Source organism: Gambusia affinis, linkage group LG01 (genome assembly GCF_019740435.1).
Source record: "Gambusia affinis linkage group LG01, SWU_Gaff_1.0, whole genome shotgun sequence".
NCBI classification, from domain to species: domain Eukaryota; kingdom Metazoa; phylum Chordata; class Actinopteri; order Cyprinodontiformes; family Poeciliidae; genus Gambusia; species Gambusia affinis.
Window position 1 is genome coordinate 14,726,487 of NC_057868.1, and position 60,948 is coordinate 14,787,434.

The 60,948-nt window shown below is 39.7% G+C and overlaps 5 protein-coding genes across 6 annotated transcripts in view; 3 read left to right on the plus strand and 2 right to left on the minus strand.

Annotated features, from left to right (window-relative positions):
* Positions 1–1,600, plus strand: part of tbc1d25 (TBC1 domain family, member 25) — a 13,790-nt gene extending 12,190 nt beyond the window's left edge. For both annotated transcript variants that reach the window (XM_044114356.1, XM_044114366.1), the window contains exon 7: positions 1–1,600. This exon is cut by the window's left edge and continues 4,685 nt beyond it. The gene's annotated coding sequence lies outside the window, so the exon portion shown is untranslated.
* An 841-nt stretch (positions 1,601–2,441) lies between these two features.
* On the plus strand, positions 2,442–5,352 carry ndufb11 (NADH:ubiquinone oxidoreductase subunit B11). The gene is made up of 3 exons (XM_044115330.1): positions 2,442–2,717; positions 4,289–4,419; positions 5,149–5,352. Exons 1-3 carry the CDS (start codon positions 2,454–2,456, stop codon positions 5,276–5,278), a joined length of 525 nt encoding a protein of 174 aa, XP_043971265.1. The 5' UTR covers positions 2,442–2,453; the 3' UTR covers positions 5,279–5,352.
* Positions 5,353–5,483: 131 nt separating this feature from the next.
* LOC122830171 (mitochondrial carrier homolog 1-like) lies at positions 5,484–13,918 on the minus strand. Its single transcript, XM_044115317.1, has 12 exons — positions 13,508–13,918; positions 13,098–13,182; positions 12,466–12,572; positions 12,103–12,162; positions 11,885–11,942; positions 11,295–11,346; positions 9,860–9,919; positions 9,698–9,791; positions 7,911–7,958; positions 7,732–7,799; positions 6,596–6,671; positions 5,484–6,517 (listed from the first exon to the last, which is right to left on the minus strand). Exons 1-12 carry the CDS (start codon positions 13,607–13,609, stop codon positions 6,443–6,445), a joined length of 885 nt encoding a protein of 294 aa, XP_043971252.1. The 5' UTR covers positions 13,610–13,918; the 3' UTR covers positions 5,484–6,442.
* An 11,984-nt stretch (positions 13,919–25,902) lies between these two features.
* stk35 (serine/threonine kinase 35) lies at positions 25,903–43,803 on the minus strand. The gene is made up of 3 exons (XM_044115079.1): positions 43,021–43,803; positions 39,840–40,648; positions 25,903–28,967 (listed from the first exon to the last, which is right to left on the minus strand). Exons 1-2 carry the CDS (start codon positions 43,541–43,543, stop codon positions 39,906–39,908), a joined length of 1,266 nt encoding a protein of 421 aa, XP_043971014.1. The 5' UTR covers positions 43,544–43,803; the 3' UTR covers positions 25,903–28,967; positions 39,840–39,905.
* Positions 43,804–58,188: 14,385 nt separating this feature from the next.
* Positions 58,189–60,468, plus strand: pdyn (prodynorphin). The gene is made up of 3 exons (XM_044141527.1): positions 58,189–58,371; positions 58,623–58,836; positions 59,135–60,468. The coding sequence occupies exons 2-3, from the start codon at positions 58,714–58,716 to the stop codon at positions 59,693–59,695; spliced, it is 684 nt and encodes a 227-aa protein (XP_043997462.1). The 5' UTR covers positions 58,189–58,371; positions 58,623–58,713; the 3' UTR covers positions 59,696–60,468.
* Positions 60,469–60,948: the final 480 nt, after the last annotated feature.

Genomic DNA, 60,948 nt, shown 5'->3' on the forward strand with positions numbered 1-60,948 from the left:
TTTTTAGCCGACAGTAAAATGACCACAACAGCAGAACAATCTGGAGCAGAAGTGCCTCAAAATTTGTAACTTTGATTTATTCTTTCTTTGCTCTCTATAGTTTACAACACTTTGGGTGAAACTAAATAACAAAGTGAAATATAGTTAAGGTGATTTTTGGAATCTGTTTAAAGTTTTATTGGTAATTTGACTCTATATTGAAGGGATAACTTCAGATTTTCAATAGAACCACTCGGTGTTCTATAGAAAAGTTGCTTACTCAGCAACTTTCAAATGTCAGTTTCTAACCTTTAGATGAGTTGTTTTAAGAACAAACTTGAAGAAACGCCTGGAACCGTGGTATTGTCTTGTTTGACTGTGATCCGACTTTGCACCAGCCTTTTCAGGGTTTTGGTTCCTACTTTTTGCATGATTTAGTTGATGAGAGCATGTCTTGATTTCAGTCCATGTTTACCAAGTGTTTTATGTTGCCTGAATTATTTCTTTTAAGGTATCTCTAAGATATATCTTTGAATGAAGATTCCACCCTTTTGAGCTAAAGAGGACTTTCTACATCCCAACCTTTGTCTTGGCCGGGAAAAACGAATCTCCCAAAAGAGATCTTGAATTTTTTCCAAATGTAACAAATGAGCTTAATTTGTTGTGGTTTTTGAAACAAGATGTTCCAAAAAAAAAGTTATTCTAAAAGATCATCGCCTCATTCATCCCTGGTCCACTAAATTAAATGGAATCAGAGGTGAATCAACTAAAGCAAACAATGTTGACTAAGGATAAAGGCAGAGAAAATTCCCCCTAATCTCATAATAAAACTTCATCTTTTGCAGAATTACTTCAATATTATCAGGATTAAACCAGGAACTACATCATGTTGTGATTCTAATGTTTGATCTGAACTATTTTCTTTTTCTCATGATTGTAATGAGCACAGACGGCGCATGTCTTCTTGTTCTTTTAGATGATCTTTTGTTATTTTTCCCTTTTTAATGACGTATTCATGGTGACATGCCTTAAATGAGTTTGATAGATCACATTGCAGCAAGGATTGGTAGTCTAAGCGGTGCAGGTTCACCTGCTGGAGCTTTTTCTTCGATTTAACTCCTGAACCTTTCAGTCACCATTAAAATGTAGCACCAGGTAAAAAAACTAAACAATAAATATTTGAGGTGGAACGTCTAATTATCTGTTTTAAAATGTTTTTCTTAAGACTGGCGACAGTGATGATGGAATAGAACAGCAGGAATTGTTGATGTATCATTTCTCTACCAAACAGAGACTCAAGAACGCAGCTAACAATTCAGCATTAACAGCCTTACTGTTAATGCTTTACTTTACTTCTCTTTCTGGTGCAGAATGATTTACAGAGCTCAAGAACAGAATCTTACGTTTCTCCAGATTTCCCCATTTGATTGTTTCTTTTCATAACGTGGAGAGCGGGCTCTGTCTGCAGAGACGTGCAGTGAGCAGATGGACTTCGTTGAGCTGGTGATGAGATGCCGTTGGTTCAAACTCAACTGATGTCACTTCACACAAGTTCATCTTTTAAACATATATTAATGTTGTTTATTGTATATTGGACACAAATAAACAATCATGCATCTTACTAGTCGGTTTTTGTGGTGTAGTCATTTTCTGAATATATAAAATTCACAAAAACATTTGACAAAATCCAAATTTAGTTGAAAGTTATGCATTACATTTTTGCCAACCCTGCAGGTTTTCCGTTTGCTTTCTCTAAAGCAAAACATGAGAAATAATCTAAAAAAATTTTTACAAGAAAAGCATCATTATAAAAGAGGTTGAGTGACAATGAACTGATTGTTCAAAACAAGAGAATCTATGTGATAGATTCTGTGTTAACTTATAGGCAGAAACAACACATTGTTAAAAAGTAAAAATACAAAAAGGTTTTGGAAATGTGCAGTAATCTTTGTGGTAGAAGAAGAAATAAAAAATAAAATGTGTAAGACTAGAAGGAGAACATCCCATCTTTCATTATTGAAATAAAGTAATAGCTTAATTTGTTCTGTAACAATAATAGAAGAAAACACTAATAAGCTAGGCACTTAGAATCAAAACTGTTGCACAATAAAATGAAAAATAATTAATTTGTTTGTTCTCATTTATATTAATTCATCTGTTAGATTTGTCAGAAATTGATTGTGCATGTGCATTTCCCTTCCTTTCCCTCAAATACTTGTTAAAAACTTTGATTTGCTGTAATACAGACCGCAATCCTCAGCATCTATAATATCTAGTTGAAGAAAATGGCATATGAGTTACAACAATACCTATTTTATCTCTGTGAAGAATAAAGTAGTTTGAAAATTGAAAAAATGCTTTAATAGAAACCCAACTGTTTTAATCCTTTTATTATTTATTGAACTGTCATTTGGAATTTCGTTATTTCTTTATTTTATATTTGGTCAGTTTGCATTACCATCGTCCACCACCTGATGGCGGTAATGTTTCGGCTCACAGTAAGGCAAGTACAAAACGTAACATTTCCGCTTCCGGTAGCGCAGTATCCTTCTCGGGCAGGAGAAATGTTGTCCCGGTTGTCACGGTTGGGGCTTGCATTGCCCCGGTCTGTTTCTGTCCTTTCAACCCGCTTCGTATCGCAGTCCAAAGCGGACAGCGCCAACACCCCGACGGCTGTGACGGAGCTGTACGAGCCCGTGAATCAGTCCGGACACGGCGAGGTCAGCCCGTTCGTCAAGGTGAGTGCAGCTACTGGACCTCCAGCCAACCGAGCCTGCGCTGACGGGACGGCGTCCTGGCGAGGGTGTTCTGTTTACGTGCAGCTTAGTCCAGTTCAACGACAGGTTTATTATGTGTTCAGGTGGGTTTGCGCTGTGCTGAAGGTTCAAATGTGACACGGTAAATCTTTATTGAGAGAACCTTTTTTAAACAAACACTAGCTAAACGGACAAAAACAACCAGCGTTCTTTTTGTTGTTACAGCAAGACTTTTACAGCAGAAAGTCTTGCTGTAACTTTATGTCCAGAAGTTACAGCAAGACATAAAACGAAGTATAGAATTGTAAAGTTTGCTAAAATCTAAATTTTATCCCTACAATGTGAGGTTTTATTAGTTGTCTCTATATAGGAAGAAAACAAGTATATCATAAAATATAATAATACCTGAAGCAATTTAAGTTTCAACTTACATTTGCGATGGATAAAATAACTTTAATTAAAAAACCACATCTCCTTAATTAATGAAACAATTATTTTAAACAGATACATCTCATCCCTCTCAGGTATGAATGTGTATTTATAGATTTGACTACATAGAATTTTAAATGAAGAGAGGCACAACTCTTGACAGCTAAACGTAAAGTTAAAATTATTTTCTGTTTGTCACAATTTATTTTTTGAGCTCTCAAGTATTTCTTACTCATAAACCTAAACATTAGGAACATTGAATAAAAGCAAAAAAATAAAAAAGCAAACTGACGTCAACTAAGCACAGCAAGCTTAGATTTACTAACAGAAGATAATCACTAGATGTTTTCTGTCACATTCATAATGGCAGCATGTATCATCTCTGGTACCTTAGTTCTGATTTGTTGTAGTGTTTTTGCTGCTGTTCTTACTTTCAGACAGTTGTCCAGATGAGTCTGTTACACTGCAGCAGTCTTCAATCAGAGGCCTCTTCAGATTTGTTGAAGCACTGACTGCTACTGGAGATCCATCCTGCCCACAGCATCATCATCCACAATGTTTCTTTAACGATAATTGAATGATAGGAGTTGCAATAACATTTCATTTTTCTTTGGGATTTTTAAAATTTACTTCAGTGGAATTGTATTGAAACCAGCTGAACCTGGGGTAACGTTCACGCAGCCCCTCAGTGTTATTACCTTGAGAAATAATGAGATTTGGTCAAGTATAAAAACAGGCTTTTAATGCTGAAAAGTGACCAAATGTTACAAGCCATACACGTCACTCAAATGGAACAGATACTGAGTTACATTCACCGTCCAGCGCTGGGCCTCACTGAGCTCAACCTTATGGATGGAGCCAAGAGAGGCAAAGATTGTAGCTCGAGTTTAGCTTTTATTCTTCTCCACAATCTGTTCCCTCCCTATAGAATTGTGTTTCATTTTGTTTATGTGTGACTATAGCCAGTCCTATGTCGTATGGTTATGTGAGCAGCAGCACTGTGCGTGTAAGCAGATAAGAGATAGAGGGAAACACAGAACCTGTAACAGTTGTTTCAGGTCAGCATTCGACAGCCTTCTCTTTTTTTAAAGAGTTTTTAATGTGTTATTTATTATTTTGATCAGAATCCAGACTTCCATGGCTTCTCCACCGATCCTGTAGAGGATGAGAGGAACATGAAGTTGGCCTTCTTCCTGGGCATCTCTGTGGTTCTTGTTATCGGAGGAACTTTTATCCACTATCTACCAGACCATGGGTAATTTTTTTTTTTTGTATCATTTGGTTCTGCTCAGATGTGAGGTGACAGAGATCAGGGATGCAGAAAGAGTTTATTCAGAAATGTTTGGAAGTGCAAGATGTTTCAGCTGCTGTTTGAAATATTCCTTTAAATCTCTCTAACCCAAGAAGCCATGACTGTCAGAATTGAACCCGATGAGAAACGGGTATATACCCAAAAATGTTGTCATTGTTCCAAAGACTATTGTTGCAGAAAATTGGTTGGTTATTCAAATGAAAAACAAGACTGTAGGCAAGCCAGTCATAAAAAGTAATGACATGATAAATTAAAACGAGCTCGATCGTTTCATGAATGTTTGTTTTTCTTGCGTTTCTACCAAAGACTGGTCGACAAAAGTCTTCAGTCTGGTGCAAAACGCATGAAAATGTTTTGAGACCATTTTCATATTCCTTGAAAATGGTCTCAAAACAATATTATTGTTTATAAAAATAATTTGGCTTAGCTGCAGCTGATTTGTAGCCGGTACAGTGTGGTAAAAAAAAACCACAATGTGAATATTGCACACACTGCTATTGTGGTGAGGATAAATCCTGCATATGGTGCCACCTTACTGTTAAATAAGGATCCAGTATAAATTAATGAAGCAAGCGCTGACTTCAGTGAAGACTGCAAAGTCAAGCGGTCCTATGTGGGCACTGTCATCTTAACGTGAGGCCTAACCAGTATTTGGGGTTGTGTGGCTTCCAGGATGCGGAAGTGGGCCAGAAGGGAAGCAGAACGACTCATTCTGCTCAGGGAGAAAGACGGTCTGCCGCTCATCGAGGAGAACTACTACGACAGCAGTAAAATCATCCTGCCCTCCTCCAACAAGGACTGACCCCTCCTGCACTGTCCCACTCTATTTCATGATTGTTGTAAATCATTGATTAAATAAACTATGTTCTTATTGGATGATGTTTGGGGTTGTTTTGGTTTTTTTGCCTCCACATCTTGATGTTCAATGGTAAAATATAGCTTTCACAGATTTGACCAATAAAATGCGAAAATACCAATTCAGCTCTTACGATGTTTCAGTTCACCAATATTTGACAAAAAAAAAAAAAAAATTAAAAATCTTAACAGGATGTAATGACTCACTAGAGGGACCCGGAAAATCAACCACGACACAGGAGTGAGCAGAAAACTTTTATTATTTATTAAAAGACGGCTCAGACCGGGAACACTGGATCGTCAGCTGCAGCACTGGCTTGGCGATCAGGAAGAGAAGGAAGAGAGCAGATGCTCCACTGACGCAAGGCTCAGGAGGGAGTGTCCGGGGAGGAGAAGCGCTGATGCAGGGCAGCGAGCAAACTCTGTGATCCAGCAGAAGTACCAGATCCAAATCCTTGGTCAGACGGGGCGAGGTCATGCACGATGGGGCAGAGATCATGCACGTGGGATTGGGCAGTGTAACCCAAACAGGCATGGGTCAAGATCTAGATGGGCAAACAGCAATAGTTCGACAAGGGCAAGGAAAAGGGCAAATCCGGGGAACGAGCGTGGTTGCAACTATGAGGGCGAGGTGGGAGCGCTGGAAAACTACTTGCTGAACGTTCAATAATACTGGATCTTAAACTGAGAGGTTTAAGAAGGGAAACAATCAGGGAGCGACACAATCAGGGTGCAAGGAATAACGGAAATGAGAGGGACATGACATGGATCGGCTCAAAACATAAAACAGAGCACCATGTGAACATCACACAGGAAGTAAAATGAAGGCAAAAATGTATGTAAAAAAACAACTTAAATGAAGGCAAAATTGTCACGATGGCCATCAGTCCGTTTTCTCCAGTTAATCAGCACAGATCCTTTGTTGCTGCAGTGAAAACATCAGAGCTGTGGTGTGTACTGGTCACAGTTACTGGAGTGCAGTGGGCTGAATGGCCCCAAATTCTGTGAAAAACCTGATGAACCATGAACAGCACTGCCTCTTCTACTTCATCTGGAACAGAGTTCAGGGATGAGATCTCTTCCTGTTTCATCACAGCAAGTGACGACTACGTTAATCTGAGACAGACGGCGGTCGAGTCACGGGCACCCGGCGGAAAAAGATCCTGGAGCCTCTGAAGAGCTGACCCTGAAGGAGGTTGGGGAGAACAGTTCTGAGGACAGGAAGATGGACACGTGGTCACTGCAGGTCAGAATGTCAGCCTACCTCGGTGCTCAGATGATTCCAGCAGCGCAGCCAGGATTTAAAGACAGGAAACCGAGGAGGAAGACCTGCAGCCAGACTGGAAACACGGAGCTGAATGAGTCCGAGCGGCAGCATGGAGCAAGATCTGATTCTATTATCTGTGATTCTGACCATCAGTTCAAGGTGTTGTCTAAAGCCTTCGGGAAAATTAAGAGAGTCTGACTTTGATCTGTTGCTTTAACCCTCCTGTTGTCCTAAAATAATATTTAGTGGATCTTTGGGGAGTTTTTAACACAGTGGCGGGTCATTTTGACCAGAGGACAACAGGACGGTTAAATTGAGGAATCAGAGTCAAGATTATCAAATTAAAATAAAAAAACTTCATCTTATTGTGTCAATTTATTAGAACTAGAAAAAAATACAGAAATAATGTGTGTGTATATATATATATATATATATATATATATATGTATATATATATATATATATATATATATATATATATATATACATATATATATATAGTTATGTCTTAACTAAATGTACTCATTTTATTTTAAATACCGGGCATCATTATTTCATCATTTTCATAAATTATTTCATTTCACCCATCAAAGTTTGCTACGACAAGAGCGTAGCAAACTTTGTCAGTTCAACGTCTCAGCTGGAAAGTTCAGAAATAACTTCAATAACGCTGTTAAATGAATAACTGCAATTTATTTGCAACTATTCATTCATTGCAATAAATAGTTTAGTCTAAAATTTCTGTTATAAGTTCAAGAGAGCTGATGAGCGTCTGAAGTCTTCCTCCACAGTGAACTCTCTTGTGAATTTATTCAAAATGTTCCAGGCAAAACTAAACATACGGACGTTGGAGTCGCTCACCCAGAGATTGCAGTAAATGAGTTCTGACAATTTGTTGAAGTTATTCCCACACAATACATTCAACAAAAGCACATTAATTCTATTTTGAGTAAATTATTTCTGCATTTAATCCCAGTTTTTTAAAAAAAATGTATGACGTTTAAATAGTTACTTCATAAGTTTTTTACTTTTCTCGGGTATGAACGCGGACGACACACTTCCAGGTTGTTATAACAATCTGCCAGACCTCATCAAACAGAAAACAATAAATCGCGCCTCATTCTGTTACTCACCCACAGTTGTTGACGGCCATCACATCAGCAACCACCGTGAATGGGTAAGTCAGAACACTCAGCGAGATCTAGAGAAATGCAGTCAACATTAATGCAACTGCGGCCCATCAATAGGTGTCAAAATGAACGTGCTATAATAATAATAATAACATTAATAATAATAATAATAATAAACTTACACCCATCACAAACTTTGTGTAGCTTCTTATTGTTGATGTCTGACTAAACTAAAACAAGGAACAGGAGTTAATCAATGCACAATGATGAAAATGTTAAAGTTTTCCATTTAACTAATAGAACAAATTTCATGTGGAGTCCCAGACAGCTTGATGGTACAATACTAAAATAAACGGAACACTGTACTAACAGAAACACTGAAACCATCGATGTGATCTAGCAAGAAGAATGAGACAATAAGTAACAGACTGAACTGATACAAAAAGGTCGAGAGTTCAGAGTTCATGATCTTTCAGGTGACCTTTAACACAAGTACTAACTGTGGAAGACGGTCTTAAATCTGGAGGTAAAACAGCTTCAAAAGCTGTGAATACATTCACTGGCACTTTATTAGGTACACCTGTCCAACTCCTCATTAACATAAATGTTGACTCAGCCAATCACATGGCAGCAACTCAAACCATTAAGCATCTGCTGCAGTTCAAACCGAGCATCAACATGGAGAAGAAAGGTGATTTAAGTGACTTTGAATGTGGCATGTTTGTTGCTGTTCTGAGTATGTCAGAAACTGCTGATCTACTGGGATTTTAACACACAGACATCTTACAGGTAGTTTGAAAAAGAGAAAATGTTGATATCAGAGGTCAGAGGAAATTGACCAGCCTGGTTTGAGCTGATAGAACAACAGTAACTTCAATAACCACTCGTTACAACTGAGGTATGCAGAAGAGCATCTCTGAAACCACAACATGTCAGACCTTGAGGGAGATGGGCTACAGCAGCAGAAGACCACACCAGATGCCACTGCTGTCAGTAGAAAACAGGAAACTGAGGCTAAAATTCACACAGGTTCACCGAATCTGGACAATAGAAGATTGGGAAAACATTCCCTGGTCTGATGAGTTTCAATTTCTTCTGTGACATTCGGATGGTAGGGTCAGAACTTGGGGTCAACAACATGAAAGCATGGATCCATGCTGGTTTGTATCAACGGTTCAGGCTGCTGGTGGTGAAATGGTGTGGTGAAATATTTTCCTAGGACATTTTGGGCTCATTAGTACCAAATGAGCATCGTGTCAACGCCACAGAACCTGAGTATTGTTACTGACCAGGTCCATCCCTTTATGACCACTATGTACCCATCTTCTGATGGCTGCTTCCAGCAGGATGACGTGCCATTTTCATAAAGCGCAAATCATCTCAGACTGGTTTCTTGAACACGACAATGAGTTCACTGAACTCGGCTGGTCTCCACAGTTACCAGATCATCTTTGGGATGTGGAGGAACGGGAGATTTGCATCATGGATGTGAAGCTGACAAATCTGCAGCAACTGTGTGATGTTATCATGTCAATATGGACCAGACTCTCTGAGGAACGTTTTCAGGAACTTGTTGAGTCCATGCCATGAAGAACTAAAGCAGAAGGGAGTCCAAACCGGTACTAACAAGGTGTACTTAATAAAGTGGCTTGTGAGTGTATTTCTTGAAAGAAAAAAAAAACTAAGAATAAAAAAACAAACAAAGAGAAAGAACAATTGATAAAATAAACATTTCAAACCACTGCACTGTTGAGTAATGCTCTGGTGCAACATTCGACTTTTTCAATACCTATAAAAAAAAATGGGATCCAATATCAGTCAAGATCAGATCTGGCTGGTTTAATTTGAACTTGGACGAACTTCATTGCAACTCGTTTCATGTTCATCTCCAAACCATCGGGCCTCAATATTAATGCATGTTCTGGTCAAACAGCATCACAGCTTGGATACAAACAGCTGGTATACGTACAGTGTCGTCTACAGCGGAGGTGTTGATAAAGTAGGCCAGCAGGTTACAGCACCACAGGAAAAGGACTTCTCCCAACACATGTGGAACAAAACCGCTGCAAACAAGCACACTGATCAGACCGTAGGGAGTTAAACACACTGTAGGGACTGTAGAGCCACTTACGTATAAAATCCAGACAATCCTTCCTCCTTAAATATCGTCATGATACAACTGAATACACCACTGCAAATGAGAAAACACATTCAGCAACATTTCACCCGACACAAATAATACCATATGATTACATCAGGATTGGTGATTAAAGACTTGACTGGTGGGACGAAGGGAATGATGTCTGCATTCAGATGTCTCAGCAAAATGTAACCTAGAATAATCTTTGAAAACCTCCACAAGACATCTGAACTAAACTAACATGTTGACTTTATGTTAAAGTTTTATGTTGAAACAAAGAACAGTTCTGACTGACTGGAGCGATTCTTACAGATAACAGTTCAAAGGAATCCAATCACTAGTGAACGACACATGAACACTTAGCAGCTATGATGAATCGGCTTCCTCCGAGTAATCCTGGGGTTGTTTTCTTTCCACTGGTATTTGTAACTGTTCTTTTGTATAACCCCGTTTTAAGCCAGTTTTACGTGATTATTTTTAACACAATCATTTTGTAAGCTAATTGTAGAGTGGTACTTTGACCTCACGTCACGGCGAATAAACGGTTGTTTACACGCAGTACCTCGTGGACCACTAGGGGGGGCCCGCGGACCACCAGTGGTCCAGGGACCACAGTTTGAGAAGGACTGCCTTCAAGTAATAATACTTTAAGGTCCAAATATGTTTGACTAGTTTCACCTCCCTTTTTTTACTTTTCAGTTTCTTGTAAAAAAAAGATATTCTGTTTCCTGGAAGTTAAGGTGGCTTAAAATTTTTTACCAGACGTTTAGTTTTAGCACAGCATGTTTAACCCCAAATATGCTAAATTATGCAAAAGTATTCACATCACTTGGTACTTTTCTGCTTCAACATTACCCTTTTGGAGAATACTAATCAAATTTGCTAAAAAAAAAACCCCCCCAAAAAACAAAAAACAAGCTAAATATTTCTTCATTTTGTCTTTTCTGTTGGGATTTGTGTCATTTTAGACATTGCACTTATATAAATTAACAGCTGCTGAAGCCTCATCCCACACTTGGTGTCACCAGTTCTTTTTTTTTCTTTTTTTTTAAGCACATGGAAAAGCTAGTTGTGCCAGGGCAGATTTTTCTGAATGGACATCAAGAGTTGGTATCCTGATGGTGTGAGTGAGTTTATCAAATTAAAACTGCCTCTGACTTCAACATAAACAAATCACATCAATAAAACATAGGGACTTCTTGTGAAGGGTGAGTGTGCTTGTGGGGACACGAAGCTGCTAAAAGTCACCAGGAAGGAGTCAGTCTGCCATGTCCAGAACTCAGAAGATCCAAGGAAGGGAGAGCACAATGCAGTCTCCCTCAATATGGATCCCCATCAGTGACTAGCTGTTCCCACATCTGTGTTGACTTGAAAAACTTTATAGGAAGTTCTTGTACTGTACGTGGACCAGATCTTGTGACCTTACCTGTACTTGGTCTCTCTGCCAACGAACTGGGCCATGCAGCGCACTGACATGACTGCCAAAGAAATACAAAACAGCTGATCAGATAATCTGGTTGCTTCTGGTGTTCAATCAGAAGCAGCACCGCGCATCATCTTGGCTTTTATCGGACTGATAACAGAGAACGTGGTGTAGAGAGCGGGAGACACATTTGTTGGTTTCACCAGTTATGCGTTAATTTCGTCCTGCGTTAAAAACAATATGCCACTTTGGCGCCTTTTGTTTTGCTTGAAATTGTTCCATTTGCGCCATCCAAGTAAAACCTTATAAATTCCTACCAGCAGTAGAACTTTACAAGATTCTACTGATGTTGTAAAGTTTTTCTCATATTCAAATGACAAATAATAATACTGTCACTGCGAAGTGACAGTATTACGGTTAATGGATTCCAATCATCACAAGACATTTTGCAATATTAGGGCCAGACTTGACAAAAAAAAAAAAAACTGAATAAGGGAAGATGATTTTTTTCTTAAACTGGTTCTACTGGTGACATGAAGCTCAGAGGCAAGTTCTTAACCTGCGTAGAGGAAACCATCTTACTGAGGGCATACCATGAAAAGGATGGGTGGCCACTTTGGTCAGGCACTGAATGATCATCTCATGTGATGTCTGAGTAAAAAAGATTGAAAGAAGAAGGCCATTATGACTTTTGACTTCAACATGGCACACTGAAACATATGAACTGTCGGTTTAACCCTCATGTTACTTGATTAAAGAGATAGAAAATACTGTATTGCTAATGAATCATCAGAAACCATTGACCTCTCACCTCTTGGACCACTTTCCCAAAGGAATTCTGGTGCTCATCTTCTTTGGACTGAAGCTCCCTCTGGTTATAGAAAAAAAGTTACAATTTGAATAAAAAGTTGCTATAAGATCTGTGTTTATTAATGCAGTGGAACTGCGATGAACATTATTAAAAAGCATTCGGTGCTCTGAGAACAACATCTAAATAAATGTGCATAAACATTGAACATAAATCCATCTTGTTTTGTACAGGAAAACTTCCAAGGTCTACTACTTTCAGTGTTATTTCCACGTATACAACAAGTGACTACCATTAGTTTCTACCTCAGGGAGCAAAGCTTGGATTGTTGTGTTAATATGACCACAATATTAGTCTCTTTCTTACCCGTTTGATTTTGCCCCTGACCACAGTAGAGATGGTGCTGGATACTATACGAGGTGAGAGGCCCCGGAAGAGTCCCAGCTTTCCATCCACTTTGAGAATATACTGAGCTGAAAACAAACACATTTCCTCTTAGCTCTTCTGCACTACAGCGGCACAATCATTTCTTAGTTAGCACATTTAGTTGGCACGTTAAACACGCTGCGATAGAATATTGCAGCAGCATATATTGGTCATATGCTGTGCCTTTTTTTTAAATCAAAAAATACTTTATTAATTCCACAAGAAAATTAAATCTGCTCGTCATTAATCCAGGTGATTGCTGAGGCCTCCACTTCTGGAGTTTCAGACAAAGCAGGTCAGGCTGAATTGCACTGGAAAAATCAGAGAACATGATCCTGACAGTGTTGCCTCCTTTTGTCCAGTCATATGACAGCATCTTCAGGTGTAATGATATAAATATGTCCAACCAAATTGGAGTTCAGTACCTTGCCCAGGGGGGCATCGGCATGTGACAGGAGGAAGCTGAAATCGAACCTACAACCTTCTGATCACAAGACAATTACTGTACACACAGAGCCACAGAAGAGTGTTTTGGTCTTTGGATATCCCGTATGTGCAGCCACGTATCTCACCGTAGCTAAAGAAACCAGGCAGGTATAGAACTGGTCTTCCAAGCATTGTTGTCCCAACAGCTGGAGGAAGAGGTTCGTGTCCCACCTGGAAAAACGAAAAAAAGGGAGAAAATACAAATTGATACTCGCCCTGTATTTACTTCCCAGGTGAAAAAAATCTACTTTAGTATATTTCAAACATACTTATATATGCGTGAGTACATTTTAAATATGCCAAGTATTATCATACTTATGATACAGTATTATTTATCATCAAACACATTAGGTTAGCTCATCCAATGTGTTTGATGATCTGTAACAAAGACAGGATAGATAGATTAGATATACATACACACACATATACATATATAATCTACCTCATCTGTCTCATCTCTACATATTTCGGTCGGTCGGTCGGTCGGCCCAGCTACCTGAATTAGCAGTTTAACGTATAGGAGCGGGTGTGTGATGGCAGTAACACTCGCCCCCAGCAGCACCACGGCAGCGTCCACTTCCATGGGAGTAGAGGGCATCTTCGTCAACGTGGGCTTCCAGTGTGGGTTCTACTTCACGGAGTTCTACATCTTTGGTCACCGAAACACACATTCCCAGAGAGAATCAGCTGGAGCTAACGTGACTTCCGCTCTGAGCTCTCGCTCTTAAACTCTGAGGGGGAAACCGAGTTCAGCTAAATTAAAAACAGCAACAACAACAAACAAAATAAAACAAAAACTAAACAAAAAGTAGCTTATAGTCTTTATCGCAGCACTGTTTGGTTTTAAACAGATGGCTGGGATCTCTCGGCGGAACAAAAACAACTGGGCGGAGTCTATCCGCTGACGTCACATAATTTATGATCTCAGTCGACCAGACGTTCGGTCGTCAAGATGGCCAGATGTTATTTGGTGCATTCACACCAAACGCTTTTCTGGCGTCAGGCGCGTCTGGTTTACATTCAGACCCCAGTGAGAAAATAAAATATATATATATATATATATATATATATATATATATATATATATATATATATATATATATATATATATATATATATATATATATATATATATACTTTAGTATATTTCAAACATACTTACATTTGTGTAAGTACATTTAAGTATTAATTATACTAAGTATTAAGTGTAGTAGGCTACATATAAATAAAGTACACCAACAGCATGCTTGTACCAATTTTGACATCATAACTTTAAACACACTTAGTACTGTTATCTAGTATTAAGATAACAGTATCTTAACAATATTAAGATATTGTTAATTTTAATTAAGATCTTACTGATTTTAATACTTATCTTAATACTGTTAAGATAGTATTAAGATAACAATATTGCTATGACTATGTTAATAACAGTATTATTACGCTGTTATTAACAGTATACTAGTACTGTTAATAATCTATATGTATGATACATATCTGTATTATCACATACAGGTATGCTACATGCATAATTGAAGATGTATGTAGACGTCTCTGCAGCCGATGGGGAGCTGCCACACGCCCATCCTGATCCTACAGTTCACATCATGACCTTCAGGATCCTTGCCAGCCATGTCTTTCTCAGATATCAACCCACCTGGAGTGCAGAGGCATGTGGTTGAGGACATCATGAAAAGCGATGACAATGCAATACACCTGTCCTCATTGAAACTTATTTCCTGGTCGAACTCCAAGCCCACAACATGAAATAGACTATGAAGCTTAGTGATCTGGTGTTGACCTTCTGTTAAAAGAGCCTGCTGTGGGCTATCACATGTGATATTTGGCAGTCTACTACCACCAGCTGCAGACATGGTTAAACATCTGCAACCAGATGCACCTCCTTTAAGTTACCTCAGAATCCTTGACTCTGCCTATGGTGCAGTCCAAGACGGTGATGAACCGTATGCAAAATTTATGGAGGAGTTTCAAGACGCAGGTGAAAAACCATCAGTCTATTTACAACGCCTGCATGTGAACTATGAACTGTGCTGTAAGGAAGGGTGGAGTGTTAGCTGGTGATTTTGAAAAACTTTTGCTGAATCAATTCTGTAGTTTCTGTTGTGATAACGCCTTCATTTCTGAGCTGCAACTGAAGCAGCGCAAGTCAAAACCACCATCTTTTGGAAAGCTGCTGATGTTGAGAACAGAAGAAGAAAGAGAAGCTCAGCGTATCACATCATGCTTTATGCACCAGCTGAAGAAACGAGTGCTTATGATAACCTGTACATCAGCTAACTTGCCAAGCAGTTAGCTGATGTACAAAAACAGTTAGCTACTCTTACCACTGCTCAGTCTGTTCAGAAACAGTCTGTTTTGCCTAAATCTATGCATGTTGGCAAGTTCAGTCAGCCCCCACATACTTGTAAATGTGCATCTCAACCCTCTCACAAAAATGCAACTTTTTATGAGCCAGGTTACTGCTACAACTGTGGGGAAGATGGTTGCTTCCCTCTTGTCAAACAAAGGGAAAAATCCATATTTTTGAAAGGGATTTTTGTCAAGAATCCCTGTCAGAATGACTGGAGTCATTTCTGCTCCAGCATTTATAGATCTGTCAGACATTCATAGATCTTTGTATTAAAGGAGTCACTGCATCAAAATCTTTATTGGTGTTATTTATAGAGTGCAGGCCATGAAGGCCCATTTTAATGGAACATATAAATTGAGTAGAGCTGTATCTTCCTGCTCTAATCCTGCATGTTGGCCCTTATCTTCGAACACATAAAACTAATGCTTTAGGTTCATCTGGAGAGCATGTGATTTAGGATATGGCTAATATCTGGAGCTCCCACAGATAGATCTGCTTTATCTCCAGGTCAAGGGAAGGGATGGAATGGCTTAAATGAATTTGTGATTTTTGACCCTCATCATTATCTGGTTTGAAGAAGGTTGGCATGTCGAACTGGAAGCAGTAGTTCCAACTTAAATGAAACTTAATTTGTTATAAGTAATGAAGTTACAGTAAGTTTATCTAAGTAAATATAAGAAGTTTAGGTTTTCACATAAAATGAATCCATTCAGAAAATGGATGGATGGATGTTCTGTCAAAGTTCTGACTCTGCTGTGTTGTGGTTGTTTGTAACACACCTTTAAATTTTAGACTCTCGTTTATTTCCAAGTCCACCATGTTTTCCAGTCTTATGTAGTTTTCCACATAGGATTCCCAAGTCAGTGGATCCACGGGGCCACTGTCTCTGGAGGCCCTCAAACTGTCCCTAAAGACGGTCATGATCACATTGACTGCTGTTTGACTCGGTCATAAACTGTCCCAATTCCTCCTGGGAGTCTGGGGACCCACAGTCTGTTCTGCCAAACCCAGGAGTAAAATCTGCACAAGACACACAGTTTAGTTCTATATTTATATTTCTTCATTCAACTTTCACTACCAACTGCTGATTATTGTTGAAAACTGTTGTAATGCTTAATTGTATTTGTCATCAGAAATTGTTACAATAAAAAGCGATCATTTCTCAAATTTGCTCTTTAAAGAGCGAAGGCTCATTTGAACATTGTGAACTGCTGGCAAAAAATCCAAAACTTCTGCATGACTGCAGCCGTCATGAAAGTACGTCTTAATCAGATCCTCTTCTGAGAGCGAGTCCAGCACCGACCCTGTTAAACAAAATAGAGGAGAACAGAAAAACTTTTACTGTCCAACAATGGAGAAATTCAGCTGCTAAGCTAACAATGTGACACACAATTAAAGCAGTTTGGTTCACATGAAGATAGAAGATAAAATACGTAAAAACAGTAAAATGCTGTACAGTAAAGGCAAAAATTCAGTGCAAGTACTGTGGAGTAATTAAAAGTAGCATATAAATAGTGTACTCTCCTCAAAAGTAATGTGCAGTAAGGTACGTATGTTAGTTGAAAAAAATCTTCAAAAATCAGAATCAGAATAGCACATTTACTGATAACTAGCTGGCATTTGTATCTCAACAAATGTGGTTTGTTGAACCTTAAGAACTTCAAGACTATTTACTGGTTTGTCTTCACTTTGTGCCAAGAACTGCACAGTTTTCCCACATGAAAAACTTGAACTGTCCCAAGATTTTGACCACAGAAGTCGCAAAAAATAAACATGGCCACCTAAAAAATAATGTAAAAAAAAAAAAAGCCACAGTTCAAACCAGATATTTATACACCAAGAATATGATACAAACATATCTTTCTGCCTGTATAGATAGATTGAGATCTATCTATTGGTAAAAGAGTTCATTTATACTCTCAAAGTGTTCGAATTGTGCACTATTCTGGTGTTATTTTATGCCCAGTGTTCTTTCAACACTGGGAGTTTGGACCCAAATGATCACCAAGTTTGGTTCACTCTTAAAGTGTGACATATCCACTTCACAATTTGCTGTGTAGTTGTAAGTTTCTCACCTGCAGTCAGAGTTATCGTATCGAGGAGAAAACTTCTGCTGCTCAGAGCAGCACAGAATCTAACATAAAACATCTTGAAAACTCATTGTTTTGCAAATTTGTAAAAAAAAATTTTTGTAAATCCAACATAAAGTGTGATACCTAAAAACTACTATTACGTTAAAAAGTATTGTTACTTTTTAAAACAATAATAATACATTCTGCCGTTGGTGGTAGTTTTCAGTGTGAGACTGATTTCCAGCCGACGGAGGGCAGCAGCGCTTCCTCCTGCTTCCTCCAGGCTGAATGTTTTTCTCCAACACTGAGTTCCCAGGATGTAGGGCACAGCTGTAAACGTGACAGGACATCATGTTCTGAACGCTGTGTGCTTCTGTACAGTGTGCCACAACAAAAGACCGAGCTGCATCGGACCCTTTCAAGCCAGCCGTTAAACTGAGCAATGCCTCCACTCCGTCACCTCGGCTGGTTGGATGTGTGAAGTTATGTACGCTGGCTTCGTATTGAGGTCAGTCGCTGCAAACGCTGTGTGTGCAAAACAACAATGTCTGCCATGTTTTAAAGTCTTACCATGCAAAAAGTACAATGCCTATAAAAGGCAAACCTGAATCAAATGAGTCAATCACCTCTGCAGCACACAGTCAAGTTCTCAAGAGTTTGACTCAGGTGTGTGACAGGATTGGCACACGCTGTGTCTCTTCTGTCTCTGGAGAGCTACAGGACCGACTCCTGGAGAGCCCACAGCGTCACCATGACCCCTTCACAGACCCTTCACAGCCCGGCCAAGTCTTACCCTCAGCGAGGCGTTTCAGTGCAGTAAAGAGCTGTTGTCGTCCTGGACACCGCAATTTCATCCAAGCCCTGAAAAATTATCGTTTTCTTAAGATCCTGATACTGATTGTTTATATTTGTCTCTGCAATATTTATTCAAATATACTTATCTGTTCTTTTTTTTTTTTGCACTTCCTTTGAGAGTTGCTAGGTGAATTTCTTACTGTCTTGATGTACAATGACAGTAAAGAGATTCTGATCCAGAGGAGCGAATGCTGAAAGTCAATGACTCGACGCAATCTGCCGGGTTTCCTTAGATAGAAAATGAACAGAAGCTGAGGTGCCGGAGGAACCATCATGGGAGGACAAGCCCCTGCATGGGATGTACCACCGGCAAATAACCGAAGTGGCTGACATCAGAAAATCCTACCAATGGCTGGAAAAAGCTGGACTGAAGGACAGCACAGAGGCCCTCATCATGGCCGCCCAGGAACAGGCCCTAAACACCAGAGCAATTGAGGCCCAGATCTACCACACCAGACAAGACCCAAGGTGTAGGTTGTGCAAGGAGGCCCCTGAGACAGTCCAACACATAACAGCAGGGTGCAAGATACTGGCAGGGAAAGAATACATGGAACGACACAACCAAGTGGCAGGCATAGTGTACAGAAACATCTGTGCAGAATATGGACTGGAACCCCCAAGATCAAAGTGGGAAACACCCCCGAAGGTAGTGGAGAATGACCGAGCTAAGATCCTGTGGGACTTCCAGATCCAGACAGACAAAATGGTGAGGGCGAACCAACCAGACATAGTCGTGGTGGATAAACAACAGAGGAAAGCCGTGGTGGTGGATGTGGCAATACCAAGTGACTGCAACATCAGGAAAAAGGAGCATGAGAAACTAGAGAAATACCAGGGCCTAAGGGAGGAACTGGAGAGGGCCTGGAAGGTGAAGACCACAGTGGTGCCTGTGGTCATCGGGACCCTCGGGGCAGTCACCCCCAAACTGGAACAGTGGCTACAACAGATCCCAGGAACAACATCAGACATCTCAGTCCAGAAATGTGCAGTCCTAGGCACAGCCAAGATACTGCGCAGAACCCTCAAGCTCCCAGGCCTCTGGTAGAGGACCCGAGCTAAGAGGAAGAAGAATCACCACCCGCGGTGGGTGAGAAGGGAATTATTATATATATATATATATATATATATGTTTTATTTTATTTTATTTTTTTTGTGAAGTGCCTCGAGACAACATTTGTTGAATACGGGTGACGTAGAAAAGAAAACTGAATTGAACTGAAAAGATCGCCTGGTTGCTTGGAAGGAAAATCTAAAAACATGGCACTGGATTGAAATCATAAAACACTGCAAGGTGAATCCATTTATAGAAAATGAGACAAACTGTGCGATAAATGCAGACTTGTTTGGAGTGATAACTTGTTTTTTTTTTCTGCCGTGTCATCCTTAAAGGAATGACCATCAACTAGGCCAGTCCAGGCTATGTGGAACAAGCCACAGGTCATTTAAAGTTTGTTCTCACAGCAGATTAAAGGCAGATGGATTAGGATTACTCAGGTCCATGTGTGTCTGTCCACACTTCCACGAGAGAAGAGAGGTCAGGAAGTGACGAGCGCTGGGATTAAAGCCCTGACTTGGCTCAAACACACACACACACACACATGACGTCACAATCTGATGTTAAAAAAGAGCTGGTCATGAAATGTCAACAGTTTAAGTGTGAGTCTGAGCTGCTGTAGTGCAGAATACGACGGCGTCTGTTTAAAACTCTGAGGTCCAGCTAACAGTAAGTTTAACTGATACCAGCAGGACATTCTGGGAATCAATAAATATATTGTAAATGTATGAATTCAACAATTAGAAAATATCTAAAAGGTTCTTCCAGCTGCGTGTCTCATTGTTGCTTCTTTTTGTTTTTTGGTCACATTTAAATGTTTCAGATCTGTGATGAAGAGCTTATGGAAACACAAAGAGATACAGAGAGAGAAATCACATTTCAGTTCAGTCTCCCAATCCCAGGTCTGCTTACTGACAGACGTGTGGAGTCAGGAAATCTCTTAAATATGTGAAAGACTACATAAAGTAGACTCACAAGAGGTGTACAGGTCTAAAAAATAAAATAAAATCAATCAAAAACCCCGATCTACAGGAATTTAAGAGCAGTTGAGAAACTGATGTCTACAAAATAATCTTAAAGCTTTTTGACTCCAGTAATCCACAGAGAGAGAACAACAAACAGTGAAAACAAAGGACAGTGGTTAGTCTTCCCAGTAGCGGACCAACCAGAATGATCCCAAGCTCCCTGAATACAGGAGGTCACAAAGAACCCAGGATATTACGTAAAGCTCTCAGCAGGATGTGTTCGAGGTGAGGTCAGAGGTCATGAAGCATTCATCCCCAAGGATAATTATTTTCTTATTGTTTTTAAAAATCAGTCATGATTAACAAAATCTAGCTTTTTGACTAAACACATTACCAAAACAAAAAATCTTTTTCTACTGATTTGTGCAAAAAAAACAAAACAAAAACAAACAAAAAAAAAAAAACAATGACAATTTAATAAATAAATAAAAAGTGAATCCAGCCCTTCTGGTCAGTATTTAGTATTTGAGCCTCTGGCTGATGTGCAGTTACTTTTGTCTAATATTAAAATGAGTTTGACAAAAAAAAACAAAAAAAACAAACAAAAGAAATATGTAAGGTGCAAATTAATCCCTCAGCACTGGAGTTATCTGCTAGCCGTTTGGAGATAATTTTGTGTTTCGAAATAAAGAGAGACAATCCAGAAAGGCTTTTCTGGAGGAACCTTCCTAAGACTGGACTCGGTTTGTGTTTACGTCAGTGAGCAGTCGGCGCCACGTGCCTCCCTGGAACAAGGCGACGTCACAGCAGAACTGGGTGAGGCTGGTCTGAGCGACACAGACACTCTGAGGACAGCTTGTCTGTGTGGTTCCTACTCGATGTCAGGTCTGCTGAGTTTTTATGTGACCCCTGTGTGAACTCTCCATGAACTCCTCATCAGAGATTCAGAGTGGATAGAAAAAAAAACCTACCCTGTGCATTTGGGAGGAGAAGCAGGGAAGACATGAGATCTTTAAGACACAGATCTGACTAAGATAGACCTATAAGGCATAGATCTGACTTTGATCACAGAAGAAAATAATATAGACATATTTCATCTGGGAAGGTTCGCTGAAGACTGACAGTAAAATTACAGAATTATGTAAAAGCTTTTATGTGCTCTCCTAATCTGAGCCTGTTTTCTTGAAAGGAACTTTATAACAGAGGCTGCAGAGTGAAATGATGAATCAAAAGTAAAACCAGGAGTGATGGAGCTTAACATCGGGTTAGTCAGCAGTTTTATCTTCATCTTCATGAAGATGAAGGAACACTGACACCTTTGTATATTCATCTCTGATGAAATCTAATGTTTAAATGTGATACATTTCAACATTTTAGTTCATGTTAAAATGAACTGACAGACAGACAGCTTACAGAAGCTGTTTTTAGGCCAAATGTTGTAAACTGACTATAAATGGAGCTCAAAACACACAGCAGAAAAAGTCATTCAGAAGAATAACATTGCACTAAAGCGTTGCCTTATTTTTACGTTTTCAAAGAGGAAACCTCTAAATATTCGCTCCAAATTACTTGGCCAAGTTTTTTGAGCCGCCCTGTCAGTCATTAAACTCGACTATCAGAGCAGGCTGGTTTTTGTCCTCTCCATTGTAATGTCTAGGAATAAGGCTTTAGCACTTTAGTCCTAGATATATATTAACCTCGCAGACCTGAAAACCAAAGACATTTTGAAATCCTCATCTTTAAAACACTAATGAAGCCTTTTCAGTAAATCAAAAATGTTTTGTAATAAACACAAGCAAGTTTTTACCCTGAACGTGAGCTAGCTAGTCTGCTAGCTTGGTGAGCTAGCCTAGCAGACATGCACTTCTACCGAAACGTCTTTATTCCTGCTGAGATCCAAACAAGTGAGTTCCCTCACTTCCTATTCTGATAATGCAAAATTAATCAGTGAGTTAATATTTTTCAGCTTTTTTCATTTGTTAAAATAAATCCAAACTGCATCTAGCCTTCCAAGTTAGCGTGATGCCTTAACTATTAATAGAGATATTACAACTTATCCCCCCCCCCAAAAAAAAAAAAAATCTGCCACCGATTATGAAGTTTGTACATTAAATTTGTAGATTATGAAGGGACAAAGTAGAACATGCAGAGAGAGCATTATTAGGATTCATATGAAAAGGTGACATTATCTATTTTAGCAACCATAAAAATCGAAAGTTACATCTTGGACTTCTTCCCTTTCACAAAATGACTCATTAGAACATACTTGAAACACCTTGATGCGGTCAGAGTGCAGTGTTCGAAAGCAGATAAAGGAACTGATCAATAAGTCTTTTATGAGAAGCTGAGGCCTGAACAGAAAGGCAGAAGCCATTAGGCTCATTAAAGATTACTCACCTGCATCAAGCAGGACGCCAAGCATATTGTTTTGGCTTCCTACATGTCCACACTGAGAAGAAAGATCACAAAGTCTTCACGCATTAGACGGCATATGGTTGAAAGGACAGAAGCTAATGGAAAACTTGATGATCAATAAGACAAAGAAAAAACAAATATATTTCAGAAATCAATATGCCGAGCCCATGTGAGGAGCTCAAAATGTCAGATATTTACAGCATTTTTTTTTATTATTGTTTACTTGTCGCTTCTCCCAGCACACACACACACACACACACACACACACCCACACACACACACACACACACACACACACACACACACACACTCCTGACATTTTGTCTGGTTCATCTCAGTTCTCCATTCAAAATGAGCATTTCAATATTTTATGATGACTCTGTTCACTGGAGTTCAGCTTACGTCAGTCATTTTACATTTATTTTAGTTTTTATCTGATTAGATTCAGTGATCATATATTTTTGCATAGAGATCAACAATCAACACTGAAGGGAAGAACCAAGTTATCATCAGGTATGACAACAAAGGTTGATATCCAGACAATCGTTGGATTTCTGGACATCAAAATTGGTGACCTGATGTTGTGATGACCTTCCCCTAGTGAAAAAATAGTAATGATATACTTAAGTATATTTTAATTGTATTGTATTTCTCTGAATTACATTTTAGGATGTTATCAAGTGGCTATGCTTATTAAGATTATACTAAAAGTATAAAATAAATACATTTTTTAAAAACATGCTGGGAAAATACTCTTTTTGAAAATGTATTTTTGGTAAACTTTCTAAAAATGTATTTTCTCTAAAATATACTTTAAATTCCAATTAAATATATTACTAAAGTTATACTTTGTATAATCATTTAAAAAATACACTTTGCATGTATTTGTATAAACGTATATTTTAAATGTACATTTTAAAAAATATATTACAAATATATACAAACAATACTTTTCTGAAGTGCCACTTTTGGTAATATTTTCAATTTCATTCTGTGTATATTTTAGTAAACCTTAAATCTCAAAATAAATACATTTCAGTAATATTTGTAAGAATTTGTAAATTGTGTCTAATAATTAAACTAGTTATATCTCAATAAAACACTGTCAGTGTTTACATACATGACACATGACACTAACAAAGTATGCTTTACTATGTGCCTTCATAATCTTTCACTATTTTGATGAATCGGCATCTTTTGAGGCATGAACAAAATATGTTTATGCCTCCAAACATCAATTGTTGACAGCTTAGTGGCAGAGGTTCTACAGCAAAAACAATACTTATTAACACTAAATATAGAAGTTATCTTCAGTTTCACGTCTCTCCGAATATGAGCTGTTTTTCTCAGTTCTTTAACTAAAACAAAGAGACTATACCCAATCCATTTTCAGATGTAAATTCTGTCAGTGAATGGCATTAGATGCAGTTCACTGACCGACCAGATGGTGGCGGTAATGTACGGAATCCTCTAGATTACCTCGCAAAACTTGTGCGTTCCCTCGCAATATGCTTATTGCAATATTTGTTGGTCTGTTTTGTATACAGTCACAAATGTTAACATTTCAAATGTATACACATTTAAAGCACCTCAGTGTTTATTCTTAACTCTTTGGTGCAAAAACACAGATTGAAAATCGATTTATTTCCTTCATGTTCATGTCTGGTTGCATAAGGTTGAGATGGAACTGAAAACATTCCTTTAAAACCATTCAGACCAACACAAAAGAGACACAATCAAAATTGTCAGATGATTTATTACCCTGTGATAATAACGCAGAAATTGTCCAAATAGTTTGGATGTAGTTTTATTTCTTTCCTTCTTACGGAAAGTTTCTGTTTATATCACAGGTTTGTGGTGCATTTCTATTCTAAAGATTATTCTAGCCCAAAAGAAAAAGAAATTCCCCATGTCCCATAGGGGACTCCGAAGATTCGCAAACAAAAACTTAGAATTGCAAGCAAAAGTTTGAGAAGCGCAACCAAAGATTTCTGACATGCGCAAATACAAGTTTGTATTTTGCAAATAAAATTTTCACAAAACTAGTGATTTTAATTAAAAAAATAGTTTTTTAAACAATTTTTTTTATTTTTTTATAGTTTTTTTAAATTTGAGATTAGGTGTTTTTGATTGAATAATTGTGAAACAAATTTAACTCCGTACAAGTATTTAAAGTTTTGGGAACCAAAGACATGAAATTCTGCTGTCAGACTGAAAATGTGCAGCAGAAATGTATTTAGTCATTCTTTACCTAAAACAGAGCTACAATACTAAATTTATGAGAAGCTGAAGATTAAAAACCAAGATAAAAAGTTTTTTTTTTTTTATTGAATCCCTTTGGAAATATCTCTTCATCGTTTGTCAAGAGTGGCATGACGAAACAATATAATCTGAATAATATGTTTCTATATGTATAGAAATTCATCAGAATTGGCTTTATTCACCAAGTAGAGCACAAACAAGGAATGTGACTTTGATTCTGCTTTTCTTTCAGGAAGACCAGGCTGAATTTATGTAAATATGCCTGTTATCAGTTTGGATACACTTACTAATAAGTGTTCACCAGACAACCCAGGATGCTGCCCTGAAGGTAAAAGTCCAAACCATTGTATCCAGGATGTGCGGGGTCTGCAGACATGTCAGCAGCTCTGTTTTTGGTCTTGGTTTTAATAAGCTGAAAGGAATTGAACTGAATAAAGACTGAATTGTATGATTATATATGAACTTGATTTGAAAGGCATTAAGAAATGATTTAAATGAACTGGATCGTTTCTTTGGACCACGGCTGCAGTTCAAATTTAACTTCAGAGCAAATAATATAAAAATGAACTGAATCGTATTGGATTCTATTGCTTGAATTAATTGTGTGTAAATAATGTTTTCTTAACATTTAAATGCAGTCAGAACAATTGATGGAATCTGGAAAAGATCTTCAATTTGCATTTGAAAACAATTTCCAGACCGCAGGATGGATTTAGTTTGAAGCGGTCAAAGGCCGTCTGGTATTTCTAGGCTGATAAAACTGAATTAATCCAGCAGGAATTCAACCTCCTGCTGCTTGAAAACACACAGCTGGTCACAGTCGCTGTAAAACAAACCAACCTTCTACTTGCCAGGCTTGGATGTCATCACCAAATCACACACTGACTTCCATGAATACACATTTTAAGCTTTTATTTGCCGAAAAGTTGTCAAAGATATTTACAGCAAAATAACAGATGCTTTCCTCAAACATCTAATGGCTCCTGTCAGCTTTATTAACAACAACAACAACAACAAAAAGTCGCTATTTTACACCTGAAAGACAATTCTGTACACACTAAAACATGGAAAGAGTTCAAGATATCGTCCACAAGAGTTCCAGGAGGGCGTGGCTCTGTGCAGCATTTACAGTGAGGCAATTCAATCTTTTGTTGCATAGTGTTCAAGTGAAGATATCAATTTTCTCCAAAAAAAGGAACGTGGAAAAACAGCAGCAGAGCAAGTGAGCACAAACTGTGACATGAACTAAGACCTTTCACTGCGTTTGGTGGCGATAAGGATGAACCACAAAACAGGACAGAATTAACACCATCCAGGTAAAAATAAGAACTTAAAAAAAAGAAATAGCTCTATTACATCGTACAACTGAAACCTTCACAGTTTGATGTTTGGTACCCTTTAACATCAACAGCTCCCGTAAGAGTTGAACATTTCATCTTACTACCAGATGTCACTTTATTTCACACTCTGAATATTTAATGCAGAACCAGCTGCTGCCATTTTGACCACACAAGCTACTGAGAGCAAAAACACAGATATGGCCGAGCAGGAAAACATGACCCGCCATGCTGAGAAATTAAAAGCTGCAGTTTGTAACTGTCATATATATATAGATATAAATATATATAGATATATCTATATATAGATATATGAAGTGTCATCAGTCAACAGCTTCTCCCCTTTCGCAGAGCCTCTTGTGAAGGCTAACACTAGTTAGCATAGCCATCAAAGACAGCGGATAAACGGTTCTCCAGTACCAGTTGGTAATTTTCCCGCCATTAGTGCCGAGACCCTCCTCCTGGCTCCGATTGGTTGTTTTTGGTCGGGAGGAGTGCAACAGCAGCACAGGAAGGAAGTGGAGGAGATCAATCTTTTAACAGACTGTCTCACATCATACTGTCACGACATGGTGGAAGTTCATTTGCTGTTCTCAACAACCTGAGCTCATAGACGTAACTATGGTACATTCTGGATCACTTCAGCGTGACGAAAGCCCACTGATCGTAGCTTCCCAAACAACTACAGAAGCCTTTCAAAACAAAAGCAGCCTTCTCAAACTTCCATGCAGAATTAATCTACATATGATTTTCAATCTTCCTGTTGCTCTCATGCCAGTCTGAGCGTCCAGATGTACCCAGAGGAGGGTTAAATACCACCATCTGCCTTTGGGTAAAGTCCTGGCAAAACCCTTATTGGCGCTGTAGTTTTTAAATAAACACACTGTGGCTCGTAGGTGAGATGTACATTTAGTCAAAACCCTGGGGGAAAAAGAGAGGTGTTGGTTCCAGCCAGAACCTCGGAAGGAAGAATAAGACACCGAGTAGGAGGTAAGATGCTTTCCTACTCAGCCACTGTGCACCCTATCCTCACACCTAAGACGTTACTACAGACAGTTGAGGGTGATGAGTGTTAAGCACGAGGTAGGATCACGCTACAGAAGAACTAAAACAAGTCTCAGAACCGCTGTGGCTGCAGAGCCAAGACACTGAAGGACACTGCTGTCCCAAAGAGAGGCTGGTGACGACATTTAATGCTCTCTCTCTCTCTGTTTGTTCAGTCATATTCCCCTGGAAGTCCTTCCAGCTCTGGATTTTTCATTTGCCTTTAGGGCTCTATAGCAGACAAGTCCAAACGTTCTGTGATTTCCTGTCTAACCAGTCAGCAGGCTACAACCGAAAGAGTTCAAATCACTTCAATAAGAAGAGGGAAGGAACCAGAGAAAAGGACGAGTGTCTCCGTGTGCCTTTGGGATTATTCTCAGATGGTACAGCTTCCAATTTCCTGAAGAAACCCCCAAATGGCACCGGACAGTGAAATATTTAAAGACTCAATACTGCTCACGTGTAAAAGCTACAAAGTAACCCACTTCACACCAACCAAACCCGTTACAAAATATATAAGGTGCAATGCTGGAAATGGCTGAAATCTGCACATTTTCTAATGTATACAGAGGTTTTCTGTCAGCCTGTCCAAAATGCCACACTCGACCTCAACAGAAAAACATTCAGTTGCTAAAACATCTGCTAGCGCTGGAAAAAAATAATCAAAAACAGACTCCTGGGTCATAAGGAACTCTTTTTATGGCAAAGGAAAACCGTGTGCACTTGGTCCATGAGGGGCTCTTTGGTTTGAACAGGAACTAATGCCCAGTAAGACGAGTTTAAATTCTCTTGTTTGGTTACAACTGCACAGGTTGAAAGGCTTGATATGACGAGTTCACCTCAACTCTAAAAACCCATCAGATCTTCATCCTTCTGCCTCTGGAATGTGACGCAGATCATCATCAACACACACCGCTGTCGTTCTCTGGTTTTAAGCTTCTGGGAGATTTTTCTGATTCCTAAATGCCCCTCAGCGTTGAACTCTGAGAAACCCCAGACTGTCTCCTCTGGAACCATACCCGCTTGATGAATCATTCAAAAAAGTGTCAAAACATTAAAAACAAAAGTGTTTGCACATTTTGCTAGCCTGAAACTTCACAAGTTCGCAGACTTCTCAGGTTTCCATCTTGGTTCAGAACCTTCAGGATGAATTCTCTCGCAGATCCAGTCCACTCAGGGTAAATCCTCTTAAAGGCACAGGGATGTTTGAAGGTAGCAGTCGTCTGTTCTTCAGAGATATTACTACCACGAATGCTTTAGTCAGTGAGAACACGGCTAGCCTGCCTCATAGTTCAGTACAGTACAAAAGTTAAGGAAGAACAAACTCATAAAACAAACTAGATTACAAAATGAAAGCTGCTTTGTGATCCAGCCAGCACTCTGACATTGTCCATCCCCCCAGTAAGCCAATAGAAAATAAAAATGAGATTGTAACGAGTTTATTTGCATATTTTTCTGCCCCAGAGGTTTGGAATAATGTTCCAGTTTGTCTTGCAGCTCAGTTCTAGATCACGAGTCTTCACATTTCAGGTTGTCACAGTCCTTTGTCCTTCCCCGTCCACTGCCATGGAGACAACAAGTCTGCAGAGAAACAGAGTGAAGAGGTCAGAATGAGGCGACGACACACACACACACACACACACACACACACACACACACACGCACGCACACAAACACCGTCAGCTCTTACTGTCAAAGAATCTCTTTATGACGACAGAAACCTAACTTTCACAATCCACCTCCAGCTTTGCTTTGTCTCATTCTGTAACCAAAATCAAAGTTAAATTTCATTCCTCACAACCCTGGAGCTCTGTGAGTTTACTCAGCAAAAATCTTCTTTCTTTTTTCACAGGCAGAGAGGTTTTCTTTTTACTCTTTGTAGTTCTGCAAAATCAAAACTGAACAAGGACATGATGTCAAAATAAGTCCCAGGTTGCTCAGGTTCCCCTGCAGAGGAGCAGCAGTGGGAAGTAACAGCCTCAGGAAAGAGCAGCTGCATGGGAATCGCCTTCCTGGACAAGTGTCGCGTTTTCTGTTCACTGAACCGATAATGTTGGGATTTGCTGTAGGTTCAACCAAATAAGCTGCTCTTCTTGTGCATTTAGGATTTGTTTAAACATTTAATATTTAAAATTGTAGTATCTTGTTTACATTTCTAGAACTGGTTTTGGTTGAGATAATATCCGTCAACCACAATGATCTGTCCAGTTATCCAGCTGTAATGTTTGTGTATACATTTAGTCCTGAGGCACAATCATTTTTAGAAAATCCTACATATTCAAAGGCAAGCTCCATGTTGTTTATTTTGAGCCCTATAAAAAAATAATTCATATCATATAGGTACACGCACATGCACACACACATATATATGTATATACATATACACAGCAAGAACAAGACAGCTGAGTTTCCATTAGCCTTAAAATTACACAAATTAGAACACTTTCAAAAAAACACGTTTCTCAATAAAAGTTTTTGAGTTATAATGAAGTGGTTTTTCAGCTGCATCAAAAGTATTACATTTTGTCAAACTGCAATGGAAGCACTTTTTTTTTTCTTTCTAATCACGAGTCACGTGATCAACAACCAGATATTGCCACTGGTGCAAACCATGAAGAAGACAACAGGAAGTAGTTGGAGGATCATGGTGCAGCAGGGATTTTTTTATTGCGTGAACAAACTTATTCAGATGTTATTTTAATTGTTTGATTATTATCACAATTGTGAAATTGTGGGGGTTTTTTTAGCAAAATGTCAACAAAGTTTTGGACTTGATGTTCCTCATTAGCATTGCGAGAGCTGCTCTGGGTTGTTCTCAGTTGATGTTCAGACAGAACTTTCAACCCTCTGCTTTCACAAAACAAAAACAGATACAGCTTTGTTCTCTCTGGAATATCTCCAAAGAAAGCGTTGCTGGACAACAGACTGACTGGCAGAGAAATTAGTCAAATACGTCTAAAGACATAGATGAAACATCGACTCATATATAATGAGATTTCAATATTCCAGAGTAAAATCATCTACATTCATATCTTAATATTCATCAGGCAAAATGTGTGAAATTATTTTCAGAAACTTCTGGGTGGAGACTTTTTTTTTTATTTTTTTAACAAACATTCAGTTTACATAAATTTATTGCATGCATAGCCACATACTTAATAACTAGTTTAGAATGGTCCTAACCAACTGTACAAGTATTGGCACTGTATATCACCAAAATGCTAAATCCATCATGTATTAGTATGTGTGGAATCAAACAGGATCTGTGGCCATGACTGAACAGAAGGGAAGAAGACCAGGAGTTACTGTGGGGTAGAGTCTCAGCCGCAGTTTGTTCCTGGAGGGAGGCTTGTTGAACCTGCGTCCATGTTGGGCTCTAAGAATAGCCCAGCGGCTGACGTGCATCGGCTCGTTCCGCTTTTACAGGTTGCATAACAGCAGTGCACATGTTAGGAACACAAGCTCAGCTGGAGGCAAGCGAGCTGGAGAGCCTCAACCAATCCTACAGCATCCACTCCGTACTGCTGACTCAGGATTTCTAGTATATCACCTCTGAGCGTGTGCTTAGTCTTTGTTTAAATCTGTCAATAGAGGAAAAAACACAAAGCACCCAGACACTAAAAATCCAATTTGAGGATATGTGATAATGCACCAACTTTGAGCTGAGTCCACCTCTTCCCAACAGAAAAACCAGACTGTCTCCATCTGACTGGAGGCTTCAGCAGCGATTCAAACAGCTTCAGGAATATTTCTGATTATTTTAGGTGAACATGAGCCACGACCTGATCACCTGCAAAGAGTTCTTCAGTAAGCATCAACAAGATCGGCATTGTCATATGTTCTCAGACTCGTGCAGTACCGACTCTTTCCTCCAATAAACTGGTCCTGCTCATGTCTAAAACTAATGCCTGACCTGACCAGTGCTGAAATAAGGTTTCAAAGGTCTTTTGTTTAATTAAGAGAAAATGATTGGAGAACAATCGAAGAAGCACCAATTAAGAAAAAAGTGGAAGAGAACATTTGCAAAAATAGTGTTCCCTCTTATCTGTGTTTAAATTTGCTTATAACAATGTTCTGCATCACCAGCCTGTCGATGGTATGAAGCTAGGTTTACATCATCAGCAGTTTCATAAAAATGCTGATGAAATGTGTTGATTTGCATGTTTTACCACCTGAAAACAACCCAGAGCCAGCAGGAAAGCCAACATTCCCTCACTAATGGAAATGAAGGGAACTGTTAGCATCATTAGCACACAAATAAGAGGCTTTCAAATTAAAAGCAGATGTTCCTGTTCCACCTCACCTCCGTCTCATCTCACACTTCAAGAGTATTTCACAGCCTAAAGTCCTAATCTAAAGGCTACGTTACCACGAGACCACTGTCTGGAAAATGCTGGTATTTTCAGATGTTGATTGGAGAAAGGCTCCATGTTTAGACCATCGAGACACCTCAAGTCAGCTGTATTGTTCACGCTAAGCCGCTAAACAGCGATGTGATTTTTGCACATCATTGAACATGCATGCGCTTGTAACTCTCAGCTTCCATTTCACCTCATTGTAACCCGTCCGACCAAGCAGCACAGATCTATTATTCAGCAGGAATTGTGTTAAACTGAACAGGTTAAGTAGCAGAACACAACACAACGCTGTCTGCCACTGTTTTTGTTATCTGCCTTTGCATGTGCAGAATGAACCCAGCAACCGTTTCTTTCTGCGCCTCCACGTTTTCACGCCTGCAGACGCCTCCGTGGGGGAACGGTCCAAAAACGATCTGATGTGAGAGACTTCTGTCACTAGAGACGTTTAAACAAACAAATAACTAGACCACAACAAAAATGTTGCACTTTCACTCAAAATTACATTTTTATTGCACAGGGAAAATCTCATCCATCCATTTTCTTCTGCTGATCAGGGGTCGGGTCGCGGGGGAAGCAGATAAATCAAGCGTTTTGACTCCGCTCTCTCTTCACCACGACAGACCCTCACAGCACCCGCTTTAGTCCAGACCCTGCTCCAATTTTCATTCATTCATGAACAAGATCCCGAGATACTTGAACTATTCCACTTGGGGCAGGACCTCCTCCCCGACCCAGAACAGACACTCTACCCTTTTCATTCTCATAATGTCAAATTATGACTGTCGCTACCTTATGTCATACTTAGGTTTTGAAGTAATACTCATGTTGTAATATTTACGAAATTTAGGATCTTCTTGGCAGAAAAATGCAACTACATTTTATACATGTGTATAAAATGTAGTAAAACCACGCAATAAATGTTGAGTCACTTATTTCTTAACTATTGAGAAAGAAAAGTTTGGTAAACTCAATTGGACTAGCCATATGTTGACAAAAGAAAAATGTACTCTGATTATTCCATTTAATTTTTAGGACACAAACAAACGCAAGGACAGTCTAGCTTAATTTCTTTTAGATGAAGATTAAAAACATTAAAAGGTACAATAATTCTTCCAGTTTAAACACTCAGCAGAGACACAGAACTTCCTTCCCTCCTTATTTCAGCAGATGCTGCCAGAGCCCCTTTTCATCAATTATTTACACCTAGAGAGACGGCTTTTCTGCTTTATTATTCACAAATTGATCCCCTTAACATCACAAAGGCACAACAATATAACCGCACAAAGCATGTGACAGATCCGTTCGACTTAAAGGGGATTGAGAAATGTAAACCAATTAGATCCAACACAGTCACCATGACTGAGGACAGCAGACTGGAAAAGATGTGGACAAATGTTATTCTAAAGCACGACACAGTTATGCCTCTACTATCCATGAACTGTATGTTTTTATAGAAAAAGAAGAGATAATACACCACATTTCTGACCAGACTCAGGCTTTTTCTCTTTCTTAATTTATGTCTGATTCATTTTACCAAAACTTACAACGTTATAGATTTAGAAATCTATTTTTGAGCATTTTCTGCTCAATTCTGTTGAACTTCCTGATGAACAAAAACACACTGAGGTGTTTTAGTCCACCAGTTATGCAACAGCTCGCTTGTGTAACTGGCGCTGAATCCCAGAAGTTTTTTACAGCCTCTCCAATCACTGAACCCAGACTTTTACAAGCATGCTATGGGCACAAATGTGATGGACACTCCCAGATCTCAGAGAGGCGTCTCTCTCCGGTTCCCCAACTCCTGTTCAGAACATGTTGTACGATACAGTGTCCTTCAGAGAAGTACCATCAAAAAGTTTGAATTATCTGAATCCTGTTTTTAAATGCTTTTGAGCATTAAGCTGCGAAGCAGCAAAGCCTTGGAGGCATTGGCACATTCATTAGAACCGCTTTGCGAATGCCTCAACTTGTAGAACGACCGTCAGTGCTGTCAATTAAAAAAGAAAAATTGATTCCTGAAGTAATGAGTATACACGGAGGAAGAGAGGAGCTGTCAGAGCTCTGGCCTTGTTAAGACAGAGAGGCGTAAGCCTGGCACGCAGCGAGAGGACAAAATGTTCCCGACCAAAGCCTCCATAAGCCTTGAACCAGCAGCACTCGCTGTACAGCAGTGGAATCAGATGGGAGTTAGAGGACTGGTCAGATGGACGTCAAAATAAAAACATGCACATGATTTTCAATATTCTGGTTTCACCTAAAGGCAGCTCTACGAATGACATTTTCACCAAGAGGACTTTAAAAGCCCCAAACACAGTAAAGCACCAATGTTAATTACCAATAGGGCCGATACGATTCACTGAATGATTCCAGAACCTCAATGTTGAAAATTCTCCAAGGCAAATGGTCTTTATTGAAGGTTCATCAAACTGTTTTACCATTTATCATGCTGTGTTCCAGCCGGGTAATGGTTTGTGCTGCTAAACGCTCTCACTTCCAGTACTAAGTGCTGTTAGCATCTGTGCAGGGAGGCGGCAGGGGACAGAAAGGAAAGCCACCAAGAAAGAGACAAAAACCGTCAACAGTATGGGATCACTTTAAATAGAAAAGATTACACAGCTCTGTGTGTGCTGCAGAGCAGGACTGGTGTTTCACATCAGCTTGACCTCCGACCTCAGCAGGAAACATCCATTAAGTGCATAGACTTCACTGGTGGCTGCTGGGATCCAACATGTAATACATGTACAAGAAAATACCTTTAGGCCAACATTACATGAACTCGCTGAATAAGAAGAGAATCTACCTGAAATAAAATAACTAAAAAGTGCAATAAATTAAAAACGTCTATTTTAAAAAATGGTTTTTACACTTCAAACTTGACTGAAGGTGATGTTTGAATTGTACTGTGTTCACTAACACTTGTAGACTATATAATAAAAGTAGATATAATAAAATGTTTTCTTATTAAGAAAGGACCAGAATAGTTTTTTCTTGCAATTTTTCTTTCATATTAGTTATATTAGTTTAAGTAGCAACCACAGAACAAACAGTTCCCTGGAAGACGGATTACTGATTATTAAAATAATAATTACATCCCCAAGTAGAAAGATAAATTGTTCTATAACAGTGGTTGACACATTAGTAACTCATACCTGTAACAATATACAAATCTTTGTGTTAGTGGTCTGTTTTGAGTAAATTTCAGGATTTATTTTGTGTATGATATTTTATCCTGCCATGTTGTTTAATTGTATTTCCCACAGTTTGTTCCAGTGCACCTCATCAGAACCACAGGCTGGTTTCCTCCATGCTACGATGCATTGATGCAGGAGCATGAACAACCAAGGATGAAGTGCATAACAATGAACACACTTCCCAATGGCTGACATTTTTGTTCAAATATCCCTTTTTTGTAATATTAATTTTCTGAGACATTGAATTTTGAGTGTTTGTCACCTGTAAACCACGATCACTGAGATTACAAGAAAATGGCTTTAGAGGATGAATGAATAATAAAATGTTTTCTAACTTTTTCATAATATTCTAATGTTCTGTGCTGTACAGTAAAAAAGGAGCTGAAAAAGTGGTTTGCTTATAAAAAGTCATCATAAGATGGAAAAACAACTAAATTTATCATATTTTCTGGTGATCGGATGTATAACAATGCAAAGTTTTAAATAAATGGAGTTGAAATTGATAGTTTAGCAGAAAGTATTATTCTAGACAATAAACTCAGTTGGAAGCCTCATATTGACTATATTAAATAAAATCGTAAGAGCTATCGGAACGTTGTTTAAAATGAAAGATTTAATAAATATAAAGGCTTTAATGTTATACACTCCTCCTTGGTTATGGCCTAGTTGTCATATTGCTCAGAGGTTTGGGAAAATGCAAGTACAACAACCATTGATATATTAGATAAGTTACAAAAAAATAACTTTTAGGCTTATTAACAGAGTGGGATATTGTGAACCAACTAACGTTTTATTCAAAGTAATACTTTTAAATGTAAAGACATTGTATATATAAAAATCCTGGAAATACTGTAGAATAATTTTAAATGATGCCCTTTCTTTAAAAGAGCCTTAAAATCTAAAACGATAAAAACTTATACAGTTATGTAGATGTTTCTATGCATTGTGTAACCATGTAAGCAAGAACTGTATGTGTATTTCTGTACATACATGCATCTTTAAACATAAATGTATGTATACATGTTTGTGCATATACACACTCTATGTATACGTATTATTTCGACTTTACTCTCATAATTGAATACTTTAAAATGTTTTTTGTGTGACTGAGTCACAGATTCTGCATAATGCAAGAGAAATAAAACCAGGCTCCATCATGCCTGGCAGGTTTAGCTGTGTTCATCCTGCCGTTCAGTTTAGCAGCTGCAGACATGAACACCCCAGTGGCAGGTCCAACAGCCATCCTTCCCTTCTTTCCAACACTAATCACTAATCCTCCTTTCCAACAGATGACAGCTTTATCAACTGAACCAGTGCTAGCCTGTTGCGTAACCGTCTATCGCATCGAGCCACAAGAGAACGAGGCCAATCGGAGGCAGCAAGGAAACATCCCGACTGCTCTGCCCCGAGTGCCCCCCCACCCTGAGCAGCTGGGTGGTGTTATGTCACCGCGTGAGCAGCATGTTATGATGAAGAGCTAACAGAATGGCTGAAAGGAGCGCTGAGCTAATTTGCCAAACAAACCCAGAACTCAGGCCTGGTCAGTGGAGAGTTCAGGTTCAAACAAACAGGCGGCCAGTTTGGGCCGCTGAGCATCCACTCAGCGGCAGTTTGATGTCATACAGGGAGCTTCTGCTCCAAATAGCAAACTGAGACAATTAAAATCTCACAGGGACACTTTACTGCACTGCTGCCACTCTTTAGCAAAAACCCCCCAAAAAAACAAACACATTTTTGCTAAAGAGTTTAGAGTGGAGTATTCACATGCAAGATTAAAATAATCTCTCTCTACAGATTAAAAAAATTTGGGCCATTATCAGTTATATAATTAACCTACCAACTGAAGTTGACACCTAAATGAATTCGCCAACTATAATCATGATACAAATGTTCAAACTGTTTCACTCGTATTTTGTTGCAAGAGCATGAAGTTGTTTACCTTGTACATTAACATAAATGAATTAAAGTTTAGGTCAGAGTGCATCTCAGATATGAAAGCAACGACTCCTCTAATGATTCAAGTACCTTAAAATTCCTGGAGGCATATTATTATCTGCCTCGAAGTGTTAGCAGCATAACGTCTAAATTTCAATTTCATTGATTGATAGTGTCTACTGATTGTTTTTCTGGCGGTCAAATTATACTTAAAGTAACTGGTAAGATGCATAGAGTACAACAGCCTTTCTCCAACCAGAGCTGCTTCCTGGTGGCCGGTTCAGAGCGAACGGCGGGGAAGCGCGCGGCGGGTGTCTTTATACAGGTGAGCAGATAGACTGTGCTGTAGTTGATGCTTAACGCAAGTGCAACTTTACAGACGAACCGGAAAATAAATTTCCCACCTTTCCAGTCTCAGCAAATGGGTGGCGGAGTGCATTGTGGCGGTACTGGTAGATGTGTTTCTGTGTGTGACGGAGGAGCAAAATCCAGTCGTTTACATGGACACTAAATGTGCAAAGTGAGAGTTCACCTATTAAACTGACTGAAGATGAATACATGAAGGGAAAACTTGTGCATAGAAATCTTTGCAAGTCTCTTTGTAAGCCTGCCTCTTTATTATTCTGCTAGTTTTGGGATTTATTTCATTGTTTTGTGTTAGTTGTCAAGTGGCAGCCATTTTATTTTTCCTTATTGTGTCCATTTGGTTTAGCTAAACCAGTATTTAAATGCCTGTCTGCGTCATTTCAGGAGGTCAGTCTGAATTTTGTCAGTTTTGTCTTTGAGTTTAGTATTTTGAGTTGACTTCTTTTACTAACATGCCTGTCTAATTGTTATGTTAATCATTTCTCATTCCTTGTGGGTAAATAAAAACCCGCCTTTCTGAATTAATTTCAGCTTCTTCATTCTGCACCGTTTGGTCCCTGACAATGGCACACCTCTATTCACAGCCTGCTGTTAGAGCACTTCACATAATGAGCATGCAATGCCAAAGACATTCGGAGACAACACCTTGTTTCGGGCTTCACTCACACATCCCAGGTGTTAACATCTAATCAAAGGCTGTTTGCCCTAAGGCTCAGATCGTACCCTTCCTTGTTCCCAGTGGCAACAACTTCCATTTCTGATCAGCAACTCTCTGGTTACCACACCCTAAGTTTTCTTTTTATATCCAGTTCTAAAACTGGATAATAAAAAAACAAAACAGAAAAAGGTTTTGATTTTTGACTACATTTTTTTTGCCTTACACTCTAAAATATGATTTTGGCTGTAGTTAATTTTGTGGACTCATTTACATTAATATCACTTAATTTATTTGGTCTAGTGATGACAACTTATTTTTAATTAACTTAAAAGTTACCAAACTAACTGACTCGAATTAGCTTGCACTCTAAGAAGTGTATTTCAAACAATTAAGTTCAACGCCGTGTTCGTATCCCACGTCTGACACAAGATTCACCAGGGATGGATCCTGCACCAACTGTGATGGCACAGGGGCAGCACACAACTCACATGAAGAGATCTTAGCCCTCAATGCGGCCGTCAGAAGTTTGATTCCAGTCTGATGATCTTAGCTGCATGACTTCTCTCTCTGCCATTAGCCACTATCCTGTCTAACTAGTCTCAAAGGCGGCCTGAGCCAAATTTGAAGTATATTAAATGATTTGAGCAAGACTGACTGAAATTTGTCATTTTTAACACAGTTAATGAATTCAGTTAAATAATCTGAGTTGGATGAACTTAATAAATTGAGTTAGATGATCAGAATATGTTGAGTTTATCCAACTCAACATATCAAACTTAATTGAATTACTTGCTACCCTTTGAAGCAATTCAACTAAGTTGGTTCAATTAGTTGAACCAATTAACTAACTGAACCAAGGTACCCTACATACCTGGGTAGGGAATACTAACTAGGTATGTTTAAAGTAGAATGATGTCCACAGCTTTAAGAAAACATGTTCACAATGTGAAATTCTCATATTATTTATTTTTTTTAATCTTTGAGAAATGCAAGAAAGTTAATATTTGTTTTTTAAAAATTTCTACACAATTCCACTAGATTCTCATCTCTCTTCACTGTTTCTTCTGGGGTTTCTCCTATTGAACTTCCTCTGGTAGAATTTCAACCAGGTCAATCAGGAAACCGCAGGAAAGAGGAGGAGGGAACAGGAGGAGATGGCGCACGTTGATTTTCAATACTAGCACGTGCGCCGTTTTAGTATTGTAGCCTGTCTGCAGTATTGTAATAATATTAATAATAATAATAATGGCAGCGGAGGAAGAGAACAAAACAGTTCAGTCTGTGTTGACTATGTCTCTAAATACTGAATTAACATTACCAGTCATCTAGTTCAGCTCAGCAGTTCAGCCAGCAGTTTTCTGGCGAGATTCATAGCATTGAAGTGATGCGTTACATACATCATGGGGAAATGTTAGTGATATTTAAAACTAACAATTATTTCTCAACAGTCGAGGGTCCAGACATTATGGACAAAGCAAAGAGAAGAACTTGCTTTCTGACCTTTTCGCTCTTCTGGGTGAGTGTTGGTACTTGTGGGCTGCTTTACCTGCTGACTGCTGTCTAAACGCTGCGGATCTCTTTTTCTCCTGCATTGAGCCTCGATGTAGCCAAACTCCATCAAGCGTTTGTTTTTTTAAAATGTATATTAGATTCGTTGCGTTGATGCATTTTCATGTGCTTCAACCCGAGGTAATTTTCTATCGCAACACGTAAACATCCCCATTCACTCTGAGCGGTAGAGTTTCACACAACATTGTTTAGGATTTGTTGCTGTGTGCTTGTGCAGTGTGAAGGAAAGAGGAGATGAGCTGCACATGCAGGCTGTGAAGTGACATACAGGTGATCGGCAACAAGAGACGGTAATCGGCGACCACCGATCAAACACTTTCAATTGATCGGCACACCTCTAATTACTACAAACATGGAGGAATGAGAGGCAGCCTACCTGGAGAGGAAATGGGTCCCTTCTTGGATGGGTTGGGGTAAAAAAGGAAAGGTTTAGGAGTGTTTGTCATGCAGCAAAAGTGACTTGATCCATTCGTATTTCCAGTTGGAGAGCATCTGGTCGGTCCTGAGGGTTTACTGCAAGCATGTCCAGAAGGAGTTTCTTTACCCCTTCAGTCATAGAGCTCCTGGCCTTCTGAGGGATGTGCAGAACCATCTTGGGGTTCTCCAGCAGAGCTTCCCCAACAGGAATGATCTCAGAGCCCTGTCGAACGTACGTCCCCAGTAGTTCACGCTTCGACTCAGCATCAATGAACGTGATTCGTTCGACCATTGCCCAAATGATGATGCCAAGGGCAAAGATGTCAGCTTTAGCTGTGTAGTGGCCCTCCCAAACCTCCGGGGCCATGTAGAAGTCTGAGCCGCAAGCTGACGATAACCAGAACTTGTTGATGTTGACAGTGTTGTACTGGTTGCTCCCTTTGCCACCAGCTCTCGCTGTAGGATCTTCTTCACTGGTCTTGGAGGTTAGTCCAGCACAAACCTTACTGAGGCCAAAGTCTGCTACCTTAAGTACAGGTGAACCAGATTTCTGTGAGATGAGAATGTTGTCTGGCTTCAGATCCCGGTGGACAATGTTGTTCTTGTGAAGGAAAGCAATGGCACTTGTTAGCTGGAGCATGAAGCTGCTGTTGGTCTGGGGGTCGGGTCGCCGAGACAAGATGTACTGGTTGAGGTCCCCACCTTCGCAGAACTCCATAACGAACCAAAGGTAGCATGGCTCCTCTGGGTAACCAAGGATGCGCTCACCTTAGGGTTAAAAGACAAGACTTTGTTACAACTCTAAAAGTCAAAAATGCCCAAATTATGAAGCAAAAATCAAATAATGCTCAGGAACAAGAACACAATTATTTTCAGATTTGCTCAGCATTAATGGTACTAAACTTTCTACAAATCTAAAAGCAATGGCATTTTCCAGGAAAGCTAAAGTGGCAAGGTTCTATGCCACGGCTTAAAAGTGTCCCAAGTCTCTCCAATCATTCAGATATCTCACTTCAACCTGAAAAACCAGAATTGATGTATTTACTTACTTTTATTGAGGCACATGTTTCAGCACTTCTCCAGTTTCCCAAAGTCTTTCCAAGTTTTACCTTAGACTGCCGTTTCAATTTTCCCACCAGCACTAACCCTATAATTCACTTAGTGATTAAAACATAACTAAGTAAAACAAACTGACAAGTCTTCGAACAATTTCCAGCAGATTAATCATGTTTAGTCAGGCACTGAAGACCCGACAAAAGGACCAGAAATGGGTTGTACAGTTGTCATCAGCCCTTTGAGAAAAGCATTGGTAACGTGACAAGATGGTAGTAAAAATCAACAAGAATCTCATTTAAGTTGGATCTTTGTTTATTTGTTAATGTAAAAAATGTTCTTAATGCTCCGGTAATTAAAACAAGTGGACTGAAATTGATTGAAGTTGGCCTTTTCCATCAGTGGTCCCAGTGTTCAACTAGAGCTAGTGTTGGAACCAGTTCTGAACTGGTTCCACAAAAGAACTGGTTTGCTTTTGCACCACCTAAGAACAAAGCCAGTCATGTCCTGACAGTGTTTCAAAAGGTTGAGCCTCCCCTGCTTTATTCTGGGTTTATGTAAGTCTTGAACACCATGGCAACAGCTTCCTTAAAATCACCACCATGACTTATTAAATCCTTTTAACAGCCCCTTCATGTGGTTGAAAATACCAGCTAAAACTAAGCAGAACATTGACCTTTTTAAACTCTGTGAAGGGTTAACTTCGGGGTAGGCAGTAGGAAGATAGGAGGCAGCCCGTTTTAAATCCGACAAATCAAAAATGAAATTGAACCCAAAGGTTTAACATATGGCGCTCATTACGTTTTTACCGTCTGAGTCCGTATTGAGATCTTGCAGAAAGTGATTCTTTCTTCAAGTCCAGCAGTGAACTAGTGTTGATGTAATGTTATGGAATCTGTTTTACTCAGAACAGATCTCTCTATAGCCGCAATCAGCAGAGCTCACAGCAAAAACACAACACTTTGCCACCAGACTGATTTCATGAAGGAGCAGTGACTGAGGCTTCAGTGAAACTAGATTCATGACGCGAGGAGGAAACCACATCACTTGGCCGCATTGACCTGTCATGATAATCACTGTGGCGTTGTCACGAATCGTGCCATGCCTGCTTCTTTGCCTCACACTCCTGAAACATGCAAGAATCAGAGCAAAACAAACTAAAATGCTTAAGCTGAAGGCTTTAATATTGTTGCTGTGATCTATTATTTTCTATTAGATCACAAAGTCTAGAAACAAGGTCGCTGAAGGATTTTACTTAGAGAGCCAGAACTGTGACACTTGCATAACTGCGCTGCTATTAAAAGAAGAGTCGCAGACATAGCAGCTGGGTTTAGCTGGAAACATAGATTGAACTAGCAAAGGCTGAGTTAGTATCTATAATATAGAAATAACATGATCTGCAAAATCACTAACTAGATCAGAAGAGACAGACATAAGCAGGTCAAGTAGAAAGCCTGACCTGAGTTGAAAAATGTCTGACTGGCTGATTTTTTATGTTCCTGAGTTTATGGTGCAGCATTAATGTTAAACCTCTAAGTGTTTAGTCAGGAAGAAAGTCTCTAACATGCAGCCAAGTAGTACACTATGTTCTCGTTTGCGCTGGAGGAAGCACAGCGTTCTCTCTGTGGCTCTTCTAGGTGATGCACAGCGACATCACTGTCAGATAGGAGGCTGCAGGAGGAAATCCAAATCACTGGAGTAGAACAACCTTTCCCTTCAATTACAGTAAAAAAAACTGTGTAAATGCAAAACTGCTACATTTGAGTGCAGAGTTAGCAGCTAGCACCAGCAGGTCCTAATTTCACAAAGTTGCATTTTATTCTGAAATACAGAAAAGTGATAAGTAGTTATTGCTTTTAGCTAATTTTTGTAATGCAGGCTGAATCATTTGTGCTTGCTTACATCCAATCAATTGGCTAAATCAGAAGTTTTCTATGCAGCAAGAACATCAAAATTTGGCTATATTATGTTGTTGACACCAGTCAGCACATTAGCTCCTAAATGAACTCAATTTACAGGCCCTCGGGCCCTTGTTTCAGGTTTCAAGGCCTTTGTCTAAGCACTGTGTTTTAAAGTAGAACAGATACCTTTGAGGGAGGTCTCCACTAGCCGCAGATACTGCTTGGACTTCTTGTTGCCGTGGCTCATCTTCTGGGCCAGGCCGTTCCGCTGCAGCACGCACTCCTCTAGTTGAACCACATTCTGGTGTCGGTTCTCCAGGCTCGTCAGGGCCCAGAACTCAGCCAATGCCAGTTCGACGTTTTCTGGGGCGTCGCACAGGAGCCTCTTCACCGCAACCCTGGCCCCTGTTCTCCGGGCCACGGCCTCGTACACCACCCCGTAGCTTCCCCGGCCCACCTCCCGCAGCAGGCTGTACCGCGGAGACACGGCCGCCGCCGGCCTGGAGGGGTCACTCCGGAGGAAGGATATAGAGAAGCAGTCCTCGTCCTCTTCCTCGTCCATGGCCTCAGCACGCTTGTTGTTGTTCCCCACTGTGAGGGAGCGGAGGACCTTCACCGCCTCCCTCTTCATCTTGGCGGCCACGCTGCGCCTGCAGCTCCGCACTCCGCCGCTTACCTTTCTTCTTCTCTTCCCGTCGCATATATCCATAACTTATTTTTTGTTGAAAGCAAACATGAGGCGATTACGTGTTTATCTGTCATTACTTAAACTCTTAGCAAATAAAAGTTGGCCGTTCTTACGTCTTCCTGGTCGAGGTTCGGAGAAGTTAAACCTCTGCCTGTCTAAAATGGCAGACTTACTTTAAGCTGTTAAAATGTTAAAAGTTGCCGATAAACCTGCCGATGCGTCACAGGCTGTCCGTCCAGATGTTCTAAATATTTGGGCTTCCTATACAAAATGTCCCAGCTCTTACAGAGAACAGAAGGCGTGGCTAGTGCTGCAGCTCCGCCGCACATTGATTGGTGCAGCGAGAAAAAGATCCCTGACATAACAACTCCGTATTTGTTTTAGTTTGAAACGGACAATTGCCATTGATAGTAAGCTAATCGCTACTTGCGATAAAAACACATGTTTGCGCCGGGATTATAAATTATTATCCAGCGTAAATGGTTCTGTACTCCAATTGTAACGTGGTGGTGGGACCACGTGTATTCAGGCACGCTGCACGCACGGCTTTAAATCTGTCGGATTATAACTTTCCGTGTGGTTACACATGGATGGATGGATGGATAGATAGTAAAAATACAACGTGTAAGTAACACATAGCACACATTAGTACAGAAAAAGGTTTAAGACAACCAAATAAAGACAATGTATTTGTGCAGAAATGTTGAGAGACGTTATTGGAGAGGGGACAAATCATAAACGTTTTTGTTAGCAATTTTTTTTTTGTTTCTCCCAGAAGGAAGAAACTGAAAGAGACAGTGAAGGAAATGTCCTTTTTGATATAGCTAGCATTCCTGACCACATTTCCTCACCTGGTGCTGAACAATATAAATATTTCCAGGCAGCTGAAATCAGCTCAACCCAACACACAAACCTGTTGGAAAAATGTTAGCAAATTCATGCAAATTTAAGTTCATTCATACAGATTTTCCCGGCTTCTCCCTCTAATCTCATTTCTGAAGTTACATGTATTATTTAAAAAAAAAAATAAAAATCTAAATTAGCTCATCAAATCACAATCATCCAAACAATGATTGTAGAGTCAATTAGTTTTGATTCAACACTTGAATCAGTCAGTTTTGGTTTCAATCTAGATTTTAAGAAAAAATATAAATGCTGATACATTTATTTTATACATGTATCAGCATTATCATCCCGTATCTTAAACAATAACATTCAAATCTCCAGCATATGTTTGAAACACCCATTAACTCACCAGACATTGCTTTGTATTTATCCTGACCAAAACCATATAAAACACTGCAACATGTGACTAGTTAATCACTTTTTACCATCACTCAAAACATCCAGCAGATTTCTCTAAAATGCAGTGCAAAAAGAAATTAGTTGAATCAACTTAATTGAATTGCTTCCATTGGCAACAAGTAAATCATTTAAGTTTTTCCAACTTAATTTATGAAGTTTAACCGACTCAAGTTATTACGTCCATCCAACTCAATTTATTAATTTTTATACAACTGAATTCATTAAGTGTGTTTAAAATGACAAATTTAAGTCAGTCTTAATCAATTCATTTAGTTGACTTCAAATTAAGAAGGAAACTATTAAATAATCACATTTGTTTATCGGCTCAGGCAGTGTTTATATGAAAGTAGTTAGACAGGATAGTGGGCAATGACAGAGAGAGAAGACACGCAGCTAGGTCATCAGGGTGGAATCGAACTTGCGACGGCCGCACCGAAGACTAATATCTCGTTATGTGAGTTGTGCGCTGCCCCTGCACCACAGCAGACTGCTTGCTACAGGATCTGTCCTGGTGAAGCTTGATCATAACATCAGCCGCAGGCTGCGAACGCGACATTGAACTTTATTGGTTCAAATACACTTTTGAGATTTGATCGATTTGAGTAAGAGCGACTTAAATTAGTCCTGCTAAACATACTGAACTTAACATACTTAACTTAATGAATTAAGTTATAAAAACTTAGTAGATTGAGTTGGATAAACTTAATGAATTGAATTGGATGATCGTGATATATTGAGTTGGTCAGACGTAGGATACAAAAATGGCTTTGAACTCAGTTATTTCAAGTAAAGTAAAAAGTTCCCTTAAGTTAGTCAGAGTTGTAACTTTTAAGTTAATTAAACACAAAAAAGTAAGTTGTCATCACTAAACCAAGTGAAATAAGTGAGATCAATGTAAAACTACAGCCAAAAACACCTTTCAGAGTGTGCATCTGGTTTTCTGCGGTTTTAACGCTCTCTGTATGTGTGTGGTGCTGCATAAAGTCATCAGAACTGTCTGGATCATGGTGATTTCTATTCACCCTTTGCTTTTGCCAGCAGAACTCAAACCCCACAGACCTATAAATCCATCCATTGTCTTCTATCCTTTCTTCCTGCGCTGCATTCACAGTCCTGCATACCAGTCTTTTCGCTCTCCCAGAGTAGATGTGTCCACTGTCACAGCTCAGCAGCCAGTAAAGCTTTATTTGTGGAACTTGTCAAAAGGGGGAATTAACTCAGGCTTAGACCTCTCCACTGAAATCAGCAGGAATCTAACTGAGTCCACAGCACTGTGACCTCATCAGTGGGCACTGAACTGCCTTACTTTTTATTACATTTTTTTTTTAGCAGAAAATATAGAAGATTTAAACGTTTTTAAATCCAACTTTAAGTTCAGTTAAAGCCAACCAAGATAAGACAAAACGGTTTTCACTCCAATTCCATCCATTCCTCCATTCCTCCATTATCTGGACACTCTGATCCTTGCAGGGTTGGGAGCTGGTGCCCACCTCCAGCGGCCATTGGGCGACAGGCTGGGTACACTATGCAGTTCCCGTGTTTATCCGCCTCCTTTTGCTTCTGAAGAACAAAGAAGGCTGCATTTCCTGTGCAGCACTGCGACTTTACGTTGATTGCACTCGGGATGCGTGGTTGTGTGATCGGCTCGCGAAGGCCGTTTCCCTACAACAACAACGCCCCCCCCCTTCGCCTCATGGTGGGCTGTAATGTGCATTGTAGACACTCACTCATCCTTGATGTAAGAAAACGTTGGAGTCATCTTTACTTACTGCTGCAGGAATTGTCAGAGCAGTAGCCTGCGATTCTAGCAGCTTTGCTGGATCAACGGCTGAGAAAGAATAAGAAAAGCGACAGACGGAGCTAGATAGACAAGATGGATAAGATATTTGATCACTGATGTATGAAGCCTCAAGTCGAAAAATAGAAATACACACAAGACAAGATTGAAATAACAGCATGAAAATGAATACTGCGTCACAAATAATCTTTGTTTCCGTTATTCTTTTTTAGACAAGCTTGCTCAGCTGACTGAGGAGGATTTTCAAGAAGCAGTCAGCTTCAAAGCTCTTTACACGTCCACACGCAGTGTGTCTTCAGTGTGTCTTCAGTGTGTCTTCAGTGTGTCTTCAGGACTCAGCCCCACACCCGGAGAAACACGTGGGGCTGAAAGAAAGTGAGGAAAGAGAAAAATATCTTTATTCCTGCGACTTGATCAAAAATAAGGGTTTTGCAGAATGATGATCAAGGACTTTCTCCAAGTGGCCACTGCACTGGATCCATGCTTTGAACAGAAGACGGACAGCAGTCTGAGTCCAGATCCAGAGGAAGCTGCTAGGGCAGGAGACATATCATTCATGCACTATTGGTTTAAGTTATTAAAATCTGATATCTAAAGATGAGCTGCATTCTTTTCAGTCGAAGGAAAAAGCCTGTGGAGATGAGGTAGTCACCAAGCAGTCTGAGAACGAGGAGGAGAATGATATCTCTCCACGTTTCTTTTATCGTACTGTTTTAATCTAATGAAATAGAAAGTTATTGATATTCTTTTTTTTTTTTTTTTAAGTTTTTGTCAATGTATTTTCAGATTTTCTAAATTTCATTCACACCAAAGATGCAGAGCTATTTGATCTCATATCATCCTGTCAGCTAATCTTTTATGCCCAGCATCAGTTTGCATTTCAGCTCCTGGAATGAATAATGGACTGTTGTTGTTTTTTTTTTTTTCTAATATTTTTGTTTTGCCACTTGTTTCCATTGTGGAGATGATAAGGACATGGCAAATTATTACCAAAACTAACGATTGATGGGGTTATACATTCTAAAACAGCTGAATATTTAATGTTTTCACATTTTGACGAGAATGATGCACAAACATCACAGAGCAGAGAGTCAGAATCCATTTATGAGGCTTTTTGATGCTGGATGTCACTTTTTAGCCATTACATCTGACTCCGGGAGCTATTACGACAAAAACAAGGAGCGCCAGCACTTCAAAAGCATGCTCTCCTGACCTCTTGCGGTGGAGTTGGAATAACACTCTATAAATTACACTTTTATGGACTTTTCATTTTTGTGTTCCACCTCCTGAGACAGAAAACGGACATCAAAGCGTGGAGTGCCTTTAAGATAATGTGGAACCGTGAAGACGTCCTCAACAACTGGACGTGTGTTCAGCTGACAGTGATCATTACAGTGCAGCTGATGACTTCAGCTCACATTAATCTGAATCTAAAACTTGTTTCATCTCATACATACGATCAGAAAAAAAAGAGAGGAGAAAACAGTTAGTGCGTTTTGTTGAGTGGAGGCGGATATTCACTGTGGTGCTCTGTGTGTGTGTGTGTGTGTGTGTGTGTGTGTGTGTGTGTGTGTGTGTGTGTGTGGTGGCTCTGACCTCGCCTGCAGAGGTTTTGTGCTACAGTCGAGATCTGGCTGCATTATTTTCCTCTGCTCTGCTCCAGGATGAATATCTTTCACGAGTTTCAGGGACGCTCACTTCAGCTTGTGAGTCAGAACAAAAAAATGGCGTTACCACGGCAACTTGAAGGCCAGTGGCGCTGAGGTAAAACGACGTGGATACAGATACTGTGATGCTTGTTAGTTGATGTCTTTTGTCTAGTTTCCTGAGAGGTTAATTTCCTGAGCTGAGGCATCAAAAGGTTCCTGAACGCACCACACGGAAGTCAGTATAAGGGGATGGCGTGCAGAGAAAAGGGAGAAGGTGGAGGCTTACCTGGAGCAAAGGTTATGACAGATGCTCCAGTTTGAATAGTCCAGGTCACATCCACAGCGCTGCATAGTGACAACAGCAGCAGGCTGTCAGCTTCTAAAGAGTTTCTTCAGTAGTTTTCATTTGGACTTTGTCTGCTTTTTCATTCATTTCATGCTCAGTAAATCATTCTCATCTGTTTCTGAGCCAAATTCTGGCCATTTTGTTTGGTTGCTCAACTCGTCCCTTATCATCTTGTTGCAGTTCGACAGCGACAAGGTGATTTCCAGGTAGCTCTTGGTGGAAAAGCTGAAACATGCGAGTGAAGGTTCAAAGAAACTGTTCTAGCACTGAATATTCCTTGACCAGTCCTCATCTCTGACTGGGCAGAGCGTAATCAGAAAATAGAAAAACTAAGAAACCCAAAAATTAATTGTATTCAATTGAAAGCCAAAAATAAAAATAAAAAAATTAAAAACTGAACAGGTTGCCCATTTCAGACTGGATCAGTACATGACTTAGCACATTTAATGGACACAAACATGTAACTCATTCAGGTGCTGTTTGGATTCACTGCTTTCATTTGTCTGAGAAAGCCTGAGACCAAGTTTCTTTCTCGCTTTGAAAGCTAATGTTCGACAGCTTACACTCACCATCTTTTCTTTTGTTTTTGCTCCTCTCCTGTTCATATTTGAAAGACTGATTATTAGCAGCACCTGGGACTGATTTAGACTCAAGTACCCTTTCAGGATGAAGACGCTGTGTTTCATCTCCTCTGTGTGGGCAAACTCTTTGTAAATATTGATATTCAAATCAGATGTTTCATTGAGTTGTTTCTTAGAAGCGACACATTCAGCCTGTTACCTCGTTATCCGTCTATTCTGAGACATCCTGGCCTTTACCGCTGATCCAGAGGTTGGGTGTTTTTTTTTTTTTCTTTTTAGAAATGTAAGCTTGTTTGTTATCCCTGTCTGGGTGAAGATGTGTTCGTTTCTCACCTTCAGGATTTGGCGGAGCCGCCTGTGGAACCTGTGAAACCCCATGTCAGGTGCAACAGGGATTCCAACACCTCGTCTCCACCTGCTTGATGTGGACTGGCAGGTTCTGCAGCAACTTCTTACAAAACACATCCACAGCACCCGCCAAAAGATCAAACTTTTTCATGTTTCCTTCATGGAATCAGTTAAACTCGGGAGTAGAATCGGTTCTAGTTAAAACAAAGAGCGGCTTTACGAATGTTTAATCGTAGGGGTCCTCACATTTTACACCCAACCTTCAGAGCTTCCGATTCACAGAGCCGTCGTCCCCCACAACTCCCCTGCTCGACTCCTCCAGACTAGCCAGCAGCAGTTAGCAAACACCTGGTGAAACTGTGCATCTGCTGAGCTCATTGAATGAGCTACTTGTCAGTGCGACGCTGGTCCAAACGTTGTTAAAGGGGTAATAGAGGAGACATGCTGTGATGACTTCCTGAAGGCAGAGCTTCAGAAAGAGTAGCATATTTGATATATAGCATTTTTACAACAACTGAACAGCATCATTACTTGATTATGCTATAAAACTGCAGTATGAGCCTGGAACCCACATAATACTGACCTTTAAAATGATTAAAGCTGGCTCATGTCTACTGCATCTTATTACTGGCTATTCTCACATCCTTGATACCTTATTTCCGGCGAACTGAGCAATACTTTCTTCTATCCACCTGGCCTCAGATTGACCCAGTGAGTTCATCTGAAGTCTCTTTCAAAGTGCTTGGCTACTTTATGATTTGGTTTAGACCAAAGAAGCAGATATCTTTCACACTCTGAAGCACATCCAGCCAGAAGCTAGCAGAGAGCGGTTCCAGCTGCTTTCTATCACAGCAAGGCTAACTGTAGCTGCAGCTCAGGTGAAATTCCCTCTGCATTACGTCCCTCATCATGATCACCCTGATGACTCTCAGTCGAGCACACGTCCTGAGGGAACAACTAATCAGCCGATGTTTACCACTACTCCATTCTGAGTCAGCAGTCAGGTTTTTATCTCTAACTTCTGGTTTTTGCTTGCTGCTTTCCTTTTGCAGGTCATCTGTGACAATCAGCCTGACTAGAAGCACATGTACGTAAACCTCTTAATTAAAAATGAACTGCCATTATTCTGACGTTTAGCAAATGTCTGAATAATTATGTTTGAGAATCCTAACTGACCTGAAGCAGAAAAAGCATCAGTTTAAGTCGCTTCCATTTTATTTGCATGTCTGCTTATTATATTGTTGTCACCACATGTAAAATGTTGTGACAATTTTACACACACACACACACACACACACACACACATATATATATATATATATATATATATATATATATATATATATATATATATATATATATATATATATATATATATATATATATATATATATATATATATATATATATATATACATCACCTCTCCTCGCCTCCTTTGTGTTTTTTTTTGTGCGTTTCCAGTTCCTGGCAGCCTGCTACAAACCAGCCCACTGTTCTATGCCTTCCTTCATCCAGAGGGTCTCTGGACCCTCAGCTACTGAGAAATAACTGCTTTCTTACTTCCTGTCTTTAATACTGTTGAAGTATTAATTTTAACCAATCAAACATTTGAGAGGAATCAACTTTGATTGGAAAAAGCCCAGACGTTTCACTGAAGGGAGATGAGATTTGATTGGAATTGCATTTTAAAACAATTTTTTTAAAAATTGAATTTTCAATATTTGTATGTTTTTTTAAAATTTCTTTTATGACATATACATTCCATCACCATCTCCAGTTCTTGTGTGCTTTTTTGGTCCTGTCAACACTTCACATTTCATGACATCTTCCAAATGTTACAAAGCAATATAGGAATATTTCATCATGGGAGAAAGTATTGCTGAACCAGTATTCTGCTTTTCATACTTGACTTTCTGTATGTTTTTATGGATGTTTTTCATAGAAAGAAATTACTAAATTGACTGTAGTTTTAAAGTAAGCTTTTAAAAAAAAAAATCTAATACAGTTATTTGCACACATTTACAATGGATCGGATCACTTTGCATAGGTAAACAATGCCAAGTCACACAAAACTGAACAGGTGAAGTTTGAGTCAGACGGAAAACTCTTTCCTAAGATTATATAACTTCTTGTGTTTTTTTCTTTCAATGTGCTTTCCTCCCTCTCCTCTTAGATTAGGCAGCTTCTCCGAACAGTTTGTGTATTTACTTTGCCTTGCACTGTTTTGGCTCCAGAACGTAGGATCAAATTAATCTGATCAACTGTCTGTAATTTTCCAACAGGACTACATCAGGTGACCATGATTTATGAGCTTCAAGGTCATCTTTTCAAACATCTCTCTTTTTTAAATCTTTTGTAGCATATTTATTTTATTTAACTCTCCCACAAGTTATCTTTCATTCAAAAGCTCTTTCACTATACACCTCTGCAGTGTTCAGTTGAATTATACCAATATGAAAAGCTCATTCTTCCCTCAAAACCTATCAACTCTGAAAAATTATCTCTTCATAATGTCATGAGATGTGTGCAAATAGAGAGTGACGTAAATGAAAGTTACACAGCTATTTGTTTTTGCGAACTCCCCGCTCGTCGTCACCGCCTTCACTTTGTGCCTCTATTCATTGAGGTGAAAATGTATAAAGTGATCCTCCGCCCATCAAGAAGGTTTATTTCTGGTCATAATGGCAGCTTCTCTTTATGGCTGCTATGGTTACCTTCACACCAGATTCGGTGCAGAGCTCAGGTTGGCGGTGTTATTGTCGCTTGTGCGTTCACCTCACTCCCGTCTCATAATAGATATTTTTCATTGGCGGAGGTGTGAGGCATCACGGAGGAGGGGGGGGAACGCTGTGTTAGCATGTGTGTGTGAGACAATGATGATGCATGAAATGGCATACGGAGAGGTGACAGGTTACTCTTCAAACACTTGGTCCACCACCGTGTCATGATGGTGGCGTGTTTGGAGACGGAGAGGCTGCTGCTGAACTAGAGCAAGTAGATGGGAAGTAAATGCCATTATTTTATGCCCATTGAACACTAGACAAACAATTCAAGGTAACTCCGTGTAATTGTGCTGTAAACCATGGCATGGGAGATAACACCAGGCTCTCTTGTGGACTGTGTGTAAGTCCAGGAGCATGTGGGAGTTGTAAGTCAGAGATGTGAAACAGGTGTCTCCAGGTTACTGAAGAATGTAAATGTAAGCAAGACTGCTCAAACAAAAGACTGGAGCATGTACAAAACCTCTGGTAGCATACACCACTGAATACTGACTGTTCAAGACAGAAGTTGTGTATGCATTTGTTCTTGTACTTGATATTGTAAGGACCATTTTCATGATATTGTAAGGACTGACTGCTCCTCCTGGGGTTCAAATAAATATATTTTAAATAAGCAGGTATTTTAGAGGAGGTCTCAGGTATTTATAGTTTTCACAGTGGCTGTGGTCCCAGTCAAACACCACAGGTCCATCGTATTTAATGAGACGTACCTACATGCAGCTATTTAAGGGTTTTTCATTTGTTGTCTTTAAACTGGTTTGTGTTGTTATTGTTCATAGTCCTCAATTCTAAATAATTCATAATGAAATGTTATGTCCATTCAGTGACATCATAAATATAATTTTGTGTGTTTTTTGGTCATTGTACAAGTTTTATTTCTACTCATCATTAAGTTAACATTTTTGTTTTTGTACTGAAGAATTGTAGGCATGTTTGTCACCATGGAAACACTTTACAAATCTCCAACAGCCATTTGATTGGTCCATTACAATAAAGCATTAGTTTAGCTACTTTAAACAAAACCATGACATAAGAAAATCCAGCTAGAGGCTCCAGCAGGTGGAGGTGAATCATGTTTTACATTTCCATGCTTTGTTTCTTACTGTACTTGTCATTATACCTCAGGGCAAATATTCACATCTGTAACGTCTCATCACACAGAAATTGTTTTGTTTTTTTCTCAAACTGAGTCACTGTTGTTAATCAAGGTCAGTCTTTCAGGCTCTGCTTAGCCCAAAAATAGCACTACATTTAAAGAAGGTAAAGTGACGGCTCCGGCGTGGGCACGTTGCTATCTCTACCACTGAAGAAGACACGACTTGCTACAGGGCAAGATAATGGAGCGGTTATTTAAAGTTAAAGAACTTCATGTTGACTTTAAATAGTTCGCAGCGTAATATTACATAAATAAATAAATAAAAACATGGAAGAGAAGAACAATACCAGAGTCCACCTTTACGAACAACATACATATTTAGCTTTCATGTTTCATAAATAAGCAAAAGAAACCTTGAAATAAAAACTAAAATTTTTTTTTCTTTGGCTTTATTGGTCAGAAAATATAATATTTTTGTATATATAACATTGACATTTTGTTTAGTGCTGCTTCTGCAAGGCTTGCTGAATCAAAACAATTAAAAGAAATGATCAGTTTGAGTTAAAGCACTGCTGAAATATAGTAGCTAGTTTGCATGTGTAGTGGAAAAAGTTAAGATTACTCCATGATTATAAGTAAAACAATGCATAACAGGATAATGACTCTTGTGTAATTCATGTGAATGTCGTGATCTGTGTTTTTCTGTGTGTTTTGAGTTTCTGTGTCTTCCTGTTGTCCTGTCTTTCCCTTGATTGTTCCCAGGTTTGTCTCGTTCCCTGATTACGTCCTGTGTATTTAACGTCACCTGTGTCTCTGTGTCTCTGTCGGGTCCTTGTTGCGTGTGTGAGCTGTCGTTCTGTTGTCCTTCGTTTCACCAGTTGTTACCGGCGTTGAGCCCTGGCCTCCACTCAGCCGTGCTGCCTGGGATTTTGGACTTTGTATTCCTGGTTTCTCCATTAAAGTCATCATTTTCTCACTCCTACCTGGGTCCTCAGCGTCTGCCTCACCACCATCCATCAGACAGAGAAAGTCTTCTGCAGCTATTTCTCTGGCCTCCGTATTACAAGAAAGTCATAAAAAATTTTTCTTCCATGGACCCTCATGATGTGCTTGACTCCCCTAGTGAAAGAAGATCTGTATGCTTGCTATCTGTTCTGTAACCACGGTGGCTACAATGTAAGTAAATACATTGTCAAACTATGTGGATGGAAAGAAACCCTCCCTATAAAACTGTAAGCTGAGTTTTGCTCTTTCTCCTGACTGTGTTCAGTGAGCAGAGACTTCAAGCTCTAAAGCCTTAGAATAAATACTGATTAAGAATATATTGCTTCTATGGTTCTTTGGGTTTTGAAACAGTTCTTCCTCACTCTTTGTTAAAGAAAATTTCCACAATACATACAAAACATTAACTTAAAAAGAGGATCCCACAGTGAACTGATATGCAAAGGGAACAAATCCCACAGAAACTGCTCAGAGTTCAGAGGGTTAATGAATCCAGAGCTTTTTCTGATGGAACTGAATCTCACCTCATTATTGAACACTAAATTACGATATAGTGTTTCAGTTTTGAGAAAAATTAATACAAAACCAAACGGTGATTAAGAGGAGTCATTAGAGAAGGCTTCTGTGGTGGGCAGAAACGACCTCAGTTCCTTTTCACAGCGAAGCTGAAAAGCCCCTTTCTGACGAACATTTAATCAGTTTGCTGTGTACAAGCAGTTTTTACTTTTTTAGAAAGAATCGGTGATGGTCAAGAGGAGAGATGAAAAACCTTTCCATCGTGTTCTCATCAAGGGTAACAACTCCGACTAAATACCAAGTTAAACCACAGCAAATGATGAGAGGGAGACGTGAAGTAAGGCTGATCATTTACTGACTTCCTCATTTACACGCTAAGGCAAAAACTGCACACAAAATGAACACAATATACAAAACGTAGTTATGTGTCTAAACAAACATTGCAGTACACCAGTTTAACCTAATTAGGAGCTCTGCAGTTACCTGAAATCCACCATGAACAGCCAGATGAAAATATCAGTCACAATAATTAAACCTTAGTAATTTAACAAAATAATTTCTGATACAATCCACAAATCTAAGATCTATCAGTGAAAGGTATTAGCTCCGGACCTGCAGACCTACAGACCAGATAGTGGCGGTATTGCACACTTTCAGTTTTTTTGAAAAGCGCCATAAAAAGAAGAATCGCATCATTGTGAAGCCGGGGAGAAGAAATGCTGTTAAAATTTGCCATTTTTACTCACATAATATCGCCTTAAAAGTAGAGAGAGCCTTGATAGCAGCTAGTAGTTTTGGTAAATTCAAGCTGGTGAGCTCCTAGTTAGACAATAACACAGGATAAACGGGACAAGAATTGGATGGAAATGAAATGTGGGTCACGAAAGGAGCCAGAATGGAGGGGATCTCCCAGTATCTGTAGCTCTGTGTCCGGTTTGGTAACAGGCCTTGGTCAGGTAGGATTGGTGGTTTCATATTCATTACCGGAAGCAGTATGGCTCCATTAGCTGAAGTGCTAATGAGCTAAAGAGCTCTCCCTGGTTTAACGCACCTGGATCATATAATGGCTCATTAGAAAGCCTAAGTTTTCTTAGGCTTTTTATGAACAACACTGACAGGCTGAGAAGGTTGTTGGTGCTACCAACATCCTTACCAACCAACAACTAGAGAACTAAAACGTGCAGGATGCCGGACCCCGAGGACCGACTTTGGGCTGATCTACTGGAACATGTCACAATAACATTATTTAGTTTTCAATTGATGTTGAACAAGTCTGGAGGGATTTCATCTCCTCTACAGCACCTTGGGATGCCATTGAATGAGCTGGAGTATGTTGCTGATGAGAGGGATCTCTGGACCAATTCTCAATTACCAATTCTTGTATTAGCAGAAGACAATAGAAGGATAAACAAGGTCTACGCATCTCTAAATAGTTAGTTATCTGTCTCTATAAAGTTTTTATGTTTGTGTCTCATGATAGCTTTTGTGTTATGGTTTTTACATTTGTGTTCTTTTCTACTTTGCAAATTATTTAATTTTCAGACATGTTTATTAATATTTTTAATCTGTTGAGCTTGGCTATTGTTCTGTTGTTACTTTGTAGCACACAAAAATACATTTTAACACGGCATCTTTAGACAGATCAATACGCCTCGTGTAAATAGTGTACATTACTGCTGATGAATGGTGCTGACTTATTCAGTGCTACATCAAAACATTAGCAACAGAAAAAGGCAGAAATGCTACTTCAGGTTGCTTAGGAACCTTTTTGGCATTGTGGCAGAAACTCGTTACACATGAGATAATGTGATACTCCAACACTTAACAGTGCTGCTCTGAGAGCAACACAGACAAGAAGACTCACTCAGCCAACAACTTCTGGTTTACAGAGCACCTTACTTAATTAATTAATTTTTCCTCAGTGTCACGAGGCACATCAAATTCTCTGTCAGTTCATGTTACTTTCATTCTTCCTCCTTAAAGGTTGATAATGTTCATATTTTTATTATATATTGTGTTTATACAATAACTTCACAATGTGTTGTGTTTTCGCGGTGTGCATTGTCAGTGTTCTCCAAAAGAACTATTAGCCTAGAGTTTTACAATCAACAGTAAAAAGAAAATGTTCATTTAAGAGTTTCATTTCCTCCCCTCATCCACAGCACTGATTATGTGATTGGTAAATAAATAATCTGTTTGCAGTCACTTGAGGTGTGGTGCAGATTAACATGAACCTCATGTCACTGATGAAGCGGTCAGGTGTGTTTCCCACTTTAGCTTCAATGCTAATTAATACACACACAGACACGCATGTTTGCGTGGCTATTTTTGTGGGGACTTTCCATTGATTTCCATTCATTTCTACAGCCTAAACCTCACCCTTATCCCAACCCTATCCATTACATACCTAACCCTAACCAAAACTCAATTCACACCTTAGTCCTAAATCTGACCCCTGACCCCAAAAACAGTGTTTCCCCTTGTGGGTTCCAGGCTTCGGTCACCACAAGGAGCAGTGGGTCCCCACCATGTACCATGTGTCAGGAAAATGGTCCCCATGAGGTATTACAAACAAACACACACTGGACTAGTTTATGTTGCTAAATTATTGCATTTAGCTACATATTATTGTCGAGGGGCACAAGCAGGCCTTCTGACACACAGATAAATGAATAAATACATAAAATAAAATAAAAAGAAAATCAAAAAACCCACTGGGGCATCAAGGATGAAAAGCTCAGGGGCTCAACCCCCCTCTGCACCTCCCCTCGTGCCTGTTGAATTTGTTAACTTTACTACCAATAAACAGTATTATTAAACTTGGTACGTTGGACCATTTCAAACCAGACGGCAGATATTGTGAAATTAAAAAGATGTTAATTGGGAGAATAGAATGTATATATTTGCAACCGCAGTAATGACCGTTTCCAACATGTTCCCTGAAAAACCTGCGGTGTGTTTGGCCCTGAAAGCTCTTTCTCCCACTCCACGGAAACAACGTGGAGCACAGAGTTGCGGTTTAAAACCTGGTATCTTGAATCCTCTAAATCAGCTGCGGAACGATCTCTCTCCATCTTCATACTTTAAGGGCTCAATTGTTTTCTGTGTCGCCGAAGGGAGGAAAATAAAGATGTCAGTGTGATTTACAGCCCATGTTTTGATCCAGACGCCCCAGAGATGGAGTGATGATCGCTTCCTTAGCCCACCTTTCAAACGTGGGCGTTGTTGAAAACTCCTAAAGCACGGAGGCGTTGGGACCACTTATGCAGCACATTTGTTTCTCATTGGTCGGCGAGCAGAAGTTGATCTGATGACAGGCGAGGCTCCGCAGATAAAAAGGAAGGCGATGAAAAGGAAGGCGACGCGCGAGGAGGAAGTGTTGATCGGAGCACAGAAAGCCGCTAGAAGTATCTGTCCAACTCCTGAGGTAACGACTTCCACTTTATGCTCTTATCCAGGTTTGGAACTTTACTGTAAGTCGCTGTTGTTTACTTCCTTATTCGATTCTTTGTGAAATATTCAGAGGAAAAAAAAAGAAATGTTGACGCGTAATTACGCACAGCGCACGAATCCAAAATGCACCAAATACATAGGTAGTGTGGTTTTTTTTGTTTGTTTTTATTTGTTTTTACGTATTGGTGTTACTCTAAAGACAAAAACGTTCTTCTGTCTTTCCAGGTGAATGTTTTCCATGAGTCTGTGAAATCCTGGAAGAGAACTGCTTGTTGGCCTGTCTTTGGTTCGCGTGCGCCACCGAATCTGCTGAAGAATGGAGTGGTACGTCCTGGTGTTGATGCTGAGCCTGCCGCCCTCCGTCCACACGGACTGCTCGTCACAGTGCCAGAGATGCGCCGAACAAATGCTGCGCCCCGAGGCCGCTCTCAGCAGTCTGGTAGGACCAACTTTGCGCGGGGACAAGACAGAGCTACTTGTCGGTTTTGATCTTACTAAACCACATAAGATAAAACTGGAATTACACAGAGAGAAAAAACTTTTATTCACTGACAATTCAATAACTTTGAAAGAACTTTACTTAATTCAAGACATAGTCAGCTTCGTGACTGAACGTTTAGAACAGGTGGTGGTGGAACTCCTTCTGTTTAATAATTGTCGTATTTGCGCTTTAATAAAGGATCCCCAAGTTAAGTTTAGCCGTCGTATCTCACATGTTGTGTCTGTGTCATCTCCAGTCGTGCAGCGCAGAGTGCGGCGAGGAGGAGCTGGAGAGCTGCGCTCCGGCTCCGCGGCTGGCCGACTACACTGAGGACCAGGCGGCGGAGGCGGAGGAGAGCCAGGAGGCAGAGCTGGTCAAGCGCTACGGCGGGTTCATCAAGAGGATCGACAAGAACAAGAACAAAGTGTTCGTCTCCTCCCCGTGGCGCGACAACTCCGTCCTAAAGGCCGCGGCTCTGCCCGAGAACTACGAGGAGCTTCTAAAGCGGCTGGAGGTGAGAGCCGCGCAGGAGCCCGTCCCGCACGCTTACGTGAAGCGCTACGGAGGCTTTTTACGCAAATTCGGCCCCAAATCAAAAAGGAGGAGTTCTGCGGAGGAGGAAAGCCAGGAGCCCGAGGAGCTCCAGAAGCGCTATGGGGGCTTCATGCGGAGGGTCCGGCCGAAACTCAATAACCTGAAATGGGACAAACGCTACGGAGGCTACCTGCGGCGCCACTTCAAGTTCTCCGTCCGCTCTGCGGAGGAGCCCTACTCTTCCTCCTCCTCCTCCATCTCCTCTGCGGAGCTCAGCCTATAGGGGCCGCTGGAAGAACTCACACAGGTGACTTGTCAGAAATCGTCTCCTGCTCATTCCCGGCTGATTCCACTCATCTGTCACCGTCTGTTCGTCAGTAAACCATGTTTGTTTATAAGGGTCCTGTTTAGGCCGGTTACTTCCCTGCTTGTCCCAGTTCGAACCACTTATAGCGCACGGTTTGAGCAGCTCTCCCTCTAGACTTGCTGGAAGTTTGGTCAAGATGAGAACATGATCAGAGGAAATAGATAGCAGAACAGCCAGAGTTTAGATCGGCTCCATCTGAAACCGGTGAGCATCCAAACGGATCATTTATTTATTTATTTATTTATTTATTTATTCTGAAATTAAACTCATCAAATACAATAAATGGAAAAATTTGCCCCGGTGCCAAACTCTTCAAAAAATCTTTAACATTTTTAAGGAATTCTCCTAGTCCACGCAATTTACCTTAATGGGGGATTTCTCTTGTAATTTCAGATTAAAAAGAAATTAAAAAAAATTAATTGAAAATCTTATACGTCATATAATAAAGGTGAAACATTTGCATTCTTTCTACTAAGCAGAGCTCTTGCGCCACCTTATGGGAAAACAGCGTAACGTTTGCTCCAGGTTGCCATGGCTACACCAGATGAATGAAATCACTGAAGCGTTTCCGACTCTTGTAAACCGTTTGTTTGCCAAAATGTTTTAAACTATGTTCAAGACTTCCAGCTGACAAAAAGTTGTAAAAAAGTAATAAAGTGACAGAAGATAAAAAAAAACAAAAAACTTTTGTTCCTGTCAATTTCTTTGTGTGCGTCTTACAGATGTGAACGTGGGAAAGATCCTATGGAAGCCCATTTCCGCCATGAAAAAAAAAAAAAGACCAACAGGAAGTCATAATTTCGACTTTCAAAGTCAGAATTATGAGATTCAAAGTCATAATTTCGACTTTGACTTTGAAAGTCGAAATTATGACTTCCTGTTGGTCTTGTTTTTTTCATGGCGGAAATGGGCTTCCATAAAGATCTGCAGCAGAATAAGATTTTTTGTTTTTCTTTTACGTTTGGTCTGGAGACAGTATTTCAAGGAGGTGTCGAGGAAGATGCCATAAATGTTTCCCATAAAACATGAGTTTTAAACCTTAGAGTTCTTTAACAAAGACGTGTCACACAGGCTGTGTGTGTTCCCTGGTTGTCGGGTACAAATTAATGTTTAAAGCTGCAGTATGTAACTTTTATAAACAATGTTTAAAATTCGTTAAAACTGTCGTC

Coding starts and splice junctions, on each gene's coding strand:
- pdyn (XM_044141527.1), top strand. CDS start 58,714: ATGGAGTGGTACGTCCTGGTGTTGATGCTGAGCCTGCCGCCCTCCGTC. Junction 58,837..59,134: donor AGGCCGCTCTCAGCAGTCTG/GTAGGACCAACT, acceptor TGTCATCTCCAG/TCGTGCAGCGCAGAGTGCGG.
- LOC122830171 (XM_044115317.1), bottom strand. CDS start 13,609: ATGCCCTCTACTCCCATGGAAGTGGACGCTGCCGTGGTGCTGCTGGGG. Junction 12,573..13,097: donor GCCTGGTTTCTTTAGCTACG/GTGAGATACGTG, acceptor GTTTGTTTTCAG/CTCAGTATATTCTCAAAGTG. Junction 6,518..6,595: donor GGAATCATCTGAGCACCGAG/GTAGGCTGACAT, acceptor AACCTCCTTCAG/GGTCAGCTCTTCAGAGGCTC.
- ndufb11 (XM_044115330.1), top strand. CDS start 2,454: ATGGCGGTAATGTTTCGGCTCACAGTAAGGCAAGTACAAAACGTAACA. Junction 2,718..4,288: donor AGGTCAGCCCGTTCGTCAAG/GTGAGTGCAGCT, acceptor TATTTTGATCAG/AATCCAGACTTCCATGGCTT. Junction 4,420..5,148: donor CACTATCTACCAGACCATGG/GTAATTTTTTTT, acceptor TGTGGCTTCCAG/GATGCGGAAGTGGGCCAGAA.
- stk35 (XM_044115079.1), bottom strand. CDS start 43,543: ATGGATATATGCGACGGGAAGAGAAGAAGAAAGGTAAGCGGCGGAGTG. Junction 40,649..43,020: donor AGTGGAGACCTCCCTCAAAG/GTATCTGTTCTA, acceptor TTTAACCCTAAG/GTGAGCGCATCCTTGGTTAC.